Raw genomic sequence first — 72,089 nt, 5'->3', positions numbered from 1 at the left:
CAAATCGATTCACTCCTTCAGGTACCTCCAACACTAAATTTCAATTATCCGATTTGACCGAAACTTTGAACATCCTAAAAGTACTTCTAAACGTACATATACCAAGTGGGTCTATTTGGGATAACATCTTCGGATACATCCCTCACAAAAGTTCAACATAAGTGTAGTTTAAGGACTGTTTGAGGAGCCATTGCACATTTTGACCAATGATACTCCTTGCGGTCTTGTTTACAGCGATATTGTATTTTTCGTGGGCAAGTCCATGGTTATGTCAGGATTGGTGCAAAACCTCTATATGTAAAAGTCTCAACTCACGCAGGCTGAGGATATATCTCTGTGGGCGAACCTGACTGTTACTTTTTTACTTGTTTTCCAGAAAAAATTTTATGAATTTTCATAAGTTTGCCTCCGCTGTGCCGACAGAAGTGATTGGTATTTGGATAGTTTTTAATGTCATCGAGTCCATAAACATCTTACTTACTTAGCTGGCCCATTAGAGAACATTTGTTCAATAGGCCGAACTAAGAAAAAATCTCCACTTCTCTCTATTTGTTGCTTCGCACTCTGGAATACCGCGCCTTTTCATCTCTCCATCCACTTGTTTGCGCCACCTATTCCTTGGTCTGCCAATTCTGCGTGCACCGCCAAGCGGTTCGTATTTATACGCCTTTTTAGCGGGTTCATCTTCGTCCATTCTAATGATATGACCTAGCCAACGCAATCGCTGCATCTCGATACGTTTAACTATATTGATGTCGTTGTATAGCAGATACAGCTCGTGGTTCATACGACGTCGATATTCACCGTCAACGCAAATTGGTCCGTAGATCGTTCGAAGAATTTTTCTCTCAAACACACCAAGCACTGTCATGTCTGCTTGCGCAAGTACCCAGGCTTCGGCACGGGTAGTATCAGTGTTTTGTAGAGCGTTATTTTTGTTTGGCGAGGTGTGGCTTTGTTTTTAAACTGCTTACTTAAACCAAAGTAGCATCTGTTGGCCAATACAATTCTACTTTTTATTTCGCAACTGATGTCGTTTGTTGTGTTTACGGAGATGTCGAGGTAGACGAAGTCTTTTTCTACCTCAAAATTAAAGGAACCAACTTCCACAGTTGGTCCTAGCTCAATGGACGCATTGCGCGTCGACACCATCAAATTGGTCTTCTCACCGTTTACCGCCCGACCCACTTTAGCAGATTCTCCTTCGACCTTCATAAAGGTGTCAGTTACTTATTTTACTGATCGTCCCATGATGTCTATATCATCAGCATAAGCAAGTAACATGTGGCTATTGGTGTAGCTTGTGCCACTTCTTTTGACGTTTGCCTCTCGTATAACATTTTCCAGCAGGTTGTTAAAGATATCACACGAAAAGCTGTCTCCTTGTCTGAAACCACTTTTTGGTACAAAACTCTTCTGAGAGGTTCTTTCCTATTTTAACTGAGGATCTCGTGTCAGTTAAAGTAATTTTACAAAGCCGGATGAGCTTTGCGGGGATACCAAATTCAGACATGGCTTGGAATACCTTCGAAGGCTGCTTTATAATCGACAAAAAGGTGGTAGGTGTCGATCTGCATCTCTTGGGATTTCTCCAGGATTTGCCGCAGGGAAAATATCTGGTCAATGGTGGACTTGCCAGATCTAAAGCCGCATTGGTATGGCCCAATTATCACGTTGACTATAGGCTTAGTCGTTGGCACAATATCCCTAACACGATCTTGTAGGCAATAGGGAGTAGACATATGCACCTATAGTTAGAGCATGCAGTCTTATCTCCCTTCTTGTGGACGGGGCACAGGATACTCAGGTTCCAATCGTCGGGTACTCGTTCTTCCTGCCAGATGGTGCTAACTAGCTGATGAATACACCTTATCAGCGTGTCGCCTCTGGTTTTGAACAGCTCGGCTGTTAAGCCATCGGTTCCTGCTGCCTTACTATTCTTCAGCCGGCTTATTGTTGTCTTTACTTCATCTTGGCTGGGCGGTATACATTCAATACCATCTTCTGGGATTGGGTCTGTGGTATCTTCATCGTCTTCGCTGCTATTGGATACCAATAGTTTTGAAAAATGTTCTTTCCATATCCTGAGCACACTATCTGTATCAATTACCAAATCACCTTGCTGGTCTCTACAGGAGTATGTGTCTGTACCAAAGCCATCAGTTTGATGCTTGACTTCTTGGTAGAATTTTCGGACTTCATTCTGGTTCCTGTACATCTCGATTTTTTCACACTCCCGCTTTTCCATCTCCCTCTTTCGTGCGGAAAAGACGTTTCTCCACTCTCCTTTTATCCAGATATCTCTCTCGTGAGCTACGTTTTGCTACGGATTGTAAAGTAGCCCTATATGCCGCATTTTTCTCTTAGGTGGCAGCACGACACTCCTGATCATACCATGGATTCCTTGGTGGAGGTCTCTGGTATCCAAGTATGGATTTTGCGGCTGTTTACATGGAGTGGGCAATGATTTGCCATTGCGCTGATATGTTATCGGGATGAGGAGTGCTTTGATTAAGCAATTGGGCTAGTTGAGTGGAATATGCTGTGGCTATCTGTTGTGATTGCAGCTTACCGATGTCTAACTTTCGTGTTGTGTCTGTTCGTACTTTGTTTGCTACGTTTAAGCGGGTGCGTACTTTTGCTGCAACAAGGTAGTGGTCCGAATCAATGTTTGCGCCTCGGAACGATCGTACATCCAACACGCTCGATGAATATCTTCCATCTATCACAACATGATCAATTTGATTTCTTGTTTTCTGAACTGGAGACAGCCAGGTGTCCTTATGAATATCGAGATGATTAAATCTGGTACTGCTAACTACCATGTTTTTTGCAGCTGCAAAGTCTATCAGCCTCATACCATTGTCAGATGTTTCACTGTGGAGACTGAATTTCCCGACTGTTGGGCCAAAGATATTCTCCTTTCCAATTTTGGCATTAAAATCGCCTAGAATAATTTTAATGTCATGCGCAGGACAACGGTCATATGTTTCTTCTAAGCGCTCATAAAACATATCTTTGGTCAGTTCGTCCTTGTCTTCAATGGGAGCATGAGCCCAAATAAAGCTGATGTTGAAGAATTTTGCTTTTATTCGAATTGTAGCAAGTCTTTCATTCACTGGTGTGAAGCTGGAGACCAGGTGTTTTAAACTCCGACCAACTACAAATCCGCAACCAAACTCATACTTTATGTCATGGCAGCTGTAATGCAGTGCGTCACCTTTAGGTGTTGTTGTGACGCCTTTCCCATTCCATCGCATTTCCTGTATGGCAGTAATGTCGGTCTTGTACTTTTCAAGTACATCTGTCAATGCAGATTCGCAGATCATGGTCCTTAAAACGTTTGCGGAGGTCGTCAACCTTTGAAGGATTTGTTTTCCTTTTCTTTTGTTTTTTCATAGTAGGCTGTTTTTTTCTTTTTTTTAACGTTCTTATTGGTGAACGCGCGGCACATTTTAGCTCACTACCTTTAACGGGTGTTAAAGGCAGCTACCCCAGGTGACACCACTGGGAGGTCAGTGTCCACTTGAGATGAAAGAGGGACCAAGATAACTCCTGGACTTTACCGTGTTAAAGCCGGTCAGGACCGTTCCTTGGTATCTTTTATCCCCTACGTCATGTCCATAAACATCTAGTCGTACAAATAAGATATAAATAAGAGGGAACAACAACCATTGAGGTATCAGATGGAGTTTCTCGACTTAACCTATTTTTTCAGGACTAAAATGTGACGAGCTTTTTTTAGAGATATTTTTTCGATATTGTTTCTGCGTATTCTCAAACAGTACTGCGAGTTGGATTCGGAGTCTATGAGTCGTAGATTGCATCGCAGTAAATAAGAGCTAATTTGAAAGATTGTTTACCAACTTTTGTATGGGGGCTATACCGAACGTGGTCTGATACGGTTTATGTTCAATTCTAAACATCCAAGGACTAATATATCGTCGGTGTCATGTTTAAGTGTTCCATACGCCATTTTTGACTTTTTGAGATACGGGTAGTTTCTAGGGTTTTCCGGTATCTCCCTAAAAGAAATGTTTAAAAGTGAAAAGCTTATGTACAGTGGTAGTGTTGTAGGCTATCACATAGTCGGGCCGGCCCCGACTATAGCCTTTGCTCACTTGTTTACTCTTTGGATAAATAAGAAAATATAGAGTTTATTTTATGATGTTTTTTCCATGTTCCATTTTAAACACACAACTTTTTATAATCGGTTATGCAAAAAAATCGTATGTCTACTAGTTAGAAATTAAAATAAGAAAGAGTGCCATCAAACAATCCTTATTAATATGTCCAATACATTTCCACAACAAAAAAACTTGTTTCCGTAAAAAAATAATATAATTTCAAATTAAAATCAAACTGTAGCAACCCATTATGTACATACATATTTTGTGTTACTTTCTTTTATGTTTTTTTATGCATTTGAAATTCACTTTAGTTGTAACTTTTTAAATAGTTCCTTTTACTTTACGTTTTCATTAACTTCATTTACTATTACATCAAAAATACAACTGATACTTAAATTTTAAAATTAACAGTTAAAAATGCATCACTGTAAATATATTTAATACTACTATTTCATGCAACTGTAAGCTACTACTAATGTATATTACGCCCTACTATTTCTTCTCACAAGGAGTACTTAAACAGAACAAAATTCAATAAAATCACTTTGTAATCGACTTTTGAGCCACCAACAAGTAGTATCGTCCATTTATGTAAAATAAATCCTTGGCACCTACATTGGTTACCATTTGATCGAACAAGCAAAGTAAATGTTAATAAAGTTCTTTAAAAAACGCAAGTCTTCGGTAATTTATTGGTAAAGGCATCCACCTTCAACGAAGCCCTGCTTCATTGGCGCCCAACGTGGGGCCAAATTATATGCCAGTTCATTCCTCTTGAGCAACTTGAACTCTGTACATCAACCTCAGTGCTTCCTTAAGTAGATGAAACGGATAGCAGAGCATCAACCGCAATAGAGTGAATCAACCAAACAATCTACGAAAATCTTGTTTTCGTTATTGGCGCCCAACGTGGGGCCATGTAACACGACCACCTTCTACCATCAACAGCCGAGGACTACAACAACAAAAGGCTCGTAATTTGTGAAAGCACAGAGTCTTCGCAATCGTCTTGTTTTACAGAAGACCTATACAGATGGCCATATAAGACGACGGGTTATTTCTGTAGAACAATTTGAACACTACATATCAACTTGAATGCTTTCAGAAGTACATGCAACCGATAATAGAGCATCATCACGAAAATTGGACACAACACATCAACTTCAATGCTTCTGAAGTACATGAAACCGATAATAGTGCATCATCAGTACCTACAGAGTGTGGATAAACATCATTTCTGGATCCACCAAATCATGCCGGTCACTTCAACAACAATGCAGTTTTACTCCAGTGGGAGGTTCCGTAGAAAGTCTATGGTTTCAGCATCCAACAAGACTAGTTCAACACAATCTACCTACCATCATTGCAGTTTTAGCAGATTCAACAAACTGATACCTCAGCAAAATTCAAGAACCCATTATCCTAATACAGTTTACTTAGCAGATCTAACAATCAATTAGCCCGCATGCAGTTTATTGTAACAGATTCAACAATCCAATTCCTGATACAGTTTGCCATAGAGCAGTTCTCACAATCATTTATTTCTGATGCTTCGCCGGGACGCTTTCAGCATCAGAGGGGGAGACTGAAGCAATCAACATTTTAATAATTACAGCTTAACGCCCTCTACATTTCAATAGTAACACTTTTAAGCTTTTGTAATTTTGTCATTGTGATTTAATATCTTTTCATATTTCCTATTGTGACTGATCTTTACCTTTTTAAAGTTAACAGCTAAAAATACACTTCTGTAAATATATTTAATACTACTACTTTAAGCAACTATGTACTACTAAATTTTATCATACATGACTAAACGAATTTGTCGCTTCTCAAAAGCGAAGCTAAGTAGAACAAAATTCAATAAATTCGTTCATTCCTCTTGAGCAACTTGAACTCTGTACATCAACCTCAGTGCTTCCTTAAGTAGTTGAAACTGATAGCAGAGCATCAAATGCAATACAGAGGGTGAATCAAAGAAAACAATCTCGGCATTGTCTTTCTTTACTGGCGACGCAACGTGGGGCCAAATTATATGCCAGTTCATTCCTCTTAAGCAACTTGAACTCTGTACACCAACCTCAGTGCTTCCTTAAGTAGTTGAAACTGATAGCAGAGCATCAACCGCAATATAGAGAGTGAATCAACCAAACAATCTACGAAAATTGTATTTTCTTTAAAACAAGTTATTAAAACAAAACATCAGTGAAAGGCTTTCGGTGTACGATATCGGTAATAATTTTAAAATAATTTCCGCATGCATTGCCGTGACACTGTTAATAAATGGGATTATTATAAAGTATTGAATTTTTTTCAATTAATAAAGCATTATAATGTATTTCAATATTAATTAGTATTGCAATATGAATTGAAATAAAGTACATATTGCAATTTTTCTCCAATTTGCATCCATGGTGCAAGTGTTGCCATCGTCATTTGACGACATTGTTCATTCGTCCGTCAATTATTTGCTGTTCTTAAAAACGCATAAAAACAAAAATTATAAACACAAGTACTAAATGCGAAGTGGAACCTAAAGCAGGCCGCTCGCTGCCAGCTGCAAAATAACCACAAATACACTGGCAGAAATAAATTAGTTATGGAGAATCTTCGTCGAAGTCACGGCATTTTAAAACTCATGTGTAGCATGTTTCTCAGAAAGTTCATGATAAAATGACTCATAAAGTTGCAAACTTTTACTGTCTATCCAATTATAATGTCCTTCTTTAATAACACGGTTACACTAGAGCTTTTTTCCGGGTTAACCCACTTCATGAGGATTTATTTGACGTTTGCGCTATGGAATTGACTTTTGAAACCCAAACCCACTGGGTTAATCCGGTTAAGTGTAACCGGGGTATAAGATCATATCATCGTTTATAGTCAAATCAGACTCAAATTATATTTTTCCACAGAAATAATGCAGAATATGGTTATAAATATATACCGGCAATCCAGGCAATAAGCGAAATGAACAGAAAAGCCGATGATTTTCCAGCTATGCTTTTCTAGGCACGCGGAGGTGACAGGATTATAAGATCTCAATCCCACGCCGACGGGTTCTTCGATACCGGATTAACCGGAACCACACAACAACCGCGTTCCGGCCAGTGGCTTCCACCTTAGTGTACACATTTTTGTATTTGTATTGTTTTTCTGTGTTGGGAGCAGCAGGTTCTTTTAGTCCCTACTGGAACAGAGGAAAACCCATGACCAATTTATTGCTGCTTAATTTGTCACGTCCGCTCCCCTACACTCAAACTTCTGTGAGATCCAATAGATGTCGGGAGTGGGTGCATCTCAGGCATTGTTCTGGACTCGTCCATATGAGGGACTACCGCAGGCATTATGTTGCTGCATGCTGCGTCAATACAGCCCAGCATAGTTGCCCCAATCCCTGAAAATGTATCCTTTTTGCAATTTAATTGCAATGAACTCCCAGGTAAGATCGAAGAAATAGTACATTTTCTGAGTCGAAAAAATATCAATGCCGCGACGGTGCAGGAAACCAAGCTGGGCAGAAACTGCAGATTACAGCGATGTGATGGTTACATCGTACCTAGGAAGGATCGCACATGTAGTGGATGTGGGGGATTAGGTTTTCTATTACACCACTCTGTTCAATACAGGCCTATTTCGCTTGAGTGTTGTTCTAATTACCCGTCATACAATGTATGGGGGTAGCAGCCAGTTATGGAACCTTCAGTGTAATGTTGCTGAACGTATACATCCAGGCGATAAATATGTAGCCATACTCCAGGTTATAGGCACTCACTCCCCGAAAACGACATATAACGTCACCTAACAACCCCAACATCTCCCCATAATTGTTCACGGTGCTCTTGAAACAATTTTAAATGGAAGGTGCTTACACCTTGGAAGTTTTTGCGGATTCTGAAACTACAATGTTCATAGATAAGAAAAATTAAAAAACAAAAAAATCGCCGGAGCGCTTTTTAAATAAATCGCGATTTAAGTTGACATTTTTAAGGGTTGTTTAGGTTTTCACGATTTTGTTTAGAAACCGCAAGTCCTCTCAAAATGGGGCTAAAGAAAATGTTGTAGCTATGAAAATTCTCTACAGGATCGACCTTTATGGTATTTTCGTAGTTTTTACCATTTTTGAGTTATAGAAGTTCAAATTGGGACAATGCACTGACTGTATCGCCCCCTTATAAAACAATGTCATGAAGGGTGCGCCTTAACTAACTTTTGATGAAAACCGCTTACACAGGGAAAGTTTTTGTGAATTCTGAAACAGCAGTTTTCATAGACGAGAAAAATCCAAAAACAAGAAAAAATCGATGTAGGGATTTTTTAAATAAATCGCGGTCAAAATTCACATTTTTAGTTGTTTTTTTGATTTTCACGATGTTGCTTGGAAACCGCAAGTCCAATCGAAATGGAGCTAAAGAAAATGTTGTAGCTGTGAAAACTCTCTATAGGATTGACGTTTATTATTTGTTCCCAGCCTGTACCATTTTTGAGATAATGAAGCTCAGTTTACATTTTTAGGTTTTTTTGTTAGGGTTTCGCGATTTTGCTTGAATACGGTAAGTCTTGTCGATATGGGACCTGAGAAAATATTAAAGCTGTTAAAATTCTCTACAAGACTGGCTTAAGTAACTTATCATTAGTTGTACCACTTTTTTAGATATATAAGTTTAAGTTGGGAATTTGCAGTCATGACATTGTTTTATAAGGGGGCGATACAGAATTGAATTGAATTTGAATTGTCCCAATTTGAACTTCTATATCTCAAAAACGGTGAAACTGCCGAGAATACCATAAAGGTCAACCTTGTAGAGAATTTTCATCGCTACAACATTTTTTTTAGTCCCTTTTTGATAGGACTTGCGGTTTCTAAGTAAAATCGTGAAAACCTAAACAACCCCTAAAAATTTCAACTTATATCGCGATTTATTTAATAAGCGCTCCGGCGATTTTTTTTTTGTTTTTTGATTTTTCTCATCTATAAACATTGTAGTTTCAGAATCCGCAAAAACGTCCGAGGTGTAAGCACCTTCCATTTAAAATTGTTTCAAGAGCACCGTGTGTTTCCATCAAAAGACCGGCCGATTTCATCACCTCTGAACGTCGCACTTTCATCAATCATGGGGAAGCTAATTGGCTGAAAGTTCACTAATCACCGCTTCAGAGTTCTGCCCAACCCTTTTGATGTTCAGGTAGCAGAAAGGACATTCCGAGACATCATCTCTGCTGCAGCCGCTCGCCATATACCTGCTGGTCGAATGCCTGAAGTGAGACCAAACTTCCCAGCAGAGTCGACGAAATTAGCAAATGAACGTAATGAGCTTCGTCGTACTAACTCCATTGACTCCGGAGGCAGAGAGCTGTCACTGGAAGTTAACAGGTTGGTCGGTGAGCACAAGAGAAGGGTTTGACTACGTTACGTTGACTGATCTGAAGAGATGCGCAAGTTATTTCAATCGACAGTTTGTCGAGCACCCCGTTAGTGACAGGACAAAGAGAAGAGTACTACGTCGCATTAGATCTCTTCCTATCGAGGATGAACCACCAAAATATACAGTGGATGATGTTTCGAATAATCTAAATCATCCAAAGAGTTGGGCATTGATGGAATCTCCATGATAATGCTGTAACAGCTGGATATCCCGGGAGTCGAGTATCTCTCTAAAGTTCTCAACCTGTCGCTAGCCACCTACATCGTACCCAAACTCTGAAGCCAGGCAAGGATGTCAGCAAGGGTGAGTCGTACGGACTGATTTCGCTTTTGTCGTCCGTAGCAATGTCCCTTGAGGTTTTAGTCGAGGAAAAAACCAGAGCAATCCGTATGATAGGGCAGTGATGGTGCTTTTGAACGGTGATGGTTGACTTATCAAAAGAATTTGATTCCGTCAAGCCCTTCACGCTGTTTGATGACATCGAACAATCAAGCCTTCGGCTAAATTTGAAAGGATTATATGTGTGGACGCCAGTCGTGCTTGGAACTCAGGAACAAGAAGTCCAAGCCCAGGGAGATCCACAAGTTCCACATTGTTTAACCTCTACATCCCCTAATGTCATTTGTGAAAGGCTAAACTACTGTTTGACTAATCTTAACACATTTTTTCAGGAATATGTAAATATCAGCCACTAAACCTACGGCCACTTTGTTCGCCACATGGATGAAAGAGGTGAGTAGAATGTCTTGGTCTATAGTAGCAGAATTCCGAACACAAAACACCCTAAAATTCTGGGGGTCACATTCGATAGCATATTCATTTCATACGCGAATGTCTCAGCTATCTTCTACAAGCTGAGATGTTGTAACAAGGTCCTAAAGTCCTTAGCCAACAGTACATGGTGTGCAGACAAAGAAACCTTGTTGACCACATATAATGCGATAATTCCGTCAAGTTTGCTCCCCGAATATAAGAGCAACACGATGGAAAAATATTCAAATCTGTCAGAATGCAGCCTTGAAAACTGCAGTAGTCTATTTTCAGTGGACCATCTGCATGAGAAGACAAAGATTCTTCCAGCACATCAACACAATGGCATGCTTTCCTTACAGTACTTGATCGGGTGTTACCGTGTTAGCCATCCTAATCACCATATGGTGGATCGGATCCCCCACCCAGGCATGTCAGGGGGAATCTTCATGTTCTAGAAAAAGAGAGGTCCAGCGTTAAAAGATAGCACCATTAGATCAACAAGCCTATCCAGCAGGTTTAAATAGCATTTACACATATACAGTCGCAGATGTCATAAACAACTTTCGTGTGAATGCGGTCCTGGGAGAACATCCCCTATATATTGCTGCTGAGGAGCGTGAACTGCCACGACAAACCAATGTAGTTTTGGTTCAACTAAGCTCGAGTTAGTGCAGTCGTCTAAATTCCTATAGGGCAAGGATCGATGACACCGTGCAAAACATCTGCCCAGCATGCGGCCTAGGTCCGCACGACACAGTGCACATTTTCATTTGCCCTGCCAAACCTACTCAATTAACTCCAGTAGGTTACATCAAATCGAAACGGCCACAATCCTAGAACTGAATACTGTTACAACAACAACATAATAAGATCTATCTATCTGTATCCATCAGCGATTTAACAACATCAGGCTTTTTTCTCAAAATTATTTCCGGTTTATTCCATTTAAATATTGAAATAGTTCAAAAACCATTTAGAATACTTATTTTGTTACACTGTGCAACATTTTTAAGGTAATCTTGTGCAAACAATTCGAACTGTGGATTTTTTGAAAGTACAGACCCAAACGAAAAAAACCCCTAGTTGGGTTTTGTTGTGTCAGATCCAGCTCGGATTTTATGGCCCCATCTAAATATGGTTAAATATTGCGTTTTTAAAGAAATTCGGGGCTATATCTCTGAAACCAACGCGAATCTTCTTCTGACCTCCGAAGCAAATTTCTAGATAAGGACAAGAATAAAATATTTGGAGAAATAATAAACTCGAATAACTACATTTATTGCCTCAAATTTCAAAATATATGCAAAAATTCAACAATTTTTATACATTTCGCACTTTATCTCCAAAACCTGGAATGTAATACACAACTCTTCAGAACATGTCATTGTTGTAAAATGCCTCTATGCCGTTGTTTTCAGTACATTTTTCAACGACGATTTAATAAAAATGTCAATAATGTAGTGAAATCCGAAATGCAAGAATAAACTGTTGGTGTGAACTGTGTTTGAAATACGTGTTGTAAAAGATATGATGCAAAATACCGCTGAAACAACATGAAGTAAGCATTTTAGAGTTTCAGAATGTTCTGAAGAATTGCTGAGAACATTATTTGGATGATTTTTGCAAAAGGTTACTTGGTTCAACTCCCAATAGTTTAGCTGATACCATCCAGAATTCCAGAAATTATGTAAAATTTTCCATATTTTATCGATTTTGATGCCCTAGATGAAGTTTTTCTAGTGTAGTGTGTTCAACAGATAAGTTCTACTAGTTTAGGGCTACAATATTGCTAAAGCCAGCAAGGCTAAATTCCTATTCGTTTCGGAGATAAAGGCCTTATATATGCAAAAAAGTGTAGTTTTAGCCCGGTTTAGATGAGGCCATAAAATCCGAACTGGATCTGATAGGACAAAACCCAAGTAGGGTTTCTGTAGTCTAAATATGTACTTTCAAAAAATCCATACTAGAAGTTGTTTGCATTTTCAGTGTTGCATAGTGTTATTATTTTAAATCTTTAAGAGTGTGAGGTTCTTTATCGAATCATCTTTCATGTAAGAATTTATTTAATCCTAAATAAAAACTCATCAAAATATGTTATCGCCCGAATGCATATCCTGCATTACGCAGCAACTTCGTTCAATAGTAATTATTAATTATGAGAAATTTTACCTTTTTTTTCATTAGCTACTGAAATACTTGAATTCTAGATAGTGAGGCCGTGCCGTATCTACTCTTGGGAACTCAATTCTTTATTTTATTCTTATTCTTCTTATGTGTTTTAAAAGAGGAGAAGGCAGTTTTTTCTAGAGTGTATTAACATTTCCTAATGGCCAAGAAAAACATCCTTAGCCTATTTGAATCTTCAATTTGTTGATTGACTGGTTGAGGCTCTTCAATTTTGGTGGCATGGCACATTTGTGGTGTTTACTTTTGCATTTATGAACTACTTTTCTGCAACAATTATCAATTACTTTTATTTTCGTTAGGCGTTTGTGGTCTGTAGTAGGATCTAACAGTGAATAGTGATAGCTCACCATTGACCACCAAATGTTCCAAAAAAGGAAGAAAATGCAGGAAAAGAAAATAAACGAAAACACAATTTCTTTTTTGCTTAGTAAAATAACTTTAGTGATGTGAGTAAGCTTTTAGAAAAGTCGTATAATCGTAGGAATGTTAAAATATGGTGTTGTTAACAACTATCTTTCGAAAATAAGCTATTTAAATAACCGCATTTATTTCAAATTGTTGGTATGTTTTTAACTTAAAGGAGGGTTTTTTATTTCAAATAATATGTAACATATGCGCAATCCTAGTACCTCCTTCTTTAATATGAAGAGTTTTCTTTGCACTTTTGAGGTTTCTTGCACATGACTATGCTTACTTGGCATTTCGTATGTCAAACATGTAGGTACATATGTAAAAAACTGTTAATATTAATATTGTGGAATGTACTATCAAAGACATAACTGTGGATTTAAAGGAATATGCTCATTTAGAGCTGTAATGGTATATTCAAAAACATATTCAGAAACGATTTTTTATTCTGTGCTCATTCAGCTTGAGACCATTGATTTACAAATGTTTGAGAATTGCGGAAAATGGTGGTTGTCATTTGCGATGTCTCACTGACTTGCATACATACGAGTATAAATCAGTGACTTACTTGAAAGATTTTCAAATTTTAACATGGTCGTCCATAATATTGAAATGCTTATTATTGCAATTCATGGGGAAAATACTCCAATACTTTACTGCTTTGCAATATTAAGAGATTTAAAACAAAAACTGATTAATTTATTTTAATAACAATGTCAAACCAACGCATGCGGAAATTAGTGTAAAATTATTATCAGCGATTATTACAAATGTCGTTCACCGAAAAGCTTTCACTGATTTTTTTGATTTAATGACAACGTTGATTACACTGTACAACACAAAAAATAATTACAAGATAATTCGGCCAGAGTATGAATGAGGACCGAAAAAAAGAAGACACGTGTATCGGCGTTTTGAAAGTTTACGTCGAGAAGTAACCTAAATAAGCGTGTCAAGTTCCACCCATTTCTACAGATTTTGAAATATTCGACATCAGATTCCTTGGAATCCTGGCATTTTAGGTATAAAGTGTGTTTGGCAATATTACTGACAACAATGTGGGGTATATTTTTATGAAAAAATTAACCCTCATGCGAGTCACTAAAGAGGTCTTTTTGGTCCATTTGTACAAAAATGTTTAAAAACTCCTTTAAAATGTGATCGTATCAGATCAATATTTTCTACAAAATTATTTGTCATAAAATGTTACTATAGGTCCCCGAATACACCAAAACTCTTAATCGTACCTAAACGCCAGGAATCTGCCAAAAGCAAAATCACGTTTTAGGGTTAATGTTGTACTTTATCTGAGTTTATTAAGTTTTGTCCCACAAAACTTCATTCTAGATAGAAGACGTCAAAGACAAAAATATTCTCCATCAAATTTCAATATAAGTCGCTGAATAAATGAAATATGTATTTGCAATATATATATCAAGAAAACATATACATCAAGTTTGCCAACAAAACGCCCAAATATTTATACCCTACACCACTATGTGGGGAGGGTATTATAAGTTGGTTTTGGCCAAAAAGTTTGTAACGCATCGAAATAGTGGTCGTAGACCCATACTTATATATACCAAAATGAATGTCTCGACGAGCTGATCTGGCTATGTGTGTCCGTCCGTCAGTCCGTCCGTCCGTCCGTCTGTCCATCTAAACATTGTAATCACGCTACAGGTTTGATCGGATCGTCACGAAATTTTGCATGTTGATGGCGGTCCCGGGGGGGAAGAAGCCTATTGATTTTGGTGATGGTCGGATAATATTTAGGGGTTGGAAAGGGCAAAAAACTTAGGTGGATAAAAAGACAACGTTTTTTCCAAAGCGAATATCTCAGCTTCTATATGGGGTATACCAAAAGCAAAACCTGACAATTAAAGTAAAAAATATCACCTTTCTAATTATGTAAAGTAGGTGCTCGTAGGTGATCAAACAACGAAGATATCACAATAGTAGCAAATAAAACCCCAATTTTCATTTTTGCGATTTTAATTATATTGACGAATATCACAGCTTTAGTTGTAAACTTTCCAAAATCAAAGCATGACTATGAAAGTAGAAGAGCCCGTCTTAACAATGATACAAACTAGGTCGGCGTAGGTAACCAAATGACGGAGATATTGCAATCTATTTTTTTGGAAATCACGCTACAGGTCGTAATTTTGATCGGATCGTCACGAAAATTTGAGGGTTAATGGGGGTCTTACAGATGAAGAAGCCTATTGATTTTGGTGATGGTCGGATAATATTTAGGGGTCGGAATGGGCAAACACTTATTTGGAGAAAAGTCAACATTTTATTTCAAAGCCAATATCTCTGTTTCTGTAAGAGGTATATCAAAAGCAAAACTAGGCAAGAAAACTACAAAATAGCACCTTTACAACGATGTAAAGTAGGTTGTCGTAGGTGGTAAAATAGCAGAGATATGTCACTAGTCGATAATGCATCCCATTTTCCGATTTTTTTGTAATCACGCTACAGGTCGCAATTTTGATCGGATCGTCACGAAATTTTGGGGGTTAATGGGAGTCCCACAGAGGAAGAAGCCTACTGATTTTAATGATGGTCGGATAATATTCAGGGGTCGGAATGGCCAAAAACTTATTTAGAGAAAAGGTCTACGTTTTATTTCAAAGCCAATATCTCTTTTTTTCTAAGAGGTATATCAAAAGCAAAACCTGGCAAGGAAAGTAGAAAATATCACCTTTACAACGATGTAAAGTAGGTTGTCGTAGCTGCTCCAACAACAGAGATATCGCAATAGTCGGTAATGCATCCTATTTTCTGATTTGCTTGTAGTCACGCTACAGGTCGCAATTTTGATCGGATCGTCACGAATTTTTTGGGAGTGGATGCGGGTCCCACAGAGAAAGAAGCCTATTTAGTTTGGTGATGGTCGGATAATATTCAGGAGTCGAAATAAGCGAAAAGCTTATGTGGAGGAAAGTCAAAGTTTTTTCTTATGCGAATATCTCCGCTTCTGGTTGGAGTATTCCAAAAGGAATACCCGTCAATGGAAGAAGAAAAGATCTCGTTTATATTGATGCAAAGTATGTTGGCGTAAGTGAGCAAACCGAGATATTGCAAAATTCAGTAATAAACCCAATTTATCCATTTTTTGTAATCACGCTACAAGTTGGAGTTTTGATCGGATAGTGACGAAATTTTGGGGGTAGATGGGGGCTCCACACAGAAAGAAGCCTATTGATTTTGGTGATAGTCGGATAATATTTAGGGGTCGAAATGGGGAAAAACTCATTTGGAGACAAATTCAAAGTTTTATTCTTTTATTCTTCGGCTTCTAGTAGTGGTATTCCAACGGCAAAGCCTGTAAATGGAAGAAAAAAATATTACCTTTACATTGGTGTAAAGCAGGTTGGCGAAGGTGGTCAAACAAGGGAGATACCACAATAGTCGATAATGCATCGAATTCTTCCATTTTTTGCAATCAAGCTACAGGTCGTAATTTTGATCGGATGGTCACGAAATTCCCTAAAAGAAATGTTTAGCAGTAAAAAGCTTATGTACAGGGGTAGTGGTGTAGGGTATCACATGGTCGGCCCCGTCCCGACTATAGCCTTTGCTCACTTGTTTTTGAATAAATTTGTTTTGTTCTTTTTTCGAGTTGATGCATGAAAGTAACATGAAATTTTGTTCTAGACGAAACTTGTTAAAAGAAAAAATATTCTACACGAAATTTCACTATAAGTCCCAAAACAAACTATATATCTAAGTAAAGCACTTTGTTAAGAAAATGACGTTACAAAATTAGATATTATAGGTAGAAATTATTTGTTAAACTTTTAGGCTCTTAATTAAAATTTATTCCATACTGAGTCAAAATCTCCTAAAGTACTTCACTTTTTGGGGATTGCGTTAAAAGAAGAAATGTTCCAAATCAAATTTCATTATGAGTCTCTGAACAAACAAAATTACATCTCCAGAAGCTTTCGCTTTTTATATATGATTTACGACCATATTCTACCGTTTTTATTCACATTTTGGTTATCTGCGGTAAAAAAAAATATATTTTATTGATGTATTTCATAATAAATTCTTTCAGAAGATTATGTGTGCTCGATCCAAACTGTTTTTGGAATATCTATGGTGAATATATGTAGGGAAAATATTGACAACCCAGATCGGACTTTGTAAAATTACGTATGTTATTACTATAAACTAAAATAACGTCATCAGGATAAGTCAAAGTTTCTTGAAATTATGTGAAAATGCGGGGATAGTCTACGAATATTGTCCAGTGAATAATGATGGCAGCTACTCCTGCTCTGACAAAATTTAATGAAATAACCATAAAAACTGACATACATATATGTATCATGAATGATCATAACAAATTTAGTTTGGATATGGCTAGTTACTTCGATTTCAAGGGTTAATTCAGGCAATTTTGTCAGAGCAGGAGTAGCTGCCATCATTATAGTATTTAGGACCATGCCAAAATCATGGATGTTAGGACCCGTATGTCACTTATTTCGACTTCAATGTTGCAACACTTCACATGATTTAACCACTTGTTCCGCTTATGCTCACCGACCAACCTGTTAACTTCCCGTATCAGCTGCCTAATTCTGGGGTCACTGGGATTGGCACGACAAAACTCATTACGATCATCTGCCAATCCCGTCGCCCCTTCTGGGAAGTTTGTTCTCACTTCGGGTATTTGACCAGCCGGTAAATGGTGAGTGGTTGCAGCAGTGATGATGTCTCGAAACGTCCTTTCTGCTACCCAAAAATCAGACGGTTTGGGCAGATTTCTGAAGCGGTGATTAGTGTACCCACTCCCGACATCTACTGCATCTCACCGAAGTTTAAGTGTAGTGGATGCAGATGTGAAAAACTGAAACAAATATGTTGGTGTTGGGTTAACCTCCGTCCCGGCACGCATGCGTAACGACTTCCGGTGTTATCGAGAGGATACCCAATACGTCATTCCTTCGGACATCAGACGACTGTTACTTTGTGTTTTTTTTTTTTTTCAATGTAATAAACAACTAGTCTAATAATGTGGGCCCTATTGGCAACGAATCCAACATTAGCACGTGACACTAATGATACATGAAAACCACAATATCTCAATTCCATCATCTCAGCTGTCACTTTCAATTTTTAGTAAAAACAAAATTGAGGTATAATATTCAGCGGTTTAAGCTGAAGCTTATTCGGATAATTCATTCATTCCGATTAATATAAATTAAAATGTTTGTGTTGTGATTTCGCAAATTGTACAAGTTTCCACTGCTTATACATGACTACATACATACATATGTATATACGCTTCTTTAGATTTGAGGCCCTTGACCTTAGGCATTATTTGTACGCACAATAGATAAATTGATAGCTATGTTGTATCGTGGCATGGACCGCACATTGTACCCGAGTACTATGTCGTTGTTTATGATATACACGTGGATCATCATTTTTATTGATGATCCATAAATATTTAGAATTGTAGAATTGTTTTTTGTTGTTGCTGGCTTTGAAAATTTATTTGTTTTGATTTTCAATTGAAATATAGGCTAATCTAATCCCAATATATGTTGGACATTTTTCTTAAATTGATCAATGAAATCACGTTTTATATGAGTTATTCCATTCGCCTGTTCAAAAGGTCTATTGTCCATAGAACACCTAAAGAGGTAATCTATAGTCAGAAGTCATCTATAGTCAGAAGACCTCTTGAGGTTTTCTATAGAAAGAAGACCTCTTAAGGTCTTCTATAGAGAGAAGACCTCTTGAGGTCTTCTATAGAGAGAAAGAACTCTTGAGGTCTACTATAGAGAGAAGACCTCTTGAGGTCTTCTATAGAGAGAAGAGGTCTTCCTCTTGAGGTCTTCTGTAGAAAGAAGACCTCTTGAGGTCTTCTATAGATGGAAGACCTCTTTAGATCTTCTATAGAGAGAAGACCTCTTGAGGTCTTCTATAGAGAGAAGGCCTCTTGAGGTCTTCTATAGAAAGAAGACTTCTTGAGGGCTTCTAAAAACAGAAGACCCCTTGAAGTATTCTATATACAGAAGACCTTTTGAGGTCCTCTATAGAGGAAAGGATTCTTGAGGTCTTCTATGGATAGAAGACCTCTTTAGATCTTCTATAGAGAGAAGACCTCTTGAGGTCTTCTACAGATAGAAGACCTCTTGAGGTCTTCTATAGAGAGAAGACCTCTTGAGGTCTTCTACAGATAGAAGACCTCTTGAGGTCTTCTATATAGAGAAGGCCTCTCGAGGTCTTCTATAGAGAGAAGACTTCTTGATTTCTTCTAAAGACAGAAGACCTCTTGAGGTCTTCTATAGAGAGAAGGCCTCTTGAGGTCTTCTATAGAAAGAAGACTTCTTGAGGGCTTCTAAAAACAGAAGACCCCTTGAAGTATTCTATATACAGAAGACCTTTTGAGGTCCTCTATAGAGAGAAGACTTCTTGAGGTCTTCTAAGGGCAGAAGACCTCTTGAGGTCCTCTATAGAGAGAAGGCCTCTTGAGGTCTTCTATAGAAAGAAGACTTCTTGAGGGGTTCTAAAGACAGAAGACCTCTTGAGGTCTTCTGTAGACAGAAGACCTTTAGAGCTCTTCTATAGACAGAAGACCTCTTGAGGTCTTCTATAAACAGAAGACCTCTTGAGGTCTTCTATAGATAGAAGACCACTTGAGGTTTTCTATAGAGAAAAGACCTCTTGAGGTCTTCTATAGAGAGAAGTTCGCTTGAGGTCCTCTATAGAGGAAAGACTTCTTGAGGTCTTCTATAGACAGAAGACCTCTTGAGGTCTTCTATAGACAGAAGACCTCTTGAGGTCTTCTATAGACAGAAGACCTCTTGAGGTCTTCTATAGACAGAAGACCTCTTGAGGTCTTCTATAGACAGAAGACCTCTTGAGGTCTTCTATAGACAGAAGACCTCTTGAGGTCTTCTATAGACAGAAGACCTCTTGAGGTCATCTATAGACAGAAGACCTCCTGAGGTCTTCTATAGACAGAAGACCTCTTGAGGTCTTCTATAGACAGGAGACCTCTTGAGGTCTTCTATAGACAGGAGACCTCTTGAGGTCTTCCATAGACAGAAGACCTTTTGAGGTCTTCTATAGACAGAAGACCTCTTGAGGTCTTCTATAGAGAGAAGACCTCTTGAGGTCTTCTGTAGACAGAAGCCCTCTTTTTGTCTTCTATAGACAGAAGACCTCTTGAGGTCTTCTATAGACAGAAGACCTCTTGAGGTCTTCTATAGATAGAAGACATCTTGAGATTTTCTATAGAGAAAAGACCTCTTGAGGTCTTCTATAGAGAGAAGACCTCTTGAGGTCTTCTGTAGACAGAAGCCCTCTTGTGGTCTTCTATAGACAGAAGTTCGCTTGAGGTCCTCTATAGAGGAAAGACTTCTTGAGGTCTTCTATAGACAGGAGACCTCTTGAGGTCTTCTATAGACAGAAAACCTCTTGAGGTCTTCTATAGACAGAAGACCTCTTGAGGTCATCTATAGACAGAAGACCTCCTGAGGTCTTCTATAGACAGAAGACCTCTTGAGGTCTTCTATAGACAGGAGACCTCTTGAGGTCTTCTATAGACAGGAGACCTCTTGAGGTCTTCTATAGACAGGAGACCTCTTGAGGTCTTCCATAGACAGAAGACCTTTTGAGGTCTTCTATAGACAGAAGACCTCTTAAGGTCTTCTATAGACAGAAGACCTCTTGAGGTCTTTCTTCTATAGACAGAAGACTTCATGAGTTCTTCTATAGACGGAAGACCTCTTGAGGTCTTTCTTCTATAGACAGAAGACTTCATGAGTTCTTCTATAGAAAGAAGGTCTCTTGAGGTCTTCTATAAACAGAAAATCCCCTGAGGTCTTAAATGGAAAGAATACCTCCCGAGACAGGCAGAAGACCTCTTCAGGTCCTATATAGACAGAAGACATCTTGAGGAATTGCTCCTATTGACAGAAGACATCTTGGGATCTTCTCTTGAGGCCTTCTTCTAAAAGAATACCTCTTGAGACCCTTTACAAAGAGACCTCAAAAAACCTCTTGAGGTCTATAGAAGACCTCTTGAGATTTTCTTGAAAAAAGACCTCTTCAAGTCTTCTATGGACAAAGAAATTTTTGAGGCGTTTTACAGAGAAAACTACCTGTTAAGGTCTTCTATAGATAGCAGACTTCTTGACGTGTTATATAGACAGAACCTTTTGCGGTCTTTCTTTTGTGAATAGTAGATTTCTTGAGGTCTTCTATATATAGAACCCTCTTGAAGTCATTTATAGACAGAAAACCTCTTGAGGTCTTCTATAAACAGAATACCTCTTGAACAGGAGACATCTTGAGAAATTGAATCAATTTGACCAGATTAACAAAAGAAATTCTCGTGATGAGGGTTAACCACATAAGCGTCGCTAATGTAAATGAGCTATTGTGCCTTGTTGATGTTGCGTATGTTTTAAACTTTGACCATTATGGACAACGAGAAACTTTAATTGAAGTCCAAGGAAGACTTGGTGTCAGCAGTTTGGATATACCCTTGCAATACCATTGCATTGTATCTACATGCCATTTTTGACTACATTCAACTTGTTATGGTATAGAAACGTTGAAAGTGAGCTTTCATTCTTGCCTCCATAGTTGTCTCACTTCGAATTCCTATACCATATGAACTTAGTCAAAGCAAAAACCACTACAGAGTTGCTTTGGCAAGCTTATCTACCAAGAGTCTACAGCAGATGGTGCTGCTACATAAGCAGAGCTAGCGCATGACCACCAACCACCACATCATCTGATATGGCTACCCCAAATAGCGAAAGCTCTGCTCCAACCAAGAGAAAATTCATTCATTGAAATACTCGAACGTCACCGCTTACGCTCCCATGTGTATCTGCAAAATACACAAATGTCAAAAAAGTAATCAGAATCGAACGACGAATTGTTGGAAGAGAAGTGAAGTGAAAAAACTTTGTAAATTTACGAAATGTGAGATAACAACAAACGAAGAAAATAACAACAATAAAAACAAAATTTTCAGTTTACTAGTTTAGTGTGTAATTTAAACGAAGTCTTAACGGTTGGATGTGCGGTCGCAGTAATATTAAATTCAAAATAATTCATAAAAATTAAACGCACTGCAGTTGACTACGTCGCGATTGAGTGTTTGTGGAATTTCGCTTTTTATTTTGGGGGGTGGTGTATTTTTGTACTTTTTTTTCTGGCCCCCATTCTGTGGCGGAACTCTTCACTTTGCTGTCTGATGATGAGATGATGGTTGTTTGCTGAAGAGGGGTTGCAGATAAAAAAAAATTATGAGGGCAAATAATTTTTTATTTTTAGTGAAAACAATAACAACAAAAATGATGTGAAATTTTTAATTTTTCAATATCAAAACTAAAGTCGATGTACGCGAAGATATTGTTGTTATTGACGACGATTCTTATCATACCCTGAAATTTTGTGTTTTTTCGATTTAAGTATTTGTTGTTATTTTGTGTAGTGCTTTCAATTTCGGCTGCATTAATAAATTCCGGTTGAATTTTTTGCACTTTCTGTGACCATTGACAACGTGAACTGCCGCCGGAGGCATTCAAACAACCCGCAGCCAACCGAGCGTGACATCAATAAAAAATTACACTTTAATTGCAAAGTATTTTTTTGTTTGTTTCACTTTAGCAGAAAAAAAGTAAATTTAAATAATAGAAAAATAAATTAAGTAATCAAGGTCAATAAAACAAAAAACAGGGAAAAGCAAATTCAGTAATTCTCTTCCCTTGTTTTCCACACAAAATAGAAATTAAAAACAATCCACAAATTCCCTTTTATCTATCCTTGAGTCATCGCTAGTGTCGTTGAACGCCACAAATCACCACCACCGCAACACCATGCGTCGCCATTCTCAACGTCCCACACTAAGGAATCTTAACCCTGTATTCCATAAACGTGAAAAATCCGAAGACAATAGTGCCGTCTCCGATAAACTATTGAAATTGGCACGTAAAACAGGGGCATTGAATCTATCAGGCAGAGGTCTGGCTACCGGTAAGTAAGGATAAAGTGCAATCAACATACATACATATGCAATAGTATATATCGTCACCATAAATGCCCGAAGACGTAACCCACAAAATCAAAACTTTACAGGAGAAGCAAAAAACGTTATAAAATGAAAAACTGTTTTATGGAATATAATTCTTAAGAGGGCAAGTATTACAACAAAATCTGCAATATGATCCCATCTTCCGAAATGCCATTTCTTGAATAGGGTCGTTGTTTTTGAACGTAGAAGCTTGAAATTTTGGCAGAGCATGTATTTTAACTTTATGCATCCGATCCCATCAAAAAACGAATTTCGATTTGCGTGTGGGTTTCGTTTTCGGGCATTTTTGATGACGATATGTATGTACACGTACATAAATATGTAATACATATTGAGTAAGATTGAAATTAAAATTCCATTAAGACCATTTTTTGCCATGCGCCATGTGGATTTATGTGTGTACGTCACAATTTTAATGGACGTTGATGGCTATCCTTTTGTCAGTTAGAGTTCAAAAGGTTATTTTTAAAGGAAATATATAGTAACTATTGTTTAGGGTATAAATAACTACTAAGTAATAATAATTGTGAAGAAATAAACAGTCAACGTCAAAACTAAGTCAACACGACCCTGATTTAACCACATGTTTATATCATGATATAGTAATTAAGGTATTGCAGCTTCGGGGAAAAACTATAAAAATATAATATGTCCGCGTCCTGTCAGAATTGCCATAATGACATACGCAACAAGTTGTTCTTCTAACAACGTGAAATATTAACGAAACATCTAATTATACCCTCAGCATTTATGCTAACGAGGGTATATCAGCAAAAATGTCTAAAATCGTCTTTTACATTTCAAAAAAAAATCAAAAAAAAATTTGATACTACATCTATGATTTTTGGTACATAGCTTAAGAAAAAAATCGTCATTCCAAATCTGTGTTCGTTCACAACTTTGATCGTTGCGCGCAAAAGATATGACCGTTTTAATTATGCTAATTAGAAAAAATTCTAAAAAAATCGCGGCTTAATATAGTAAGCTCTATATCCTATTATCGTTAACTGAATTCGCACCCTTTGCGATGATGCAAAAAAAAATTCGAAAAGTTTCAATGGATTCGCGAAAAATTAAATTTGTTAAATAATTTTACGTATTTACAAACATATTTTAGGAATAATAGCGCTTATACCTACAAAAAAATATATATATAAATTATAGCAGCATCCAGACATTGTGAGGAATAAAATGAAATCTAAGTCGTGAAGTTTGGAGCTATAGTAATCATGTTATTTGCAAAAAATACAAAAAAATATGACAAAAAAATCATGTTATTCTAATTTTATTTTTTTATGGTTTTATAGGAAAGATTGAAGGAAAAATGTTTGAGTTCTTCGTCATTTTCTTCCAAATTTCACGCAATAATGAATATATTCCGTTGCAACACATTTTTCGCTTATAGTTTTCCTATTGGCGAATATTTTTAGAACATTATATTAAATCACAAGGAATTCCAATCGTGGCATAACATTAAAATAATGTTATATTCAATATACATATTACAACATTTGAAACGCATATAAACCGCGTAATAATGAAAATGACATGATGCACATCCGATTTTCCAACACAGCGAATCAATCCCTTTTATTTGTGAAAATCCCTTTAGTTTGTGAAATTCTATTTGGCGGCCACGATGTAGCGTATGTTGCATATTAGAGCGCAAAATACAGTAAAATGGCCATAATTTCCACGAAGTTCATTTACATTTTATGCGCATCCGATTTCGATGATAACCTTTAAAAAATACATAATTTGATGTAGTTTCATTGCGATCCATCAAAACCATCGTAGCATCGCACTTAATTTTTAGAAAAAATCAATTGTATCTGCGGATTAGCGATAGTTTTGAAATATATGTTTTCGCACATTTTAAACAGGCATATAACTCTATTTATTACAGTAAAAATTACGCTTCCGAAACGCGTTGCAATGCGCGCAATTTTCAAAAACATTTTTTGCAGATTTTCGAAATTTGAGGGGTATCATATCCGCCGATCTAGTGGACGGATTTGGACGCGTCATGGCTTATTAAATTCAGAACGAAAAAAAACTAAGTTCACACGGGTTTCACCGATAATTTAATGGCAGTTGCAAATTTTGGATAAGGTTAGGTTAGGTTGAAAAGAGGGGCGAATATAAGAATCGCCACATGCCCGTATGGGGCATAAACTTAAGCCAGTATAGGCCTGTTGTGCGCTCTAATTTCGGAAGCCTAACTGGATTAAATTTTTTATTGCTTAATTTATTAAAAGAAAATAAATTTATCAGTTAAGAAATTCTGTGTCATTGACATAATCTCTTAAGTTTTTGAACTCGCTTGCCCTAATTTGGTGGAGTTCTAGTACAGTGTTATTTCCTAGAAATTGGTTTCTTAGCGTCGCGAAGGCTGGGCAATGACAGAGAAAGTGTTCCAACGTTTCGTCGTCCTTACCGCATGCTCTGCATTCGCTGCTTTCTGCACAACCAATTTTGTGCAGGTGTGCTTGTAGCCCTAGGTGTCCTGTAAGGATGCCTGTCAGTCTACTAATGTCTTTTTTACTCATTTGAAGGAGTTCCTTTGTTTTATCCTCGTCTGGGTTTCCCCAGAGGATTTTTGTATTTTTCCCTTTCTCTTCAGTATTCCAGAGGGATGTATGGGCGTTTTCTTCCCATGCTTTTAACTCTAGATGCGCCGCTTTTATGTAGGCTTGTCGTAGCTTGCTCTCTGGCTTGCCTTGCCAAGGAGTTGGCTATCTCGTTACCCCTAATCCCTTTATGTCCTGGTACCCATATAATGTTAACAGAACCATGGTGGGAGTAGTCGTTGATTGAGTTTTTACACTGCAGGAAAGTTTTTGATTTCACCGTCTTGCTTGTTATTGCTTTAATTGCTGCTTTACTATCCGTTAGGATGTTTGCAGTGATTGGCCTTGTGTTAGCTTTAAACCAGTTCAGACACTTTGTGATCGATCGGATTTCGGCCTGAAGGATCGTATTATGATCCGGCAGTCGAAGGGAGATTCTAGTTTCCTGGTCTTCGATATATAGACCCAGACCCGTTCTCCCCCCTAGAACGGCCCCATCTGTGAAACCACAGCTTCCAGTTGGCATCCGTTCCAGGGTTCCATCGATCCACATGTCCCTGTCTGGTATTAAAATTTCACACAAGGCGGGAGATTCTAGTTTCCTGGTCTTCGATATATAGACCCAGACCCGTTCTCCCCCCTAGAACGGCCCCATCTGTGAAACCACAGCTTCCAGTTGGCATCCGTTCCAGGGTTCCATCGATCCACATGTCCCTGTCTGGTATTAAAATTTCACACAAGGCGGATTCAATTGTTTCAGGTATACGGTCTGATACAATATGATCTATTGACTCACCCGTTGTAAACTGTAATATGCTTTGGTGGTATGTTTGGTGGTCTCTTACGATCCACTCGCTCATCGACTTAAGTCTTATAGCTGCGATGGCTGCCTCATACCTTACCTGAATTTCTATTGGGTGGACAAATAAAATTGTCTCTAAAGCTAGAAGTTAGAATCGGTCTAATTACGCTTTTGTATAACCAGTGTGTCATCCTAGGATTGAAACCCCATTTTGAGCATATAGCTCTTCTGCAGGTTGACCAACATCTGTGGGCTTTATTAGCCCTTTCCTGAATATGGTCTCTCCATTTAAGTTTCCTGTCTAGAATTACTCCCAGGTACTTAATTGTTGGAGAAATGTTTATCATCTTATCTAGGAAAACGGGTTCTTCGTAAGCTCCTATTTTCGTTTTCCTAGTGAATAGACATAATTCTGTTTTTTCTGGGTTGACATTTAGACCTCTCGGTCTAGCCCAGTTGTATGCTATTTTTAGAGCCGTTTCGGCCCTTCTACAGAGTATATTTGGATTCTTTCCCCTAAGGAGTATTATAACGTCGTCTGCATAGCAGATGGGTTCAAATCCTTCGTCGGTTAAGATCCTTAGTAGACTATTTATGGTGGTAACCCATAGGAGAGGTGATAGTATTCCTCCCTGTGGCGTCCACTGACCAACTTTGTCTCTTTTTGTTACGTCTTGTAGCGCGCAGCTTATCCATCTATTCCTAAGCATGTGGTCTATCCAGTGCCTCAATGCCCGGTTTACCTGAAACTCGTCTAAGGAATGGATTAGCGTTTCGGGGCTGACGTTGTTGAACGCTCCTTCGATGTCATTGCAAACTGCGAGTGTATACAACTTCATCTCGAAGGTTCTCTCCATATGGTGTACTACCTCATGTAATGCGGTTTCCACTGATCTACCTTTTACGTATGCATGTTGTTTGTACTTGAGCATATCGTTAGGGATGTTACTCTTTATCATGGTGTCGACCGTCCGTTCCATTGTTTTGAGTAAGAATGAAGTTAAACTTATCGGACGATAAGATTTTGGTATTGCATAACTTGACTTGCCGGGCTTGGGAATGAATACTACCCTTGCCTCTTGCCAGGCCAATGGAATATACGCAAAGTTTAAGCAAGCATTGAAAATCTCGACCAGATTGGACGAAATATAGTCCACTTCCCTTTGAAGTAAGGCTGGGAAAATCTGGTCTGGTCCAGCTGCTTTGTATGGTGAGAAGCTCATTATTGCTTCTTTAATCATCAAGTTGTTGATTTTTGGTGCTTCTTCTGATGCATAGCTATATCCATCGGTGACACTGTGTGTGCCGTAGTACTCGACGGGAATTGCGTTCTCATCAGAAGGCTTAGAGTTTCCTCGGTTGTTTCCATCTTTTTACCCGTCTCATCAACCATAAGCTCGGATTGTGAGTGAGTTTTACATAGAAACTTTTTAATTTTAGAGACGCCATTCACGCTATCTACCTGTTCACAAAAAAGCTTCCAGGAGTTCCGTTTGGCGTTTCTTGTCATTTTGAATCAAAAAAAAAAAGGGTTTTTTTAAAAATGTACGCACAAAAATTTCGACTTTAAGTTGAGATTGTTGTGAACTTTTGAAGACTACACGCCCGAGTTATACATCAAAAATGCGTAATCGCGAGTACTACAATCTCAAAATCAGTTTTTAAACGAGTACAGTTGCGCGTCCCGATTAGAGCAAAAATTCAAAAAACCCAATTTTTCAGTCTTGAAAATGTCAGCATCCGTTTGAGATTGATGCAGGGGTTATATTAAAAAATCATACATTAGAAACTTCATCTTTGAAGTGTATTCTTTAACTTCTTTTTTGAACATTATACTCTACATTTTATTGTAAAGCCACTAATTGAAAATTGACTTAAAAAACTCGATTCCTTCAACGATTTTTTCCTATTTTTTTACATTAATAGCTGTGTTCCAGAACTAAAAAGTTTTTAAATTTTTACGACTTTTACACATTTTACTCGAAAAAGCGTTCCCGTACACAAAAAAGTTGTAAAATGTTCACTTCTCTTTAAACAACAAGTAAAAAACAGTCAGTCGGCTTTGCCGACAGAGATATACCCTCAGCCTGTATATATTGAAATAACTTTTCCCAAAAAACGTATGTATTTAGGGGTTTTTCAAAATATTGAGAATTTGAACCGACAAAAATGTTCATTAGGATTAGAGATCAAAAGTTTTGCGGAGGAGATACTAAAAGGAATGAATCTACATTGACCATTATGGAAGTGGATTTCCAGCCACTACATATGGTGCCATAGGGGGCTTTTACACCCTTCGGGATGTTTGCTCAAGAAGTATGGACTTGCCCCTGAAAAAACATTTTCGATCGTAATTGAGGCAGCGAATGCAAGTTGCTTCAACAAAAATCAAAGTGATTCGATAGCAGGTCTTAAAGTGAACTTATCCGAAATTTTGTGTGGGAGGTACCGGATGGAGTGGACAAATATAGTCCATATTTGAACTTGATCTATATCTGGTAGACATATTAGGATGTGTAAAGTTACCGTGCGAACAATTTTTCCGAACATTTTTGAACTTTTGTGGGGGAGGTACCTGAAGGATTGGACCGATGTGGCTTATCTTCGAACTTAAACTATGTTTGGACAAAATATTACTAAGGCCACATTTTGAATCGAATCGGCAGATCCGTTCGAGAGTTATCTTGCGCTCCAACCACCTCACACGGTGTCATAGGGGTTTTTTGCAACTTTCGGGCTATTTCCTCAGGAAGTGTGGACTTGCCCCTGATGAAACTTGTACCGTCATATAGGGGGCAGTGAATACAAGTTGCTGAAACAAAAATCGAAGGGATTTGAGAGCAGGTCCTAAACTGAACTTTTCCGAAATTGTGTGTGGGAGGTACTCCAAGGAGTTTGCCGATTGAGTCCATATTGGAACCTCATCTAAGTCTGGTAGAAATTTCATAATGTGCAAAGTATGGACCAAATCGGTTACTCTCTTCAAGAGTTATAGTACGCACACATTTTCCGAACATTTTCAAACCTTTGTGGGGGAGGTACCGGAAGGAGTGGACCGATATAATCCATCTTTGAACTTGAACTAAGTTTGGACAAAATATTACGAAAGCCAAATTTTGGACCGAATCGGCAGATCCGTTCGAGAGTTATCTTGCGTTCCAACCACTACACACGGTGTCATAGTGTTTTTGTGACTTTCAGGCTATTTTCTCAGGAAGTATGGACTTGCCCCTAATGAAACTTACAGCGTCGTATAGAGGACAGCGAACACAACTTGCGTAAACAAAAATCAGAGCGATTCGAGACCAGGTCCTAAACTGAACTTTTCCGAAATTTTGTGTGGGAGGTACCCGAAGGAGTAGACCGATTGAGTCCATATTGGAACCTCATCTAAGTTTGGTAGAAATTACACGATGTGCAAAGCATGGACCAAATCGGTTATTCCCTTCGAGAGTTATCGTGCGCACAAATTTTCCGAACATTTTCGAACTTTTGTGGGGGAGGTACCTGAAGGAGTGGACCTATATGGCCCATCTTCGAACTTAAATCGAATCTGGACAAAATATTTCGATACCCAAAATTTGAACCGAATCGATTAATCCGTTCGAGAGTTATCGTGCGCACCAGCCTGCCAGACAGACAGACAGACAGACAGACAGACGGACGGACATTGCTAGATCTACTCAAAATTGTCTGAAACGGATATCGTACAAACATACTTGGGGTCTAAAACCATTATTTCGATGAGGCACATTTTTGGTCGTATCAAAGTGTAAATACCCTCTTTAGCCTAAAGGCTGAGGGTATAAAAATGGCGCTGAATGACGCTCTCTTTAAAAACTTTTTACACGACAAATTTGGGCGAGTAAAAAAATAGTAACATGGTTGCCGGCGTCTGTGTGAGAACAAATTTTTTGTCGTTCTCTCTTTTACGAGTTTTACCATTAAAAAGTACGGGAACGAAGCTTATATGACCACATTTTCCGCTCAAATTATAATTTTAAGAAATCCATCGGTGAATCGTGCTAAAACAGTTTGTTTTACCTAAATGCGTTCAAAAGTTATGGTATATTACAACAATTCGCGAGTTACAATACCCCATACCTCAGTTTCAACATAAGTAAATTTTCTACAAAAAGATATACACTTTCATACGGCAAAATGTGACTCATCGAAATAATGGTTTTAGACCCCAAGTATGTTTGGACGAAATCCGTTTCAGACAATTTGGAGTTGATTTAGCAATGTCCGTCCGTCTGTCTGTCTGGCTGGCTGGAGCGCACGATAAACCTCGAACGGATCCACCGATTCGGTCCAAAACTTGGTTTTCGTTACATTTTGTCCAAACTTAGTTTACGTTCGAAGATGGGTTATATCGGTCCACTCCTTCCGGTACCCCACCCTCAAAAGTTAAAAAATGTTCGGAATGTTCTTGAAGGGAGTCACCAAATTGGTCAATAATTTGCACATCGTGAAATTTCTACCAGACTTAGATGAGTTTCCAATATGGACTCAATAGGTCCACTCCTTCGGGTACCTCCCACACAAAATTTCAGATAAGTTCAGTTCAAACTAAGTTTCAGTTCGAAGATAATACATATATGCCTACTCTTTCAGGTACCTCCCCTAGAAAAGTTCAAAAATATTCGGAAAAATTGTGCATAGGATAACTCTTGAAGGGAGTGCCGATTTGGTTCATACTTTAACCATCATTATATATCTACCAGGTATAGATCAGGTTCAAATATGGTCTATATTTGTCCACTACTTTATGTATCTCGCACACAAAATGTCTGATAAGCTCACTTTAAGACCTGATCCGAATATCTTTGATTTTTGTTGAAGCAAATTGCATTCACTGACCCCCTCTACGATGGTACAAGTTTTTTCAGGGGCTATTTCGGGCTATTTTCCCAGGATGTATTTACTAATCCTGGTTAAATAGTCCGAAATTTGTAAAAATCCATATGGCACCATGCGTAGTGGCTGGAGCGCACTATAGCACTCGAACCTGGTCAACCGATTTGGTCCAAATTTTCGCCTTCGTCATACTTTGTCCAAATTTAGTTTCAGTTCGAAGATTGGCAATACCGGTCCACAACTTCCAGTACTTCCCCCCAAAATGTAAAAAATGTCACTAAAATGGTATGCACGATACACTTTCTTTAACGGGGTAACCGATTTGGTCTAAACTTTGGATCTTCTATTATTTTGTCCATATTAGTCCTCTCCTTAAGATACCTTCCCTGCAAAAGTTCAACATTTTTATTTAAGTGCAGTTTAGGTTCGGTTCGAAGATCCTTTGGAAATGTATACCGATGCTGTTCGTTGTGATCCTGTTTACAGCAAAATTATGTATTCGTGGACAAGCCTATGCTTCTTGACATACTGGTCCAAAAGTTATACCATAACCCACTGAAATAACTAGTGGCCCGCTTCCAAAATAGTAAAATTTAAAAAAGACTCTAAATACATTCGATCTGTCCGTAGATGAAAGTTTCAATTCACATAGGCTGAGGATATATCTCTGTCGGCAAAGCCGACTGATACTTTTTTATTTGTTTTCTCTTCATGCTTCTATTTGAACTCTACTGAAATTCTATTTCCATTGAAAGTTAGATGAATATGATCCATATTGAGTATATCGCTGTGTTTCAGAACCTGCAAGAGTCTACGATTTTTATACCCTTCACCATAGTATGGAGGGTATCTTAAGTTTGTTTTTCCGTTTGTAGCGCATTGAAATAATTATTTCCGACCATATAAAGCATATATCCTTGATCAGGGTAACATTCTGAGTCGATCTATGTGCGTCTGTCCGAACCCCCATGCGTCTTTTGTTTTGAGGGTTTTACTGAACTACCAGTAATTTAACATTTAAGGTTCCCAGTGGTCACGAAACTTCTCCACCAAAAATTATCAACATAGGTACATGTTTTGGTTTAAACCCCATATAATGGTAACTCCCGATTTTAAGTATTTTGAGGATTTTTGCTAAATTTGTTGACCGAACTACCTGTAATTTGAGATTTCCTACAGTCACGATAATTCTCAATCATAAATTATCAACATAGGTCCATGTTTTGGTATAGCCCCCATGGAACGGTTTTGCACGCAAACCTTCCAAACCAAAAAATTTAATTTTTTAGTAGAGCATGCATATAACGATTCTTAGTGTTTGTTTTTGACCGAACTATCTGTAATTTGACATTTGAGGTTCCCAGTGGTTACAAAATTTCTCCACCAAAAATTGTCAACATACCTGGTCTGATAAATGCCGTCTCTTGACAACTCGTCATTACCCCGAATCAGACCATTTTCCGATCACCGACTCAGATAAATGAACGCAGTACACAATCACACTTTAGAGAGCTGTTCATTTAGATATTAGGCTAGCTGAGAGAATTATCCGGGACATCATCACAGCTGCACCCGGTCGCTACATACCTGCTAGTCGAATTCCCCACCCAATTTCACAACTAAAGCGACAGTGGAGTATTCCACAAGAGTCCTCAATTTGTCCTTAGCTACCCATTTTGTAGGGTGGTCCAGCTACTGAAGCCAGGCAATGATGGCAGCAGCGGCGAATAAAACAGACCTTTTGACCCCAGTATCGAAGATTCTAGAGGCACTACCCCTCCCCTTGATGACAAGCAGTTTCTCAATTGCCTAATATCAATATCGATTCCGGAAAATATAGAGCACAGCATTACACGCCTTATCAACATATGTACATCAGTCGAGGACTGAACCAGAACAGGCCGTGCGACCGAACAGTTACGGTGCCTCTTGATCTTCCATACCATCAACCATGCCAAATACTTGCTTGTGTGTTACCGCCGCGAGCAACCTAGCCACGGGCTTCCACCACATAGGCACGTTAGGAGAGTTCTTCATGATTTGGAGAAGGAGGGCTGAAGGTACAGGCGAGAACATCTAGATCAACGAGACTAGCAGGCGGGCTTGGATAACATTCACACTGACAATGTTGCACAATGTGCATGTCGTGCTCGGAGACCACCCCCAAAAACAAAAAACAACGGATCAGCACGTAAGTCATCGAGTCTCCGATTTGGGAGAAACGTTGACGTAGTAAAAGTTTCTTTAACGTACCCCAAGTTCCAAGGAGGGGTACATTGGACAAAATCTTGTGGAATGGGCTGTTCGAGGTTCGTTTTGAAATTTCCATTGGAGGTAGTTCTTTTGATTCTGACTACAACGATACTTTCATACCCTGCACCTTAGTATGGAGAGTATGTTAGAGTACATTTTGGAATAGCCGTCATATAACGGTACCGCCCAATTTCAGTTATTTTTAAGTTTTTAGCTACATACATTTTCAGACCGATTCGCAAAAATTAGGCATTTCAGGTTCGAAGTGATCAAAAAAACTTTTCCATCAAAAATGTGGGCAATGGTGTAAGGTTTAAAATAGCCGTTATCGATTTCAGGTATTTGTACATATTTATCTACATTTTTAGAACAAATATTCCATATTAGTTTGGAATATTTCGTGGTGGAGGGTGTGAAAAGTTTCGGGCCGGCCGAACTTAACATCATTTAATATGTTTCTTCTATCATGAAATATCTCTATTGCAGAGCCGACTGCTACTGTTTCACTTGTTTGGAATAAAATACTCAGATTGGAATTATCGGAGATAAGTTTCTGTAGATATAGATATGTATGTTGTTAAGCAGCTTAAATATAAACCTCATCAACGTGACGCCTCCGGTATTCAATAGCTTGGCTGGGCATCCATGGCTCCTGTCGCCTAATTATTTTCATTACTGCTTCCTACATCCTATTATATCTTGCTGGTATACATTCATCGTCTGAGAAAGGATCAATGGAATCCAAGTCTGCTTAAATCTCCAACTAACCTCAAACCCAATACCTTAGGAAGATTCATTTATATTTTTCTTCGTTCTGTCATAGTAAACCTATTAATATTATCGTTATTATGGGTTCAATGTTATGTGCGGCACTTGTTGGCTCACGCTTTAAGCGGGTGTTAAAAGTAGCTCCATATGTCACACCACTTTCGTATAAATCAAATAAAATTTACAACTTGTCTGTTAACCCAATTTTAGTGTTGATAACAGCGTATCTTAGCATTCGATAGTGGCTGTTAATAGATCTTATCTTAAGTTTTCAATTTTACGTTTTGTTGGTCTAATTTTGACACTTTTTTAAATTCGTTACAATTTAATTACCACCCAACGAACATTTTCAACTCGCAGATACATATACAATAAAAGCTAAGTGAATTATGTTGAAGGACAGAGTTCAAACAAATTAAGTGTTTCAAATGAGTTCAGTATGAGTTTCAAAAAACAATTTCAAAACGTGACTAAAATGAAACAAGTTTTCACATAAACGTTTACGGCCTGTAAACATAATCGTTAAATTGCCGTTACAAACATCTAAAATGTGTGTTCACTGTTCACATTCTAAACTAAAACAATGCTAAATATTAAATTAAGTTATTAGATATGGGTTCTGGGTATGTTGAAAACAGAATTTACACAACCATGCTACATTTTAAAAGTACATTAGGGTTATGACTTTTTTAAAACCTCGTATCCCTGTATCATATTTTGATGAGTTTTTACCTAAGATTAAATAAAATATTAATTATAAAGTGATTCGGTACAAAAAAATCTCACGCACAAGGACATTTGAAAATGTTTCTAATAAGCTTTTTTGACAATTTTTTTATAGTGACTTCCATAAGCAGATATATAACGGAAAATAAGCTTTTGAGGCACACGACATAACCAATATGGCATAACCTTTTGTTTCTCATTAAATTTATCATCATATAATTACATACATACATATATGTTATTTCATATCATATATAATTTTATTTCATATATCAAATCAATTAAAAGTGGTTTGTGCGGGACAATTTTCAATATTTTTATGGAATAAAAGTTATTTTAGTTAATAATATGCAACGCTGCTTTTTTAATATTTAAATAGAATAAACGTTATTTTAGTCATTAGTAGGCAAAAGGTAACCCTAGTATACATATTAGAAACGTTCAATGGAACTGCATCAGAAGTAGCTTTACGATAGATGAAAGAACTGCACTAAGTCAGCTATGTTGACAGATAACCTAACACATATGTCATCCACGAAAGGACCCGACGCCAAGATAGTACAATCCTCCGCATACATTACGATCTCTATGTCGTCTGAAGGATGTGGAATTTCAGAAAGGTGGAGGTTAAACGGGTTTTGAACTTCTTATTTCAGAACTCTACAAACGACTGGCGTCCACACATACAGTTGCTTATCCAACGGCTGGAGTGAAGACTTCCCTATATCCTCGTAAAGCTAGGCATGGTTGACATGGCTGAAAGTTTTCGATAGGTCCGAGAAGCACAACGACTGTTCGGTCGTATATCCTGTACTTGTTGCCTGTAAAGACCTTCACATCTATAAATACCCCATTCTGATCTTCTATAAAGACCCCATTCTTGTTTTTATAAAGACTTCCTTCAGCTCATCTATAAAGACTACCTTCTGATAGTCTGCATAGACTTCCTTCTGGTCATTTTTAAAGACTCTCTTCTACTTGTATATAACGACTCCCTTTAGCTCGACTATATAGACTCCCTTCTGGTAGCCTATACCGACTTCATTCTGCCCGTTTATAAGGACTTCCTTCTAGTCGCCTTGAAATCTCACTTCTGCTCACAGAAAAAGACGTTCTTGTGGTCATCTTTAAAGACAGCATTCAGCTTTTCTATAAAAACTCCCTTCTGCTCATTTATAAAGACTACCTTCAGCTTGTCTATAAAGGCTCCTTTCTGTTCGCCTATGGAGACTTCCCTTCTGGTAATCAGCAAATACTCCCTTCTCTCATCTGGGCGCCTATGTAGATTCCCTTCTGGTCGCCAATATTTACTCCATTCTGTCGCCTTCTAGTGATGCTGGGCAACTGGGAAACTGCTTCTAATCATGGGGTGCGTCTGCAATCTTTGCTACTGGCGACAAGAGGGAGATCGGCATGTACGATTTACCTCTACCAGCTTTCTGGTACTATATAGGTGGCTAACGATAGATTGGCGGACACTTGTTAAATACTCAACTCTGGGTTCATCCAGTAGCTTAAGCATTAACATTGAGGGTCCATTTGATTTAACCGTTGCCCACAATTTATTTAATCCTGTACCAATGTTGCATTACTTCAGGTAGTCAATCCCCTTTTTCCACTTATGTTTGTCTACTAACTCTGTGATAGTTCCGTCGCATTCGCTGGGAAATTTGATCTGATTTCGGATATTCGACCAGCAGGTATGTAACGAGCGACTGCTGCAGTGATGTCCCTGAAAATTATCTCAGCTAACCAAGGATCTGAGGGAATGTACAGCTTTCTGTTCCATAGTTCAGAAAAGTACGACGGTTATGAAGTCGGGTTGTCCATTTACCGAGACGATGATAGGAAGATGGTCTGAGCCAAGGGAAATGACGGGTTGCCAGGAAACGCTCTGGTTATTACCTAGGACGGAATAACACAACTCAGGATGAGCATTGAAGTCCCCTAGCACCAGGCGGTTATTGCCCTCTAAAAGCAAACTAATATCGGACACAGCTATTCAGCGACGGTATGTGCACATTAAGCAGCTACTTCGGCAAGATCAAACTTCGATGCTACCCCAATACATTTTATGTATGGGTCACTAGAGTCAAGCTCAAGCGAGATATTTCGTTACTGGACAGACTGGTTTATAAGGAAAGCAAGTCCTCCTCTTCCGCTTCTTGTAAAATCATCGCAACGTTGGAAAAATAAAATAACTTTGGGTGTCGCTGTAGGCGATTAAGACCTGAGCAGCCCCTGCACTGGACCCATTCTCTACATCCATTACATGTCACCGAGTTGGAAGACCGGGGTTCTTCTCTATCCCGACGCGGAGCATAAGAGCTCGGAGCAGTCATTCGGCAAATATTGCCGCTCCCATGGAGAAAAAAAGTATACGAACACAAACACATATCAATTGAGGTTACGGCCCCTGGTCGAAGATTCCTCAGAGTCAATCCGGTGCACAAAACCGACCGCGGTGGAATTTGGAGGTCAAGTATGGAATTTGTGGCTGTTTGCATGTATTGGGCAATACTTTGTCGATGTCAGGACAGTTTTTTTTATGCACTTGGTCTAGTTTCAGAGAGTTCACAAATCACCGCCTCAAAGATCTACCCAACCTTTCCGATGTTTGGGTAGTAGAAATGACGTTCCGAGACATCATCACTGCTGCAGTCGTATACCGCCTGGTCGAATACCCGAATAGAGATCAAACTTCCCAGCAGAGACGACGGGATTTGCAAATGAGTGTGATGAGCATCGTCGTGCCAACCCCATTGACCCCCGAGTTAGGGAGCTGATACTGGATGTTAACAGGTTGGTCGGTGAGCATAAGCGGAACAAGTGGTTAAATAATCAGAGGAGTGGCAACATTGGGGCTGGAATAAGTGAATTGTGGGCAACAGTTAAGTCACTCTCGAACACTGGTAGAAATGAAGATAGCGGTTCAATCACGTATGGCGACGTTACGCTCACTGATCAGTCGATAGTTTGTCGAGCACTCCGGGAGTGACATTGTGAAGAGAAGAGAGAGAGAGAGAGTACTACCTCGCATAATATCTCAACTAATCTACTGAAGACAAGCAAGGATGACAGCAAAGATGCATCGTATAGACGGGTATCGCTTTTGTTGCCCGTTGTATACACCTTTTTCAGATGTAATTCGAAACATTTTAGTTGTAATTCGTAACATTTCATTTGTAATTCGTAAAAATCCATTTGTAATTCGAATTATTCCATTTGTAATTCGAATTATTCTATTTGTAATTCGAATTATTCTATTTGTAATTCGAATTATTCTATTTGAAATTCGAATCATTCCATTTGTAATTCGAATTATTTCATTTGTAATTCGAATTATTCCATTTGTAATTCGAATTATTTTATTTGAAATTACAAAGGAAATCATTCGAATTACAAATGGAATAATTCGAAATTCAAATGGAATAATTCGAATTTCAAATGGAATAATTCGAATTACAAATGGAATAATTCGAATTACAAATGGAATAATTCGAATTACAAATGGAATAATTCGAATTACATATGGAATTCTCGAATTACAACTGTAATGTTACGAATTACAAATAGAATTCTCGAATTACAATTAAAATAATTCGAATTACATCTGAAAAAGGTGTAGACCCTTGAGGTTTTAGTCCTCCCAGCGTCAGAAATAGCTGTTCAGTTGCCGAACATCAGCATGGGTTTCGTAAGCAGCACAGCACGACAACAAAGCTGCACGCCATCTCTACACATATTAGTCAGGGACTCAACCAGAACAAGCCGTGTGATAGAACAGTGATGGTGGCACTCGACCTATCAAAAGCCTTTCATACTGTCACCAGTCGTACGTGGAATTCAGGAACAAGAAGTCCAAGCCCCGTAGAGTGAAACAGGGAGTTCTGCAAGGGTGGGGTGATTTCTCCTAAACGGTTTAACCTCTACACCTCCTGTATTCCGCCCCATCCAGACGGCATTCGGATCGTAACATGTGCGGATGATTGTACGATCTGATGACATTTGTGAAAGGCTGAACTCCTATTTAACTGATCTTACCACATTTTTCCATGCGAGGAATATGCAAACATCCGCCACTCAATCTACGACTACTCTATTCACCACATGGACCGCAGAGTGAGAAAAGTGTTGAATGCCATGGTCAATGGTAGCACAATTACGACCATAAACTACCCGAAAATTCTAGAGGTCACATTCGACAGCATATTTATGTCGTGCGTGCATGCCACAGCTATCTGTGACAAACTGTGATGTAGTAACAAGATCCTCAAGACCCTAGCCGGCAGCACTTGGGGTGCAGATAAAGAAACCTTGTTGACCACAGAACTGCAACAGGGTGCCTTCTGATGTTTTCAATGGACCAAAGATTATTCCATTACTGCAACATAATGGTCGCCAAGCTTTCGTTGCAGTACTTGCTCCGGTGTTACTGTGAGAGCCATCCAAATCACCATATAATGGATAGGACCCCCACCTAGCGGCCGTAGTGTCCAAATTTTGTACCGATTTCGTTACGATTGGTTTGCTGGGTATTTTTGTGACAGTATTTCTCACACAGATACAATGAAAAACATGTGTGTTTTTGAAAAAAAATATCCACTAAAGATACCAGAGCTATCGCGATCTTACTCCAGTAGTCCCGGTCCACACTACAGAAATTTCATTGAAAAAATCATGAAATTATGCGTTTCTAGATCGAGTTCCATAGTAGAGTAAAATCATGAATTTGCTGTAGTAGGTAATGCGATCTATGAACGCCTAATTTCATGAAAATTTTTAATGAAATTCACTCTAGTGTGGACCGGGATATACTCTTTCCCAGAATTTCAAAGCTTTTCGCGATTGCCAAATTAATTTTTTTTTTTTTTTTTTGAAAAGACACACAGTATGTGTGTCTACTGGGTATTCCAATAACCACATCATATGACTTCGGTAGCACTTTGTCTTGGTGCCCCTAATGCCCAGCAAATTAAACAAATTTTAGGCTTTGCGTTGCTAAAGCTGACGACTATGATTTTCTATAGTGGCGAATAGATCAATTTATTAATTTTAGTCGTAAAGTTCCATTAGCTAATACCTAGTTGCATATTTTTGTAAAACTTTCTGTTATTAATTTTTTGGTGAAAAGAATCAAATTACATAAATAGTTTCTATTCGAATCTATTGAAATAGTTATAAATAATAATAATTGAAGACAGGTTGAAGAAAAAAAAACATCGAGACAAAGAAACTCAAAATAATGAAGACAAACCAGCCTTGAGGGGTAAATTCCATTATCTCTCTGTTTCTAATTGTTTGCCCATGGGTAGCCGATATACAAAAATAAGACTTCAATAAATTGGTTCATAACTTCAATTATGTACATATGTGTGTATGTATACATATGTAGGTATAATGAAGTAAATAGTAAAGATATGAACATATCTAACTATGCTGGCTGGTTGAGTTATTTTTCTCTATTTTGTTATGATGGTTCATTAAGATCGCTTTTCGATTTTCAATTACAAAAGTCAGACCACAGACCGACAGACAGTTAAGAGTTAGAGGTGCCTATCTGTGGGCAATGCGGTTAGTGTTGATTGCCTCTAATGTGTGGTTGGTTGGTTATGGGGTAATCTGAGGGAATGCCTGTTGAAATGAATGAATGATTGCTTTGCTGATTTAATATTTACATTTATTGTTGAACGATTTTGATATGAAAGTGAAGTTTGTTATTCCTATTTTTTTCTGTTGAGCGATAATTAAAAGACCAAACGGTGATAGATGAACAATATCGGAAAGAATACAACAAATATAGAGTGTAAGATAAAGAGTAAGCATGGAAATTGTGGTTTACAACACAATATCGTCTCTATGTTCCCATTTTCATCTTGCTTAAGGGAGTAAAAAATGCATCCCATAATATCTGTTTTATGAATAGACTCTACATTTATAAGCTTGTCATTAAAATTCTCAAAAGTGACAAAATGTTGAACTTATTTAGGGTTTTGTGAATTTAGGAAATTTTGACCCTTATTGTGGGAAGTATGTCCTTCCACAAGAACAATTTATACAAAAATATTAAACTCACTCAAATTCGAGCGAGAAGAAAAAGAAATAGATTACACTCTACTTATGTATACCACTCGAATAAGAACTCATATGCTTTGCTCGTTTTCGAATGGGAGTAAAATACCCTCGAAATCGAGTAGATTTTACTCTTGCAAAATTGTTTTTTGTCATACCGTTATTTTATTTGAAAGTGTGGCTACTTTCTTGACTTTTTTACACGACCGCCAACCTCTCATCATTCCCATCAGTCCAACATAGCAACATCAAAACACATATCTGGAATACAGGTATTTTCATAATTTTTGGTTTATCTTCGATTTACATCAGCTGAAAATGTTCATTTAGGAAATGGATGAAAATCGTCCTTAAAAAGTTTTCGAGATAAAATACTTCCTACCGATGCCCTCTTTATTAACAGTTTTTGTCGATTTCCGACTGCCCATCAAACAAAATGTACGTGTACAGACAAACATGGATGATCACAGTGTCAAGCAAGCGGCATTTGAGCTAATCTGTCATTCAAAACTGGCAATGTGTACCCAGCTTTACCTTACTGCATTTCTGCAAACTCGATAACCACTGGGAAAACTATCATCTTCTGATAGCTGTTTTTATCGCGTTTTTTAAGTGAGATTGGGTTAGATTTATTGCTGTGGGTTGTATATTTTATGTTGTCAGTCTCATTGACAAAATTATCAACGAAAAAATCGCATTAAATGGTAACCAAACCTAGTTTTGAACCATTTTGACGGTTTTTGACGATTTTTCAAATTTTGTTGAGTATTTCCGACCCAAAACTGTCGACAACGCTGATGTAACCACAGATCTACTGGAGTCAGTTGAGTACGTTTGGTAGGACATTTAAAACGGTGCAGTGTGTCGTGCGGGGCTGTGCCTCATGCTGGGCGGATGTTTTACACGGTGTCATCGATCCTTGCCCTATCGGAATTCAGGCGGCAGCACCATCCCGAGCCAAAGCCAAAGCTGCATCTGATGCTCTTCAGCGGCGATAGATGGGGGATATTTTCCGAGGACCGCATGCACACGTTATAAACAACTATATAGCATATGTGACTGCAAGCGTAGGAATGCTATTTAAACCTAGGACTGTTTATCTAGGGGTTCTCTCTTGTAACGTTGGACCTCTCTTTCTAGATCATGAAGATCCCTCCTGACATGTTCTATCCACCACATGGTGTTTAGGATGGCTCTCACAATAACACCCGAGGAAGTACTGCAACGAAAGCATGCAATTCTATTGCTGTACTGGAATAATCATTGTCTCCTCCACTGAAGACATGAGGAGGCAGCCTGTTGCAATTCTGACAGGTTTAAATATTTTCCATCGTTGCACTATATTCGCGGAACATATTGGCGACACATAGTTTCCACAGACCGACTTATCGCGTTATATGTGGTCAACAAAGTTTATTTATCTGCACCCCAAGTGCAGCTAGCTAGGGACTTGAGGACCTTGTTCCTACATTTCAGCTTGTCTCAGATAGATGTGACATGCGGGGACGACATCAACGTGCTGTCGAATATGACCGCTAGAATTTTAAGGTTGTTTGTGGTCGAAAGTCTACTACCATCGACCATGACATTCAACTCAGTGCTCTCCTCTCCAGTCTAGTGTTGAACAGAGTGGCCGTAGATTTAGTCAGGGATATTTGCATATTAATAGCGTGGAAAAAGATGGTATGATCAGTCAAATAGGAATGCAGTCTTTTACTTACTCGATTGAAGATCGTACAATCATTCGCTTATGTACGATCTCAATGCACGGTGCTCTTGAAACAATTTTAAATGGAAGGTGCTTACACCTCGGAAGTTTTTGCGGATTCTGAAACTACAATGTTTATAGATGAGAAAAATCAAAAAACAAAAAAATCGCCGGAGCGCTTTTTAAATAAATCGCGATTCAAGTTGACATTTTTAGGGGTTGTTTAGGTTTTCACGATTTTTCTTAGAAACCGCAAGTCCTATCAAAAAGGGTCTAAAGAAAATATTGTAGCTATGAAAATTCTTTACAAGATTTACATTTATGGTATTCTCGGCAGTTTCGCCGTTTTTGAGATATAGAAGTTCAAATTGGGACAATTCAAATTCAATTCAATTCTGTATCGCCCCCTTATAAAACAATGTCATGACTGCAAATTCCCAACTTAAACTTATATATCTAAAAAAGTGTTACAACTAAGGATAAGTTACTTAAGCCAGTCTTGTAGAGAATTTTCACAGCTTTAAGATTTTCTCAGGTCCCATATCGATAAGACTTACCGTATTCAAGCAAAATCGCGAAACCCTAACAAAAAACCCTAAAAATATAAACTGAGCTTCATTACCTCAAAAATGGTACAGGCTGGGAACAAATAATAAACGTCAATCCTATAGAGAATTTTCACAGCTACAACATTTTCTTTATCTCCATTTCGATTGGACTTGCGGTTTCCAAGGAAAATCGTGAAAACCGAAAAAACACCTAAATATGTGGATTTTGACCGCGATTTATTTAAAAATCCCTACAGCGATTTTTTCTTGTTTTTGGATTTTTCTCATCTATGAACACGGCTGTTTCAGAATTCACAAAAACTTTCCCTGTGTAAGCGGTTTTCATCAAAAGTTAGTTAAGGCGCACCCTTCATGACATTGTTTTGTAAGGGGGCGATACAGTCAGTGCATTGTCCCAATTTGAACTTCTATAACTCAAAAATGGTAAAAACTACGAAAATACCATAAAGGTCGATCTTGTAGAGAATTTTCATAGCTACAATATTTTCTTTAGCCCCATTTTGATAGGACTTGCGGTTTCTAAACAAAATCGTGAAAACCTAAACAACCCTTAAAAATGTCAACTTAAAACGCGATTTATTTAAAAAGCGCTCCGGCGATTTTTTTTGTTTTTTGATTGTTCTCATATATGAACATTGTAGTTTCAGAATCCGCAAAAACTTCAGAGGTGTAAGCACCTTCCATTTAAAATTGTTTCAAGAGCACCGTGAATGCCGTCTGGAATACAAAATTCCCACCCTAGGGAACACCCTGTTTCTCTTTACGGAGCTTGGAGTTCGTGATCCTGAATTCCACGTACGACTGGCGCCCACACATATAATTGATTATCCAACGTTTCAAACTTAGTCTGCTCGATGTCCTCAAACAACGTGGGAGCTTGACAATATCAAAGGCTTTTGATAAGTCGAGCATTAAAATCAATGTCTTATCGCACGACTTGCTCTGGTTGAGTCCACGACTAGTATGTGAGGAGATGACATGCAGCGCTGTTGTCGTACTGTTATCGGCAACTGGATAGCGATTTCTGACGCTGGGGGGAACTAAAGCCTTAAGGGTCTTCGCTACGGGCGATAAAAGCGAAATCGGTCTATACGATTCAACTTTGCTGGCATCCTTTTAGCATTACCATAGAAAAACTGCCAGAGCCTAACGCCGCGGAGCAACCACCACAATTTACAATAGATGATGTTGTAAATGTCATTAGGAACGCTAAGTCATCCAAAGGACTTAGCGTTCCTAATGACATATACAACATCATCTATTGTAAATTGTGGTGGTTGCTCCGCGGCAGGCAGAAATCTAATGTTACTCCCGGGTTGCTCGATAGATAATTGATTAAAATAACTTGAGCACCTCCTCGCATCAGTCAGTGTAACGTCACCAAACGTTATCTTCCTTCGTTCTAGCGTTCGCGAGTGACTTAACCGTTGCCCATAATCCACTTATTCCGGCTTCCATGTCGCTACTCTTCAGATGATTTAACCACTTGTTCCGCTTACGCTCACAGACCAACCTGTTATCTTCCAGTGTCAACTTCCTGACTCTAGGGTCACTGGGGTTGCCCCGATGAAGCTCATCATGCTCATTTGCTAATCCCGTCGCCTCTGCTAGGAAGTTTGGTCTTACTTCAGGTATTCGACCAGCAGGGATATGGCGAGCGACTACGGCAGTGATGATGTCTCGATGTGCTCAGAGATGATGAAATCGGGCGGTCTGCTGATGGAGACAATTATGGGAAAATAGTCTGACCGAAGAGAAACGACGGGTTACCAGCTGACGTCATTTGTCAGACCAGGTGACAAAATAGTTTTGTCTGGCAAACTGTCACACTCTTTGCTATTTATAATAGGGGCGTCCTCATTGACTGTACAAACGTAGTGATATCAATCTGCTCTGCCAGAGCAATACCCCTCACGTCGCTTCCGAGGACCAAATGCCACAACTCATATTATGACCTTCCATAAGAGGGCTATAACCTAGAGAACACATACCAATCGGAGGAATAAAATGTTAAGGATCTCTACCTCGGCAGTTGCACATCTAAATGTTACCCCCATACCTTCCACAAGTCTTTAGAACGAAGCTCACGCGAGATAGGTCTGTATTGGTACAACAGGAAAGCTATGTAGTCCCCTACCTCCACTTCTGGTGCCTTCCGACCTTAGTAATCATCACTCATGATATCATTTGGACGGAAGTGCTGCGTGTGGACTAAGATGGTTTTAACTCAAAGAGAAAACTCGATGTCGGATTTTTTAGGCGACATCCCCCTAAAGTGTTTAGTTTTGTTAGATTTTAAGATTGTTAAAGTTTGACCACAATTGGAATATATTAACACGTGCCACCGAGGCCTTGCCGATCCGAAATATGGATTAAATTAAAGCTCAAAACTATTGCAGGGGAGGTACCTACAGGAATGGAGCAACATAGTCCATTTTGGAAGTATATGTTCCTTTTGATAAATATCGCGCCCACCAGTCATTTTCGTTGGTCACCTTATAATATAGAGCTTTTGTACCAGGAAGCTTGGATTTGCTCACGAAATTCTTAATATAGCTGTAAACAGGACCACAATGAAAAATTTCCAAAGTATCTTTGAACGGACCTTAAACTGCACTTAAACAAAATGTGCACCGATATGGTCAGTTTTAGAATATTACAAGATCGAAAGTTTGGATCAAAGTGGTTGCTCCATTTATGAGATATCACGCATACCATATTAGCGAAAAGTGGACCGATAACTACCATCTTAGAACTTTGTCTAATATTTGCAGAAATATTACAATATCACGGTGCTCTTGAAACAATTTTAAATGGAAGGTGCTTACACCTCTGAAGTTTTTGCGGATTCTGAAACTACAATGTTCATATATGAGAACAATCAAAAAACAAAAAAAATCGCCGGAGCGCTTTTTAAATAAATCGCGATTTAAGTTGACATTTTTAAGGGTTGTTTAGGTTTTCACGATTTTGTTTAGAAACCGCAAGTCCTATCAAAATGGGGCTAAAGAAAATGTTGTAGCTATGAAAATTCTCTACAAGATCGACCTTTATGGTATTTTCGTAGTTTTTACCATTTTTGAGTTATAGAAGTTCAAATTGGGACAATGCACTGACTGTATCGCCCCCTTACAAAACAATGTCATGAAGGGTGCGCCTTAACTAACTTTTGATGAAAACCGCTTACACAGGGAAAGTTTTTGTGAATTCTGAAACAGCCGTGTTCATAGATGAGAAAAATCCAAAAACAAGAAAAAATCGCTGTAGGGATTTTTAAATAAATCGCGGTCAAAATCCACATATTTAGGTGTTTTTTCGGTTTTCACGATTTTCCTTGGAAACCGCAAGTCCAATCGAAATGGAGATAAAGAAAATGTTGTAGCTGTGAAAATTCTCTATAGGATTGACGTTTATTATTTGTTCCCAGCCTGTACCATTTTTGAGGTAATGAAGCTCAGTTTATATTTTTAGGGTTTTTTGTTAGGGTTTCGCGATTTTGCTTGAATACGGTAAGTCTTATCGATATGGGACCTGAGAAAATCTTAAAGCTGTGAAAATTCTCTACAAGACTGGCTTAAGTAACTTATCCTTAGTTGTAACACTTTTTTAGATATATAAGTTTAAGTTGGGAATTTGCAGTCATGACATTGTTTTATAAGGGGGCGATACAGAATTGAATTGAATTTGAATTGTCCCAATTTGAACTTCTATATCTCAAAAACGGCGAAACTGCCGAGAATACCATAAATGTAAATCTTGTAAAGAATTTTCATAGCTACAATATTTTCTTTAGACCCTTTTTGATAGGACTTGCGGTTTCTAAGAAAAATCGTGAAAACCTAAACAACCCCTAAAAATGTCAACTTGAATCGCGATTTATTTAAAAAGCGCTCCGGCGATTTTTTTTGTTTTTTGATTTTTCTCATCTATAAACATTGTAGTTTCAGAATCCGCAAAAACTTCCGAGGTGTAAGCACCTTCCATTTAAAATTGTTTCAAGAGCACCGTGATATGCAAAGTTTGGAACACCCAAGAATCCAGTTCGAAAGTTGTCGTACGCACCAGTCACTACATATGGTGGCCGTAGGAATTTTCGGGTCATTTTCTCAGGAAGTATGCATTTGCCCCTGAAAAACTTGTACCGTCGTAAGGGGGGCAGCGAATACAATTGGTACAAACGAATTTTTTTCGAAATTTTGTGTGGGAGGTACAAATATTACGACCAACTCGGTTACTACCTTCGTGAGTTGCACTATTTCACCGAAAAGTTTTGAAATGTTGTGGGGGAGGCTCCAGAAGGAGTGAACCGATATGGCCCATCTTCAAACCTAAACTAAGGTTGGATAAATTATTAGGAAGACCAAACTTTTGACTGAATCTTTTGAGAGGTATAGTGCGCTCCAGCAACTACTGCATGGTGGCCGTAGGTGTTTTTTACAGCTTCCGACCATTTCTCAGGATGTATGGACGTGCCCCTCAAAAAACGTGTACCATCGTAATGGGTGCAGCGAATACAAGTTGTGACAACACAAATCAAAGGATTCGAGAGCAGTTCTTAAACTTCACTTTTTCGAAATTTTGTGTGGGAGGTACCCGAAGAAGTTGACATATATAGTCCATATTCGAAGCTGATCTATATCTCGTAGAAATATTACGATGTGCAAAGTATGGACCAAATTGGTTACTGCCTACGAAAGTTATAGTGCGTACCATTTTTGCGAAAAATGTTGATATGTTGTGGGAGAGGTACCTGAGAGAGTGGACCGATAAGTTTGGACAAAATAGGCCAAAGCACAAATTTGGCCTAAATAGATTGAGGACCGAATCGGCCAGACCGACAGACGGAATGACTTGACAATTTGTCTAAACGGGTTTGGTCCTAATCTTTGTGGGCTCTAAAGCAATTACTTGGATGAGACACATTTTCGATCCTATCAAGCCTAAGCCGTAAAGCAGAGGGCATAAAAATATGCAGCTTTGTAGGAGTGCTATTCAAATAATCCATTCCACTGGTCATAGATCTTATTTACATCTTTTAATTACAAGCATACCTGAATTGCATATTAAATTTCCAAATGGAAGCCATAGTCTGCAATTAAATACCTCTCGAGATGCGAAACAAAACGTTTGCTGCGGTTAATTGACAACGATGTGATGATGTGTGATTCGATAGCTGTAAATTAGCATTGATGTGAAAATGAAAACATTGAACTGCCACACTGGTGGTGGAAGTGGAAATGTAGGCACCTCCAAAACAAAACAACACAACATTGGACGAGGAAAAATCATGGGTTGGTGAATCAACTTGACAGTGAACCTCAATGCGGCAAAATAAACTGTCATTTGACACCATAACAACACTTTTTACAGCTAAGCAGCCAGGCAAGCAGTTAGTTAAGTCATTCAAGCTCATTCGCAGCCGAGACTTAAGACTCCAAAAACATAATGACCGACAAATGCAATGTCGGCAATAATACCATAAACGGTGAAATAAATTTCATGCCTGGTTAAATGTTTTAACAAAACAAAGCAAAGCAAAAAACAACAACACAACGTCATACGGAAAATCTATCTCCTATTGCCTTACAAAATATGATACTTTTGTGAGAAACGTTTACAGTAATCTAAGAACTTTCAAAGTGCAAAGAAATTAAAAGAAGAAATCGCTTAGAGGGCATACCTTTCATTTTGTTTTCTTTTATAATCAAAAAATCCTTCAAAATTGCTACACTAAGGAAAAAACCACCATCTTCCAAGGATTTGACATCCTTGTGCATGTGCAGACGTCCCTATCCCAAGCGACGTTATTATCACATACGCCCCCTACATTTGTTGGGTCCCCACGCCTCAACCAGTGAAATGGAAAGCGAGGACACAGATAGCAAAGATGAAATTGAATTGCCATCATTGACAACAATTGCAGATGACTGTAGTGGCCTTATTCTCGAATAATTTTTTAGGGATATTAATTTTAATTCATTTCTTTATTTTTTGTTTGTCTTTTCGCCTTTCTTCTAGTACCCGACAAAGTTTATGACATCAATGCCGGTGACAAGGATGCCGAAATTACTTTGGAATCTCTGGTGGCCAAGGAGGAGGAAGCCTGGTGGAATCAATTACCATTAAATAATCTAGATTTAAGTTCAAATCAACTAATACAGCTATCGCCAAAAATTGAAAATCTTTGTTCGTTAACAACATTGACGGTAAGTTGAGATATCCTACCGATACTCTTTCTTTGAAAGAATTGTAATTCATATTTTATATTTATTTTTATTTTTATGCCTTGTCTTCCAGCTCCATGACAACGCCTTAACCTCAATACCCAAAGAAATTGGTAAATTAGAAAAGCTCCTACGCATCAATTTGAGCCGTAATCGTTTAAAAGAATTGCCTCGAGAATTTTTCACTTTACCTGATTTACGTTACCTGAATTTGTCGCACAATCAGTTCGAAGAACTTAATCCGGATATCAGTGATCTGCATATGTTGGAATTTTTGGTAAGAGAATGGTAAAGAAAATGTAACCCTAGTTGAAAGACATACAATTTTAATAATACCTGTTTATAAAATCTGCCTAACCTCAAGTGCTTCATAATTATATCAGGGGTAATAATTTCTCACAAGTTAAAGCTTAACCCAAAACCCATTAATATATAACTGAGAATATGTCAAAAAACTCGTTCATTCTGTCGAGACGCTAAATCATTATTACGATCTTTATCTTGATTCGAGACATTGTTAAGTTCCTCCCTAGCTATTTGTATACGATTTGGATATTATCAAATGTAAAGTATAGACCAAATCGGCCACTCTCTTCAAGAGATATCGTGCGCACAATTATTCCTAACATTTTTGAACTTTTGTGAAGGAGGTACCTGAAAGAGTGGACGATATGGCTTATCTTCGAACTTAAACTAAGTTTGGGCACAATATTACGAAGGCCAAATTTTGCACGGAATCGGCATATCCGTTCTTGCGCGCCAACCACTACACATGGTGCCATAGGGTTTTTTTTGCACCGTTCAGGCTAATTTCATAGGAAGTCTGGAAGGAGTGCCCCTGATGAAACTTATACCGTCGTGTGGGGGACAGTGAATTAAAGTTGTTACAACAAAAACCAAGGCGATTCGAGAGCAGGACCTAAACTGAACTTTTCCGAAATTTTGTGTGGGAGTTACCCGAAGGAGTTTACCGATTGAGTGCATATTAGAACCTCATCTAAGTCTGGTAGAAATTTCACGATGTGCAAAATATGCACAAAATCGGTTACTCCCTTCAAGAGTTATCGTGCGCACAAATTTTCCGAACCTTTTCGAACTTTTGTGGGGGAGGTACCGGAAGGAGTGGACCGAACTTGAACTAAGTTTAGACAAAATATTACGAAAGCAAAATTTTGGACCGAATCGGTTGATCCGTTCGAGTGATATTGTGGGGACCAACCAGCCAGACACACGGACGGACATTGCTAAATCAACTCCAAATTGTCTGAAACGGATTTCGTCCAAACATACTTGGGGTCTAAAACCAAATGTTCTGTAAAGTGGTGTGAACGATAACTCTCGAAGGGAGCAATCGATTTGGTCCAAACTTTGCACATCGTATTATTTCTTCCGGGTTCGAATATACATATACTATAGCGGCCCACTCCTTCGGATACCTCCCACACAAAATAAAGTGAAGTTTAGGAGCTCTTCTCGGATCGTTTTGAAGTTTTTTCGGTAGGTTGTCCTTGAGACTTCCTTTACGACGGTACAATTTTTTTCTTGCGCATGTCAATACTTCCGGAGATATTGGCCTAAAGCTCCAAGAAACGGCATCAACCAAAATTGCAAATCCGCAATATAACTCTCGCAAGGAGTTTCTGATTGGTGCCGCCTTTGCACATCTCATTATTTCATCCAGTCATGTATCAGGTTGGAATATGGACTATATCGGTCCACTCCTTCGGGTATCCCCCACTCAAAATTCGCATAAAGTGAAGTTTAAGAGCTCCTCTCGGATCGTTTTGAATATTTTTAGGTAGGTTGTCCTTGAGACTTCCTTTACGACGGTACAATTTTTTTCTTGCGCAAATCAATACTTCCGGAGATATTGGCCTAAAAGCGCCAAGAAATGGCACCAACCAAAATTGCAAATCCGCAATTTAATTTTCGCAAGGAGTTTCTGATTGGTGCAGGCTTTGCACATCGTATTTTTTCATCCAGTCATGTATCAGGTAGGAATATGGACTACATCGGTCCACTCCTTCGGGTATCCTCCACACAAAATTCTGAAAAAGTGAACTTTAAGAGCTCCGCTCGCATCGTTTTGATTCTTTTTTCAGTACGTTACTTATCGAACTTGATTTAAGTTCGATATGCATAGGTTAACATGTTCCAACCTTTCGTTAGTTATTGTTGTCACCAGGCCATTCTAGTTGGTCACCGTAGGATGTATTAATCGAAAATGTCTAACATTAATGAGGGAGATACTCTAAGGAGTTGTTCCATAAAGTCCAACTTTGAACTTCATTTAATTTTAAGAGAAATATAAGGAGTCGTCCAATACTCCCACTTTTTTAGCCTTGTGTTCATTACGTCAGTAAGCATGGACTTGTCTACTACTAAGTAATTATGTCATTGTAATCAGGGCTACAAGGACTACTTTTCGCAAAAAAAGAATTAAAACGGTTCCCGAACAACACTTAAAAAGCGCTTAATCAAAATTATCTACTGGAATTAGTTGATTAGGTTTAGCAGATCAATTGAAAAGGTACGGCTGCAGCGTTCCATCAATTCGATTCCAATATGAATTTAGGTGTCTGCATCGACCTTAACTGCATCTTAACTGGACTAAACCCTCTCGTGTTTGCCCTGTCACCTGGCTTTCTTCTGCTGGGTTGGATGGGGCGTAGTTCCCAAGTACAGCATTCAGACTGTATCTCTTTACTGCCTGCGTGTCTGCATCAGAGTGAATGCTATACAAGCCTGCTAATAGACTCGTTGGTCTGGAGGTTCTCGTTTATACATTTGGACCTCTTTTCCTGACGTGCATGGGTGGAAGAAGCCTGTCCATTAAATCGTGACAGGAATGCTGACTACGGTAACACCTAACCAGGTACTGCATCATGTTGAGTTGGTGCATCGGTAAAACCTTGGCCTCCTCATGAATATGGTCCACTGGTGTCATGAGGAGGCATCCTGTTGTTGTCCTCAGGGCGGCATTCTAGATGATTTTGTGTTTGGATGAAGTCTTAAACATCGCCCATTGTAAAGTCTGGTGGTACCTCATCGGCTGGGGGGCTCTTCTTATACAACGTAGCACACTCCTCTTCACCCTATCACTTTCGGGTTGCTATATATGGGTCAATTACTGTCACGCCATTGAAATTGACAGGCTTCCCCGGATTGGACTAAATCCTGTTCCAATCTTGCATTGCTTCAGGTGGTCTAGCCACTTTTCCGCTTAAGTTCGCCAACTAGCCTATTGACTTCTCCAACTCTTGGGTCTTCAGGGTTAGAGCGACGAATCTCATCACGTTCATTTGCTAGTTCCGTCGCTTCTGGAAATTTGTCTGATTTCGGATATTCGACCAGCAGGTGTGTAACGAGCGGCTACTGTAGTGATGATGTCCCCGAAAGTTTTCTGAGCTACCCGAGGATCTGATGGAGGACGGAATGCCAAAGCTCATGATGAGCTTTAAATCCCCTATCACTATGTGCTTATATCCAAAAGAGAACTAATGTCGGGCATATAACGCAGGACACAGCTATTCATCGGCAGTGCGTAGACATTAAGCAGCTCTATCTCTGAAGTACAGTTACCCCCACACATTCCATGTATGGGTCACTAGAGTCAAGCTCAAGCAAGATAGGTCTGTACTGGACAGACTGGTGTATTAGGAAGGCGATCCTTCCGCTGAACTTTGTAATCATCGCCAGGTTGTAAGCTACAGGTGGCACTGAGCTTTGTTTAATGGATCGCGGCGACCATGATGCTTTTTCCGACTCCAAAGTCCACAATTTCGTTGTCCTTATTGCGTAAACCGTTGCAATTGAATTGCACGAAAGATGCATTTCCGGGTCGCTGAACAACAACTTGTGTTAGATGCTGCGTTTCTTGTTGTTGAGGAGACTGCGGCTGCGTCTTATCATCTGCGGGGGTGTCTTGTCTGACGACGAAGTTGGGTCTTCAGTGTTAGAACGACGACGCTCATTTGCTAGTTCCTTCGCTTCTGGAAATTTGTCTGATTTCGGATATTCGACCAGCAGGTGTGTAACGAGCGGCTGCTGCAGTGATGATATGGAAAGTTTTCTAAGCTACCCGAGGATCTCAGGGAGGACGGAATGCCAAAGCTCATGATGAGCGTTAAATCCCCTATCACTATGTGCTTATATCCAAAAGAGCACTTATGTCTGGCATAGGTACGTACACATTAGTAGTACAGTTACCCCCATTCATTCCACGTATGGGTCACTAGAGTCAAGCTCAAGCAAGATAGGTCTGTACTGGGCAGACTGGTGTATTAGGAAGGCGATCCTTCCGCTGAACGTTATAATCATCACATCGTAAGCAACAGGTGGCATTAAGCTTTGTTTAATGGATCGCGGCGACCATGATGTTTTTCCGACTCCAAAGTCCACAATTTCGTTTACCTCATTGTGTAGATCGTTGCAATTGAATTGCACGAAAGATGCATTTCCGGGTCGCTGAACAACAACTTGCGGTGTTAGATGCTGCGTTTCTTGTTGTTGGGGAGACTGCGGCTGCGTCTTATCTTCCGCGGGGGCGTCTTGTCTGACGACGAAGTTGGAGACACAATGGGTGTTGGCGTGGTACCACTGACCGTCGATAGCTCAGGGATGAAAAGAGAAGAAATAAAAGACAAAACAAACAATTGTATCAGTTTCAAATATTTTCGATTTATTGGTGGTAAAAGTGAGTTTCGTAGAATAAGAAACGGTTACCTTTTGTATGTGACGCTACGAAACGATTGCAATATTAGTGTGACTCCTTCGATAGTTAAATAGCAAGTGAGTTGCCGGTGGGCAGAATATCGTTAACAAATCCGTGTCATCAAGTACGACTGCATCATTGGAAAGGGTCCCTCTGCATCCGAACTATGCGAATAAGGCTTCCAGGAGAGGTAGTAGAAAAGAACGAACTCTCTCCTACAATCCGAACTAGGCGAATAAGACTCCTGGAAGAAGTGCAGAGAAGATATCCCCATAGGTCTCGTAAGAGCGGTCAATTAGCGTGGGTAATTGGAATGCTGCAGAAGGGGAAACAAAGTATCGAACGTATACATTGGCATAACCAATGTATCGGACTTATACCCTGGGAGATTATTATACCCTACACCACTATGTGGGGAGGGTATTATAAGTTGGTTTTGGACAAAAAGTTTGTAACGCATCGAAATAATGGTCGTAGACCCACACCTGTATATACCAAAATGAATGTCTCGACAAGCTGAGTCGATCTGGCTATGTGTATCCGTCCGTCAGTCCGTCCGTCCGTCCGTCTGTCCGTCTGTCCATCTAAATCACGCTACAGGTCGCAATTTTGATCGGATCGTCACGAAATTTTGGATGTTGATGGGGGTCCCGGAGGGGAAGAAGCCTATTGATTTTGGCGATGGTCGGATAATATTTAGGGGTCGAAAAGGGCAAAAAACTTAGGTGGATAAAAAGACAACGTTTTTTCCAAAGCGAATATCTCAGCTTCTATATGGGGTATATCAAAAGCAAAACCTGACAATGGAAGCAGAGAATATCACCTTTCTAATGATGTAAAGTAGCTGCTCGTAGGTGATCAAACAACGAAGATATCACAATAGTAGCAAATAAAACCCCAATTTTCATTTTTGCGATTTTAATTATATTGACGAATATTACAGCTTTGGTTGAAAATTTTCCAAAAGCAAAGCCTGACTATGAAAGTAAAAGATCCCGTCTTTACAATGATGCAAACTAGGTCGGCGTAAGTAACCAAATAACGGAGATATCGCAATAGTCGGTAATACATCCCATTTTTCTATTTTTTTGGAAATCACGCTAGAGGTCGCAATTTTGATCGGATCGTCACGAAAATTTTAGGGTTAATGGGGGTCTCACAGATGAAGAAGCCTATTGATTTTGGTGATGGTCGGATAATATTTAGGGGTCGGAATGGGCAAACACTTATTTGGAGAAAAGTCAACATTTTATTTCAAAGCCAATATCTCAGTTTCTTTAAGAGGTATATCAAAAGCAAAACCTGGCCAGGAAAGTAGAAAATATCACCTTTACAACGATGTAAAGTAGGTTGTCGTAGGTGGTCAAATAGCAGAGATATGGCAATAGTCGATAATGCATCCCATTTTCCGATTTTTTTGTAATTACGCTACAGGTCGCAAGTTTGATCGGATCGTCACGAAATTTTGGGGGTTAATGGGGGTCCCACAGAGGAAGAAGCCTACTGATTTTTATGATGGTCGGATAATATTCAGGGGTCGGAATGGGTAAACACTTTTTTGGAGAAAGGTCAACATTTTATTTCAAAGCCAATATCTCTGTTTCTTTAAGAGGTATATCAAAAGCAAAACCTGGCGAGGAAAGTAGAAAATATCACCTTTCCAGCGATGTAAATTAGGTTGTCGTAGATGGTCAAATAGCAGAGATATGTCAATAGTCGATAATGCATCCCATTTTCCGATTATTTTGTAATCACGCTACAGGTTGCAATTTTGATCGGATCGTCACGAGTTTTTGGGAGTTGATGCGGGTCCCACAGAGGAAGAAGCCTATTGATTTTGGTGATAGTCGGATAATATTTAGGGGTTGGAATGGGGAAAAACTCATTTGGAGACAACTTCAAAGTTTTATTCTTTGTGAATATATTGGCTTCTACTAGGGATATTCCAACGGCAAAACCTGTTAATAGAAGAAGAAAATATTACCTTTACATTCGTGTAAAGCAGGTTGGCGAAGGTGGTCAAACAAGGGAGATACCACAATAGTCGGTAATGCATCCAATTCTTCCATTTTTTGCAATCAAGATACAGGTCGTAATTTTGATCGGATGGTCACGAAAGTTTGGTTGCTTATGGGGGTCCAAGAGAGAAAGAGGCATATTATTTTTGGTGGTAGTCGGATTATATTCCCTAAAAGAAATGTTTACAAGTAAAAAGCTTATACACAGGGGTAGTGGTGTAGGGTATCACATGGTCGGCCCCGTCCCGACTATAGCCTTTGCTCACTTGTCTGAGATGTTCATCTTATGTAGTTGAGGGCGTATATCTCTAACTTACACATTGAACCCTGATTCGCATTAACTTATTTTCTCTCATAGCGAAAGAGAAGACATCCCTACCCATGAACTTCCTTAGAAAAAGGACCGACCTGCGGTAAGCCTTCATGTCATTAGACTCCCAATTTACGAGGTAAATTCAAATTGTGAACTAAGTTAGCCGACATAGTTTTTTTCCTCAGTTGCATCCTGTATCGGGGAACTAGTTCCCTTGACTTTAGTTGAATGGTTGAACTACTCATTTCGCCTGCGCAGCAGTTTTGCTCTATTTTCGCTAAATGTTGGATGAATGAGACTCATGTGAGTCTTTCTTATGATTAATGCATGAATAATAAAAAACGGACCCACGATAGTTGATAACACTGTGCTACAAAATTCATTTTTTTTTCAAAATGATGGGAAAACACGAATGGATTATGAAAGTAGAGCTAAAAATATGAGACACGTGTATCGGCGTTTTTAATGTTTACATCGTAAAGTAACCAAAGTAGGCGGGGCAAGTTCCGCCAATTCTAGTTTTTTCGAAATATTCGAGTTAAGATATTGTGGAATCCTTGCATTTTAGGTATATAGTGTCTTCGGCAACTTTACAAAGGAGGTGGTTCATCAAAAAGGTCTTTTTGGTGCTTTTTCAAAAATCTTTCTAAAACTCCTTTAAAATGTGATCATAGGCGGAACATGCCCCGCCTACTTTGGTTACTTTCCGATGTAAACTTTAAAAACGCCGATATACGTGTCTCATATTTTTAGCTCTACTTTCATAATCTGCTCCGTTTTCCTTGTAATTTTTTGTTGTCGCACAGTGTAATTAACACCTTCGAACATAAGTTTGTTATAACACTATAGTTTAATTCTAATTAAAACATAATATTTTTTATAACATTAACATTTAACCCCATTTCCTTCCTTCCTTCGCCCACAACAAAAGGATGTATCAAATAATGAACTTAACTCTTTACCTGGTGGTATTGGTTTTTTGGTGCGTCTAACAACGCTTCTACTAGCCTATAATCATATAAAAGAATTACCGCCGGATTTGGTGAATATGCGTTGTAAGTTGAATAAATTTCGGAAATGGACACACTTCCCGCCAACTAATAATATCCCTCATCCATTTTTAATAGCTCTGCAAAAGCTGGATCTGATGCATAACGATTTGATTGCATTACCCGAAGATATGGGTAGCCTGCGAAAGTTACAATGTTTATATGCTCAACACAACGATATCAAGGAGTTGCCGGATTTCGATGGTTGCGATTTACAGGAACTGCATATATCGAATAATTTTATTGAGGTATGTTGATATTGGGGGGTTATTCTGAACGAAACTTTCTCGTGAGTTTTGTTTTTCCGTCGTTTCAACTTAAAAGAGAAAGTGAGAAAACTCACAGGGAATTTACGTTCAGAATAACCACCATTGACATTTATCGCATAAATCACGGTTGGCTTAAAATGTAAAAGAATAAAGGGAAAACGCCGATATTTATTCTTTCTTAATCCTTTTACGATTTTTTCATGTATTTCCTTCTTAACGCCACCACCCTATTTCGTACTATAACCCCAAAAACTACTTTCAAAATATTTTGATTTTTTTTATTTCAGAAAATACCAAAGAAGCTCTGCTCACATTTGCCACATTTGAAAATTGTCGATTTGAGAGATAATAAAATCACCGAAATACCCGATGAAGTTTCTCTGCTGCAAAATCTAACACGCTTCGATATATCAAATAATTCGGTAACAAATTTACCCTATTCCTTGGCTTCCCTGGCTCATTTGGTTAGTCTGCAAGTGGAGGGTAATCCAATCAAATCAATACGACGTGATATATTACAGTGTGGTACGATACGTATTTTGAAAACTTTACGTGATCGTCAAGCTGGTCTAGAAGCGGCGGTGAAAGCTTCCAATTCATCGTCGTCATTGACGGGCAGCATGGGTGCAGATGGTTTGAATAGTCCAAGGCGTGGCTTGAGTTTTGAGGAAGAGAACTCCATATTTCCAGATAGGTGAGTGATAAAATGACTTTACGAAGCTAAGGTTAAAGATATGTGTTTTCAAAAGAAAGCTATGGAGTTTTTTATTAGAATCTCTTTCAAACTACCCTAATTAAAATTGGTCCGAGACTTTGATTGATTTTTTATGTGACCTCACATTTAATATTTCGCTTTCTTTTTAGGTACAAACTCCATAAAACCCGTTGCCTTACGGTAACAATGCAACAACTTAGTGAAGTACCCCGCGAAGTTTTTGAAACCGCCTGTAATGAACATGTCAATATTGTTGATTTATCGAAAAATCGTTTTACCACGCTACCGGAGGGGTAAGTGAAAATCATAATGAATTTTGTTATTGATCTAAACTTCTCTCTCTATATCTCCCCTTCCGTCCTCCCTTAGGCTAGTGGAAATGAAAGATTGCTGCTCTGAACTGGTATTCGCCAATAACCTGATCAGTCATGTGCCTTCATTTATATCACAATTTACCCGTCTGTCATTGGTCAATCTATCCTGCAACAATCTACAAGATTTACCTGACGAATTTGGCGTTTTGGTAACTTTGCGAGAGCTGAATATATCGAATAATAGGTAAGACAAAATTCTCCTTTCTGTCCGTCTATAAAGACTCCCTCCAGCTCGTCTAAAAGACTACCTTTAGCTCGTTGTGTGGACCTGATGTTTTACACGGTGTCATTGATCCTTTCCCTATAGGAATTTAGACGGCTTCACCATCCCGAGCGTAGTTTAGTCAAAACTACTCAGCTGACGCTCCTCAGCTGCGATATTCTCCGAGGACCGCATTTTCACAGATATCTTAATAGGCCTTTAGATCTAGGGATTCTCTCTTGTAACGTTGAACCTCTCTTTTTAGATCCCCCCTGAATTGCTTTGGTGGGGGAGGGGACGTCCAATCCCCCTTGTGATGATTAGAATGGATTCCACCATAACAATCGAGCGTGTACTGCAACGAAAACAAGCCATTGTGTTGCTATTCCGGAAGAATCTTTGTCTGCTAATGTAGATGGCCGACTGAAGACATGGGGACAGGTTTCAAAATCTTTATATCGCGTTGCACGGACCATACTGTAGCCGCATAGCTTACTACATACCACGGCCTACCGCGTTATATGTGATCAACAAGGCTTCTTTATCTGCACCCCAAGTGCTGCCGGCTAGAGTTGTGTAGTTCCGGAACGAACTAGTCCCATGGAACTATTCCGGACAAGGAAATATTGGAACTATATCCGGCTCTTGCATTTATATAGTTCCTTTCGTTCTTCTCGTTCCTTCAATTTAAAGCCTACGTCGATCATTCGTCCTTGCTGTTTTTTCGCTGCAATTTATTTATTTTTATGTCATTCATCCACCAAAGCATGAAAACATTTCGGTCTCGGAACTATTTGGAACAAAGGAAACAAAACAAAAAAGAACGACGAAAGAGGAAGATTCGTTGAACTATTTCGGTCTCGGAACTATTTGGAACGAAAAGAACGATGAAAGAGAAAGATTCGTTGAACTATATTGGTCTCGGAACTATTTGGAACTATGTAACTATATTAAGAAACTAGTTCCTTTGGGAAAAGGAACTAGAAGGATCGATCCGCTCCGGGAACTAGATTGCCCAACTCTACTGCCGGCTAGAGACGTGAGGACCTTGATGAAAGAATCTCAGCTTGTCGCAGACATCTGTGATCTACGTGGACGACATGAACATGCTGTCGAATGTGATTCCTAGAATTTTGCATAGTTTGTTGTCGGAATTCTGTTACCATCGACCTTGACATTTAACTCAGTTCTCAACTCTACCGTTCATGTGCTGAACAGAGTGGCCGATTTATTGGCGGATATTTGCATATTCCTCGCGTGGGAAGAGGTGGTAAGAACAGTCAAATAGAAGTTCAACCTTTCACAAGTGACATCCAGGAAGGTACCTCACGCCAAGATCGTACAATCATCCGCATGCATTACGATCTCAATGCCGTCTGGAGGAATGAGGTCAAACAGTTCAGGAGATATCAGCCCAACGCGAGGAACCTCCTGTTTCACTCTTGGCGTCCACACATATACTTTCTTTGAAACTTGTTCGGAGGGTAGTCCGGTCAATGTCCTCAAACAGAGTGGAGCTTTTGACAAGGCAAGTGCCACCATCACTGTTCTATCACACGGCTTGGTCTGATTGAGTCCTCGACTAATAAGTGTGGATATGGCGTGCAGCGCTGTTGTCGTGCTATGCTGCTTAGGGAACCCATGCTAATGATTGGCATCTGGATAGCTATTTATGACGTTGGGAGGACTACCTAATTCAAATGTGATTCTGAAATATTTTTTTTAGGTCGAACTTGGTCTTTAGTCATTTACCAGATATGACTTAAGCAAGAATGCCATGCTTATGTCGAGGCCTTAAAGCCTCAAGGGTCTTTGTTACGGGCGACAAAAGCGAAGTCGGTCTGTGCAAGGGACCACCTTGCCCATTCTCCAGACTTCGGGAACGATGTGATTGGTTATCGACAGTTTGAGAACTTAGGTGAGATACTCGACTCCCGGCACATCCAGCGGTTTCAGCATTACCATGGAGATTTCATCAGAGCCCAACGATTTGGTTTATTAAGAGTTTCAGGCGACATTATCAACATCATTTTAAATTGTAGTGGTTTATCCTCAACAGGAAGAGATCTGATGCGACGTAGTACTCTTCTCTTCGGGGTACTCGACAAACTCACGATTGAAATAACTTGCTTACCTCTTCGGATCCGTGAGCGTAACGTCGCCAAATATAACTTGGGCCCTATCTTCCTTCTTTCCAGGGTTCTAGAGTGACTTAACCGTTGCCCACAATTCACTTATTCCATCTCCATGGATGCAACTCTTCAGATGATTTAAACACATGTTCCGCTTATGCTCAGCAATCAACCTGTTAACTTCCAGTGTCAGCTTCCAGACTCTGAGGTCACTGGGGTTGGCACGACGAAGTTCATCACGCTGATTTGCTAATCCCGTCGCCTCTGCTGTGATGTTTGCCCTCTCTTCGGGTATTCAACCAGCAGACATATGGAGAGTGGCTACAGCAGTGATGATGTCGCGATGTGCACAGATGTGATGAAATCGGGCGGCCTGCTGATGGAGACAATTGCGAGGATAGGGTCTGATCCAAAAGAAGCGACGGGTTGCCAGGTGACGTCATTTGTCAGACCCGGCTATACCATGGTTTTGCCTGGCGAACTATGACACTCTCTTCTATTTCTGGTAGGGGAGTCCTCATTGACCGTGCAAAACGTAGAGCTATCAGCCAGCACTATACCACTCTGGTCGTTTCCGAGGACAGAATTCCACAACTTATGATGAGCATTAAATTCTCCCATTCCAAAAGCGGGCAAATGTTGGGCCTATAACCTGACCTGGAGTACAGCTATTTATTTGCTGCTGACTGCTAATCCATACATTACATGTACGGATCATTAGAACCAGTCTCAAGCGATATAGGTCTATATTGAACAGACTGTGACAAACTGAACACATCCAAATTGGTCCTGGGGTTTCTTCAGTCCCGGCACGGACCAAAAGAATCGGAAGCAGGCATTCCAGAAAACCGATAAGAGTACAAACATGTGTTAGTTGAGATGGCAGACGCTGAACGGAACAAAGGTGTTGTGTTGTTCTGGATCACTCGGTTATCGAAAAACCCGCCGCCGTGCTTGGCTATAGAGACTCCCTTCAGGTCGTTTTTAATGACTCTCTTCAGCTCGTTCGCAAACAACACGTTCAGGTTTAATGCAAAGACTTCTTCCTGGCTCGTTTTAAAAACTATCTCCTGACTAGTTTCTAAGGACTCTCGTCAGGTGGTATATAGAGACCCTCTTCAACTCGTCTATAGAGACTTTCTACAGCTCGTCTATAAAGAATTCCTCCAGACTCATGCAAAAAAAATTACCTTCTTCTGACTCGTCTATAAAGCCTCCCTCCTGACTTGTCTACAATGACTCTCTTCTGGCTCGTTTATAAAAACTTCCTTCTGGCTCGCCTGTAAAGACTCCATCCTGATTAGTCTATAAAGACTCCCTTCTGACTCGTCTAAAAAATTCCCTTCTAGCTCGTCTATAAAGACTCCCTCCAGATTCGTCTATAAAGACTCCCCCATAGCTCGTCTATAAAGACTTCCTCCTAACTCGTTTCCCTTCAGCTCGTCTATAGATACTCTCTTCAGCTCGTTTATAAAGACTCGTCTATGAAGACTGTCTCCAGGCTCGTCTATAAAGACCTGCTTTACTCTCGTCTATAAAACCCCCTTTTGATTGTCTTAAAAGACTCCCTTCAGCTCGTCTATAAAGACTCGCTTCTGACTCTTCAGTATAGACTCCCTGCCCATTCGCCTATAAAGACTCCTTTCAGCTCATTTATAAAGAATCACTTCAGCTCGTCTATAAAGACTCCCTTCACCTCGTCTATAAAGACTCCTTTCAGCTCGTCTATAAAAAAATCCCTTCACCTCGTCTATAAAGACTCCCTTCATCTTGTCTATAAAAACTCCCTTCAGCTCGTCTATAAAGACTCTCTTCAACTCGTCTATATAGTAGACTGTCTATAAATATTCTCGCAATTTCAATCTTAACGGTAACAACTTTTCTCTTTTACTTCCAGATTCGAAGTTTTACCAAAGTGTGTTTATGATTTGAAAGGATTAGAAATCCTGCTGGCTCGTGACAATCGCATCAAGTCAATAGATGCCAGCAGCGAAGGATTAGGTGCCCTAAAACGTTTAGCAATTTTAGATCTGCGTAACAATGACATAGACCATGTGCCACCAATTTTGGGAAATTTGAAAAATATAACGTAAGTGTTTTCGTACTCATACTCAAGAGATAATTCTAAACTAAGATCGTTCAAATCTTTGCAGAACCCTGGAAATTATAGGAAATCCATTTAAACTACCACGCCACCAAACACTGGAAAGAGGAACAGAAGCCATAATGTCCTATTTGCGGGATCGTATTCCGGTTTAAAATGTATCAAAGGCGCACAATAACACTAAACGCATCAAACCTAACCACAGAAACAGGGCAGCACAAAACATGAAACAGGAGATAGAGAGCAGCTTATCATAGAATTTATTTAAAACATTTATTTGCAATTGCATATATTTTGTATAATCGATTATTTTTGAATAGTTGTTTTTCTGTTTAAAACATAGAACGAAAAATGAATACAAAATTGATTTGCCAAAAAAGCTAGTCATAATCACCATTACATCTGGAGTTTCAATTGTGAGGTTATGGCAAATGGTGAGGGGAGGTTTTAAGAAATACAACCTATATAAGGGATTTTGAAACGTGGACCTAAATCATAATTCATGGCTACAGATTCACAACAGTTATATTCTTCAAAGAATAAAAAAAACATTCCCATCAAAATAAAACCAACAACAAATATTATTTGTTTGCTCACATCAATAAATTGAAAAAATATTTTTTTTATTTTAGGACTGCATTATGCAAAGGTTTGTTTAAATTAATTAAAATTTATATGTGTAAGTGTCTTTAAGGATTTGTTTCATTTAATGAAAAATACATTCTCGAGTAATTTACTTAGTGACGTCATTATAAAGCTCGTTGTAATTTAATTGTGTTCCACAACTTCGGCCTTTAAACGTTTTGCCAATGTCTTTCTCAACTGCAAAGCCGAATCGGTCTCCACTTCTTCAGGTTTTTCTAAAACAGCATTTGGTTTGGAAACATTTTCCAAAAGCTTTTGGGCAACTTGTGCCGATGATGGTCGAGCATTTTTAGATGCTGATGTTCCTGCGGCAGCTGCCGAACTCAATGATTTAGCAACGGTCTCTTGTAACTGTTTGGCCCTGGTTTTCTTTTTCAATTCGATAATTTTATCACGTTGTTCGCGCAGATATTCCTGGCGTGTTATCATTTCATCCGGATTAACCTGAGGGAGAGGAGGAGGGAATAGAAAATTATAAATCTTTTTTAAATGGATTGTTTTCATCCGTACAACCTGTTGATTCTTTTCAAAAAATAAATTTAAACGTTCAAACTTTTCACTGACATCTTGTTCGGTGGCATTTGGTTCTGGCGTCACCGATGCTTCTGGGGTTTCCATTTCCTTGTCCACAGATTTAGCAATGAAATTTTCCACTTCACTGTAAAAATTTTAGAAAAAAAATTATTCCGACATTTTCTGGATAATATTTTCTATAGGAATACGTTATGCGGATAATATTTTTTATATAAAAAACATTATATGGATAATATTTTCAATAAGAAAAGATTAAACGGATAAAATTTTCTATAGGAAAACATTATACAGATAAAATTTGCTACAGGAAAACATTATGCGGATAATATTTTCTGTAGGAATACGTTATGCGGATAATATTTTCTATAGGAAAACATTATCCAGATAATTTTTCTATGGAAAAACATTATGCAGATAATATTTTCTATAGGAAAACATTATCTAGATAATATTTTCGATATGAAAATATTATGCGGATAATATTTTCTATAGGAATACATTTTGCGGATAATATTTTCCATAGGAAAACATTATCCTGATAATATTTTCTATAGGAAAATATTATGCGGATAATATTGTCTATATGAAAACACTAGGCGGATAATATTTTCTATGGGAAAACATTATCCAGATAATATTTTCTATAGGAAAATATTATGCGGATAATATTTCTATATGAAAACACTATGCGGATGATCTTTTCTATAGGAACCATTATCCAGATAATATTTTCTATAGGAAAATATTATGCGGATAATATTTTCTATAGGAGAACATTATGCGGATAACATTTTCTAAAGGAAAACATTATAAGGATAATATTCTCTACAGAATGACATTATCCGGATAATATTTTCTATAGAAAAATCTTATCCGAAAAATATTTTCTATAGGAAAACAATATCCAGATAACATGCTGTAAAGGAAAACATTTTCCGGATAATATTTTCTATAGTAAACCATTATCCGGATATTATTTTCTATAGGAATTATCCTGATAATATTTACTATAGGAAAATATTATCCTGATAATATTTACTATAGGAAAATATTATGCGGATAATATTTTCTATATGAAAACACTATGCGGATAATATTTTTTATGGGAAAACATTATCCAGATAATATTTTCCTGTAGAAAAATCTTATCCGAAAAGTACTTTCTATAGGAAGACCTTATCCAGATAATATGTTCTAAAGGAAAACATTTTCCGGATATTATTTTCTATAGGAAACCATTATCCAGATATTACTTTCTATAGGATAACATTATCCAGACAATATTTGCCGTATGATAATATTATCCGGAACATATTTTGTATAGGAAAGCATTATCCGAATAATGTTTTCTATAGGAAAACATTGTACGGATAATATTCTCTATAGAAAAACCCTACCAGGATAATAATTTCTGTAGGAAAACATTATTCGGATAATATTTTTTAAAGGAATACATTACCCGGATAATATTGCTGTAGAAATAAAATATACAGGTGATATTTTCCATTGAAAACATTATCCTAATAACATTTTCTATAAGAAAAAATTACGCTGATAATATTTTCTATAGGAAAACATTATGTGGATAATATTTTCTATAGAAAAAACATTATCCGGATAAAATTTTCTATAAGAAACATTTATCCGGATATTATCAACCATAGGAAAACTTTATCGAGATAAAAGGTTCTACAGGAAAACTTTTTCCGGATAATATTTTCTATAGGAATAAATTATTTGGATAATATTTCTATTGGCAAAAAATTATCCGGAGAACATTTTTTTAGGAAAATTTTATGCGGATAATATTCTCTATAGGAAAACATAATGCGGACAATACTTACTACATAAAAACATTATACGGATAAAATATTCCATAGGAAAACATTATTTGGATAATATTTTTTCCAGGAGAAAATAAACCAGATAACACTTTCTTTATGAAAACATTATCCGTATAATAATTACTATAGAAAAACAGGAAATCATTATCTGGATAATATTATTATGCGAAACCATTATCCGGATAATATTTTCTATACGAAACTATTATCCGGATAATAGTTTTTATAAAAAACCATTATCCGAATAATATTTTCTGTAGGAAACAATTATCCGGATAATATTTCACATAGGAAACCATCATCCGGATAATATGTTTTATACGAAACCATTATCCGGATAATATTTTCTATACGAAACAATTATCCGGATAATATTTTCTATAGGAAACCATTATCCGAATAATATTTTTTATACGAAACCATTATCCGGATAATATTTTCTATACGAAACAATTATCCGGATAATATTTTCTATAGGAAACCATTATCCGAATAATATTTTCTATAGGAAATCATTATCCGGATAATATTTTTTATACTAAACTATTATCCGGATAATATTTCATATAAGAAACCATTATCCGGATAATATTTTCTATAGAAAAACATTATCCGGAAAATATTTTCTATAGGAAAACATTATACCGATAATATTTTCTTTTGGAAAAACTTTATCCGGATAAATTTTTCTATAGGAACGCATTATGCGGATAGTGTTTTCTATAGGAAAGCATTATCCAGATAATATATTCTATAGGAAAATATTATGCATACAGTATTTTCTATAGGAAACCATTATCCGAATAATATTTTATATAGAATACATTATCCGGATAATATTTTCTATAGGAATCCAATATCCCGAAAATATTTTCTATAGGAACACATTATCTGGATACTATTTTCTATAGCAATCCATTATCTGGATATTTTCTATAAGAAACCCTTATCCGGATAAAATTTTCTATAGGAAACCATTATCCGAATAATATTTTTCTTTAGAAGCATCCTTTCTTTCGGAAAGGGTCTTTAGGAGCACCCTTTCTTTCGGAAAGAATTTTTACAAGCACCCTTTCTTTCGGAAAGGATCTTTACAAGCACCCTTTCATTCCGAAAGGGTCTTTAGAAGCACCCTTTCTATAAGAAACCATTATCCGGTTAATATTTTCTATAGGAAAACATCATCTATGGAAAATAATCATCCTAGTATTTGCAGTACTTACTTTTGTGACTGACGGCCACTTTCACTTGGACTATCGAAACTCTCACTCTGCTGAAATAAAGCCAATTGATTTTTCTCAATCAAATCCAATGCCTGTAGCTGCAGTTCAACGTTACGTTGAGTCATCATGCGTATGAAAATCTTGATGTCATTGGCAGCCCATATCTACATACATATATGTATGTATAAATCAAAATACGTCATAATAAATCAAAATATGTACGTCACTCACCTGCTGAAATAGACCCTGGTGAAATTGAAATGGATTATCCTTATGCTGTTGCCTACCCTCCAGACAGGCCATTTCAAATTGTTCCGGTGTTATTTGCATCTCCTCCATAAAACTACCCAACATATAGTCGACGAGATTTTTGTAATCCTCATGGATACGCTGTACCTCGGGATTTGATTCATCCGGTTGTAAATTTGGATCAAAAACTGTAAAGAAAGTTTTATTGCAAATAATATGCTGATATATTTTTTTCCTTTTACTCAAACATACTCAACGATTTCTCCTCAATAAATGTCTGCAATGGTGCATTCCAAACGGGACCGTGTAGAAAACACACCAACGAATCAAAAACCCAGGAATCATCACTAGCCATACTTAATTTTATAAAAACTTTCTTTTCCTTTCAATTTTTTTTAATTTTATGCGTAATCTTTTCTATTCTTATCCCTAATGGTGGTCTGACAATAAACTGCCCCAAAGCAAAGTTTAGTCAGTCCTTTTTTGTTGTTACCATGGTTTCATGTCGCAGGGCAATTTGACTAACTTTTGCATGGTGGTGGTTGTGGTAGGTGGCACACTAAATTACCTTACACGCTCATTTGGTTATGAAAATTCTAAAGAAAAATATGTAAAACGCAATTAAGGGATAATGCTAATTATGGTCACTGGTGGTTTTAAAGGAAATCACAAAATTGACCGTTATACGTTATCAAAAGCAAAGAGCTCTTGACCACACTCAAACTTTGGCTAAAATCTTACATTTTGTTGACAAGATGCGGCAAGTAAAATGCACTATGACTAGTGGACATTCTTTTAAGCCAGTGTACCGTTACTTGGGTCCCAAGTTCTGATGTCAATCTCGACTTTCTCTTGTGTATTGCCATGCGGCCCGTAGTGGGTTTATCATCCATCGTTCATTCTAATGACATGTCCTAGCCAACACACAGAGTAACCCCTATAATTTGAGTCGTATCTACGTTCTTCTGGCGGGACACGTTCCAATCATGGGCTACCTTTTTCTCCTGCAAAACAATGCTAATTATCTAATGTATGTATACTACTAATCTGCGAGTCGCCTCCGTTCTTGAACAGCGCGGCTGGTGAAACATCGGCTCCTGCGGCCTTATTATTCTTCAGCAGGTTTATTACTGTCTTTACCACTTTATGACTGGGCGATATACAACAAATTCCGTCTTATTCACAATGGGTTTCTATGGTTCATCGTCTTTCTTACTATTAGAAGCACCATTTCTTTCAGAAAGGTTCTTGAGAAGCACAATTTCTTTCCGAAAGGGTCTTAAGTAGCTCGCTTTACTTCGGAAAGGGACTTTCGGAAACGGTCTTTCGAAGCACCTTTTCGTTCGGAAAGAATCTTTAGAAGCACCCTTTCGTTCATAAAGGATCTTTAAAAGCACACTTTCGATCGGAAAAGGTCTTTAGAAGCAACCTTTCTTTCGGAAAGGGTCTTTAGAAGCACCCTTTATTTCGGAAAGGGTCTTTAGAAGCAACCTCTCTTTCGGAAAGTGTCTTTAGAAGCACCCTTTCTTTCGGAAAGTATCTTTAGAAGCACCCTTTCTTCCGGAAATGGTCTTTAGAAGGATCCTTTCTTTCCGAAAGGGTCTTTAGAAGCACTTTTTTCGGAAAGGGTGTTCAGAAGCACCCTTTCTTTCCAAAAGGGTCTTTAGAAGCACCCTTTCTTTCCAAAAGGGTCTTTAGAAGCACCCTTTCTTTCCAAAAGGGTCTTTAGAAGCACCCTTTCTTTCCGAAAGGGTCTTTAGAAGCAACCTTTCTTTCCGAAAGGGTCTTTAGAAGCACCCTTTCTTTCCGAAAGAGTCTTTAGAAGCAACCTTTCTTTCCGAAAGGGTCTTTAGAAGCACCCTTTCTTTCAGAAAGGGTCTTTAGAAGCACCCCTCTTTTCAGAAAGGGTCTTTAGAAGCACCCTTTCTTTCCGAAAGAGTCTTTAGAAGCAACCTTTCTTTCCGAAAGGGTCTTTAGAAGCACCCTTTCTTTCCGAAAGGGTCTTTAGAAGCAACCTTTCTTTCCGAAAGGGTCTTTAGAAGCACCCTTTCTTTCCGAAAGGGTCTTTAGAAGCACCCTTCTTTCCGAAAGGGTCTTTAGAAGCAACCTTTCTTTCCGAAAGGGTCTTTAGAAGCTCCCTTTCTTTCCGAAAGGGTCTTTAGAAGCACCCTTTCATTCAGAAACGGTCTTTAGAACGCACTTTCTTTCAGAAACGGTCTTTCGAAGCACCCTTTCTTTTAGAAGGGGCCTTTCGAAGCATCCTTTCTTTCGGAAAGGGTTTTCAGAAGCACCCTTTCTTTGGGACAGGGTCTTTAGAAGCACCCTTGGGCAAAGGGTCATTAGAAGCACCCTTGGGCAAAGGGTCATTAGAAGCACCCTTTCTTTCGAAAAGGGTTTTATTAGCCCCCTTTCTTTCGAAAAGGGTTTTATTAGCCCCCTTTCTTTCGAAAGGGTTTTATTAGTCCCCTTTCTTTAAGAAGGGGTCTTTAGAAGCACCCCTTCTTTCGGAAAGGGTCTTTGGAAGCCCCCCTTCTTTCGGAAAGGTTCTTTGGAAACACCCATTCTTTCATAAAGGGACTTTAGAAGCACCCTTTCTTTCACAAAAGGTCTTTAGAATCACCTTTTCTTTCGGAATGGGTCTTTAGAAACACCCTTTCATTCAGAAACGGTCTTTAGAAGCAAGCTTTCTTTCAGAAAGGGTCTTTAGAACCACGCTTTCTTTGTGAAAGGGTGTTTAGGAGCACCCTTTCTTTGTGAAAGGGTGTTTAGTAGCACCGTTTCTTTCAGAAAGGATCTTTAGAAGCAAACTTTCTTTCGGAAGGGGTCTTAAGAAGCACCCTTTCCTTCGGAAAGAGTCTTTAGAAGCACCCTTTCCTTCGGAAAGAGTCTTTAGAAGCACCCTTTCTTTTGGAAAGTGTCTTTACAAGCACCCTTTCTTTCGGAAAGGGTATAATTTAGATACTTTGGCCCTCAACTTCCTCTGCACATCCGACCACGGATGCTCTCTCTCTCTCTCTGCGTTCACTTCGTTCAGGAAGGGTAAGAGTAAGTTCTCTAAATCTTGAGCCTTCAAGGTTCGTACAACGAAGCGCATCACACTTACTTGATATTCCGGCCGCCTCAGCTGGAAAATTTGGTCTAATTTCTGGTATTCGACCTGCATATATGTGGTATGAAATGGACAGTTCTCTGTACCGATGATTGGTAAATTCTCTGAATCCTTCCGATGGTTCAGAAATAAATGGAGGTCAGACGTTATGAAGTCCTGTGTTCTGCTAAAGGATACGATGACTTGAAGATGGTCTGAGCCAAAGAAAATTACGTGCTGCCAGGATACGCTATTTGTCATACCGTGTACCACAATGATGATGTCGGGCGAGCTGTGGCAATCTCCTCGTATTCTTCGTTCACCGTGGAAAACATGGAGGTATCAATTTGCTCTGTCAGCGCTGTACTCCCCTGGTAATTTCCTATTCGACGGAATGCCAGAACTCATGGTCCCATATCACCAGACAGTTAGTGCACTCCAAAAGCGAAATAATGTCAGACTTATAACGCCGCGGCATAGATAGTCATCGGCGGTGTATACACTTTATGCAACTCTACCTCGACAGTCTCACACACTCTCTCACACTATGGGTCACTAGAGTCAAGCTCAAGCGAGATGGGTGTGTACTGGACATACTGGTGTATAAAGTAGACGAGACCTCCTCGTCCGCTTCTTGTGCGATCCTTTCACAAAACTTTGTAACATGATGTTTTTCGACTTATATGGTCTACAATTTCGCTAACTTTGTCGCAATTAACAACTCGATAGGAAAAAAGTAGCTGAAACTGAGTGCTCGGAGAGTACGAGGTTTATTAGAGGTTTACTCTTGAAATATAAGAGTGTTTACAATAGAGTAAGAGTAAGTAAGTAAGAGTTTACTCTAAAAGTGAGATCGAGTCTCTATCCCCGTACGGACCAAACGGAGTAGGTATTCCGGTATATATTGCCACTCCCATGGTGGAAACAGTATACGAGCCAATCCCCCCGAGTCAATCAGGTGCATAGAACCGGCACATGTGGGATTGATTTCAATGATTGAATTTAATGATTTTTTCTGATATTTGTTTCACACTGTATCTTCCAATTTCTCTTTCTCCTGAAGGACTTCTCATAATAACATC

The 72,089-nt window shown here is 38.6% G+C and overlaps 2 protein-coding genes across 19 annotated transcripts; one reads left to right on the top strand and one right to left on the bottom strand.

The window, feature by feature from the left end:
* The first annotated feature begins 21,734 nt into the window (after nucleotides 1-21,734).
* On the top strand, nucleotides 21,735-63,823 carry f-cup (leucine rich repeat containing flyers-cup). 18 transcript variants are annotated; one of them, XM_073959756.1, is made up of 12 exons: nucleotides 21,927-22,044; nucleotides 22,559-22,607; nucleotides 22,677-22,924; nucleotides 49,329-49,516; nucleotides 49,608-49,811; nucleotides 57,511-57,634; nucleotides 57,707-57,876; nucleotides 58,185-58,591; nucleotides 58,762-58,905; nucleotides 58,982-59,170; nucleotides 63,218-63,409; nucleotides 63,474-63,823. In XM_073959756.1, exons 3-12 carry the CDS (start codon nucleotides 22,768-22,770, stop codon nucleotides 63,577-63,579), a joined length of 1,881 nt encoding a protein of 626 aa, XP_073815857.1. In that variant the 5' UTR covers nucleotides 21,927-22,044; nucleotides 22,559-22,607; nucleotides 22,677-22,767; the 3' UTR covers nucleotides 63,580-63,823. The 18 variants fall into 18 exon arrangements, with proteins under 18 accessions (XP_073815865.1, XP_073815857.1, XP_073815866.1 ...); XM_073959762.1 differs by having other exon boundaries at nucleotides 21,932-22,044; nucleotides 22,562-22,607; XM_073959749.1 differs by having other exon boundaries at nucleotides 21,932-22,044; nucleotides 22,383-22,568; nucleotides 22,730-22,924.
* A 185-nt stretch (nucleotides 63,824-64,008) lies between these two features.
* On the bottom strand, nucleotides 64,009-71,362 carry LOC141388949 (uncharacterized). Its single transcript, XM_073959774.1, has 5 exons — nucleotides 68,172-71,362; nucleotides 67,902-68,107; nucleotides 67,671-67,834; nucleotides 64,583-64,727; nucleotides 64,009-64,513 (listed from the first exon to the last, which is right to left on the bottom strand). Exons 1-5 carry the CDS (start codon nucleotides 68,272-68,274, stop codon nucleotides 64,193-64,195), a joined length of 939 nt encoding a protein of 312 aa, XP_073815875.1. The 5' UTR covers nucleotides 68,275-71,362; the 3' UTR covers nucleotides 64,009-64,192.
* Between the last annotated feature and the right edge of the window lie 727 nt (nucleotides 71,363-72,089).

Source organism: Musca autumnalis, unplaced genomic scaffold (genome assembly GCF_047663935.1).
Source record: "Musca autumnalis isolate F117 unplaced genomic scaffold, ASM4766393v1 scaffold_1, whole genome shotgun sequence".
Taxonomy (NCBI): Eukaryota; Metazoa; Arthropoda; class Insecta; order Diptera; family Muscidae; genus Musca; species Musca autumnalis.
This window is presented reverse-complemented; position numbering and strand designations above follow the sequence as displayed.

Excerpts from the sequence above, each read along its gene's own strand:
- f-cup (XM_073959749.1), top strand. Across the intron at positions 22,925-49,328 it reads AGGCAGAGGTCTGGCTACCG|TACCCGACAAAGTTTATGAC; the intron begins GTAAGTAAGGAT and ends CCTTTCTTCTAG. Across the intron at positions 58,592-58,761 it reads AACTCCATATTTCCAGATAG|GTACAAACTCCATAAAACCC; the intron begins GTGAGTGATAAA and ends CTTTCTTTTTAG.
- LOC141388949 (XM_073959774.1), bottom strand. The coding sequence starts at position 68,274 with ATGGCTAGTGATGATTCCTGGGTTTTTGATTCGTTGGTGTGTTTTCTA. Across the intron at positions 64,728-67,670 it reads AGTGGCCGTCAGTCACAAAA|TGAAGTGGAAAATTTCATTG; the intron begins GTAAGTACTGCA and ends AAATTTTTACAG. Across the intron at positions 64,514-64,582 it reads TTTTTGAAAAGAATCAACAG|GTTAATCCGGATGAAATGAT; the intron begins GTTGTACGGATG and ends CCTCTCCCTCAG.